Consider the following 59,808-nt stretch of genomic DNA (forward strand, 5'->3'; position numbering starts at 1 on the left):
CAAGGAGAAATCTGGTGGCAACAGTTAGGCCAATTAATGAAGTTAAGGAGTCACCAAGTGGCCTGGGCCCCTTGTTCAACTCCTCGCTGGAGACCCAAAGCCTCATTCAGAAGTCCCATAGACTGTAGTCCAAAAACTCACTGGTGATACCGTGACTCAGGCTATGATTAGTTCTGAGAGCACGTAAAAATGTAAGGGTCAATAAGATTATGAAAACTAGAATGCTGAATCAGATTTTGATTAGCTTATTGCTGCTCTTAGGAGGAAACCAGTGTTTTCACCATTAAGTATGATGTTTGCTAGATTTTCATAAATGCTCTTAATCAGATTGAGAAGATTTCCATGTATTGCTAGTTTGCTGAGTGCTTTTTGTTATAAAGGAGTGTCAGATTTTTTTTTTTAAGATTTTATTTATTTATTTACAGATTGAGAGAAACCATAAGCAGGCAGAGGGAGAGGGAGAAGTAGGCTTACCACCAAGCAGGGAGCTGGATGACTTGAGACTCAGTCCCAGGACCCTGGGATTGTGACCTGAGCCAAAGGCAGAGGCTTTTGACCACCCAGTTGCCCGGGATGTCAGATTTTAATAAATGCTATTTTTTCCATCTGTTGAGGTAGACATGGGTTTTTCTTTTTTATTAATATGGTGTATTACATTAATTGATTTTGAGGGGATGTTAAACCAACTTTACATTCCTGGAATAAATTCTACTTAGTCATGTGTATATTTCTTTTCATATGTTGCTGGATGTAATTTGCTATATTTTGTTGAAGATTTATTCCTTTTTTTTTTAAGATTTTATTTACTCATGAGACACACACAGAGAGAAGCAGAGACACAGGCAGAGGGAGAAGCAGGCTCCTCACGGAGAGCCTGATGCAGGACTCAGTCCCCAGACCCCGGGATCACACCCTGAGCTGAAGGCAGATGCTCAACTGCAGAGCCACCCAGGCGTTCTTTGTTGAGGATTTCTGTGTCTATGGTCAGATATTGGCTTTTCCATACTTGTGATCTTTGTCTGGTTTTCGTGTCTGATTAATGCTAACCTCATAGAATGAGTTGGGCAATGTTCCTTCCTCTTCTTTATGGAAGTGTTTGTAAATAATCATTATTAATTCTTCTTTAAATATTTGGTAGAATTTACCAGTGAAACCATTTGGTTCTAGGTTTTTGGGGGGAGAAGGGGAGGGTAGCTTTTGATTACTGATTGATTCAATCTTTTAAATTTTACAGATATATTCATATTGCCTATTTCTCCTTGAATCAGCTTTAGTGCTTCATCTTTCTATGAATTTGTCTATTTTATCTAAGTGATCTAATTTCTTTGCATATAATTGTTCATAGTACTCTTTTATAAGTCTCTTTATTTCTGTATGGTCAGTCATAACGTCCTCTTTTATTACTGATTCTTTCTTTTTCTTTCCTTCCCTTTTCTTTCTTTCTTTTTTCTTTTTCTTTTCTTTTCTTTTCTTTCTTTTTTCTTTTCTTTTTTTTGTGTGTGTGAGTCTAGGTGAAGATTTGTTAGTTTTGTTGCTCTTTCAAAGGACTGAATTTGATTTAGTTAATTTCAGGTATTGCTTGTATATTATCTTTATTTCCTCTCTAATCTTTACTTTTTCCTTCTTTCTGCTTACTTGAGGTGTAGTTTCTTCTATTTATTTCTTTGACATAAGGTGGAAGTTTAGGTAATTGTTTTGAGACGCTTCTTTTTTTTAATGTATACATAACAATTATAAATTTCCTTCTCACAACAGCTTTAATAACATCCCATAAATTTTGACATGTTGTGTTTTCATTTTCATTAATCTCAAAGTATTTTCTATTTCCTTTTGGTATCTTCTTTGATCCCGATTATATAGAAGTGCATTGTTTAATTTCTGCACATTTGTGAGTTTCTAAAATTTCTTTCAATTATTGATAAATTTCTAATTCAGCGCCACTTTCTAATTCATATTTTGTATTATTCTATCTTTTTAAATTTATAGAGGTCTGTGGCCTAGCAGTGGTTTATCCTGAAGAATGTTCCATATGCATTTGAGAAGAATGTATATTCTTGGATGAAGTGTTCTGTAAATGTCTGTAAGTTTATTCTGTTGGTTCATAGCATTGTTCAAGTCTTCTCTTTTGTTATTGTTGATCTTCTGCATAGTTGTCTTATCCATTATTGAAAGTGATATACTGAAGTCTCCAACCATCATTATTGTACTGTCTATTTCTCTATTTCTGTCAGTTTTGTTGTCATGTATTTGGTACTTGTTATTAGGTGTATATATGTTTATAATTGTTTTATTTTTCTGATGGATTAGCCCTTTTATCATTATAGAATATCCCTGTTATCTCTACACATATTTTTTAAAAAGTCTCCTTGGTCCACTCCAGCTTTCTTACAGTTGCTGTTTGCCTGGTATATATATCTCATCCTTTTAATTTTAATCTATTTTTAATTAAATCTCAAGTGTGTCTGCTATAGATAGCATAGTTGGATCTTGTCTTGTACGGTTTTCAGTCTAACAATCTGTACTTTGATTGACTTGTTTAATCCATCTACATTTAATGTGAATACTGATACAGTTGGATTTATGAAGCCGTTTTCTTTGTTTCTCATGTACTGTCCTTCCTCTTTTACTGACTCCTTTTCATTAAGTGGGTGTTTTTTGTTTTTTTTTAAGATTTTTTATTTACTTATACACAGAGAGAGGGAGAGAGAAGCAGAGACACAGGCAGAGAGAGAAGCAGGCTCCATGCAGGGAGCCCGACATGGGACTCCATCCCGGGACTCCAGGATCATGCCCTGGACCGAAGGCAGCACTACACCACTGAGGCACCCAGGGATCCCCAAATGGGTGTTTTCTACTCTAATTTTTAAGTTATTAAATGATTTTTCACTATGTTTCTGAGTTATTTTCTAAGTAGTTTTTTTGTTTTGTTTTGTTTTGTTTTAATTCATGAGAGACACAGAGAGAGAGACAGAGACACAGGCAGAGGGAGAAGCAGGCTCCATGCAGGGAGCCCGACATGGGACCCCATCCCGCATCTCCAGGATCACACCCTGGGCTGAAGGCGGCGCTAAGCGCTGAGCCACCTGGGCTGCCCTCTAAGTAGTTCTTTTGTCATTTTTCTGCAGGGCATTTGTAATTTTAAATTTTTTTCCTTTTATCATATATAATATATATTTATATTATGTATCTATATAAATTTTTTATTGTGGTGCTATTCTCTGTGTCTCATGACTTTAATACTGAATTTTTGTTAACTTTTTACTATGTATTCTTTCTACTGATTCTCATAGCTTTTTTTTCCCATTTGTACTTATTCATCTCTTGCTATAAGTTGCTCTTTTTTCTTATGAAATTATTTGTGTACATTCTTTAACACCTAGGTGAAATAGATTTCTCTAGAGATTTTTGTTTCTTTCTTCCAATTTTTGGGTCATCAAAAATCCAGGCCCACTATAAAATGAAATCATGGCTTGAGGTTATTTTGGGCCAAATGGTGAAGCAAATTTAGACTACAAATCACAGAAGGGTTATCTCATGATTGTAAATTCCCCCAAAGAGTTGTTTGCTCCTTTTACTGCTATCCCAAATGCAAATTTCCTTAGAAAACTCTTGTATTAGAGGATAGAGCAGATTTTGTTTTGTTTCACCCTTACTCTGGGGATGAATCTTGCTTTCTCAGATTTTCAGGGAGAAGATATCTCATATGCTTCCCACATGAGGCTCTAGTCATCATTTCCTGTCTCTTACAACTCATGAGCCTGAGAAAACGAAAGCTAAGATTTTTACAGATTTGGCAAATGTCCTAAGGATAAAACCAAATTATCTCTCTTGATTATTGTCCACATTTATATTTTTGGACTAAATGATTATTCTCTTGATTGTTGTACTATACTTTTAGATTTTTTTTTAATATCTTATCAATTGTTTTTAGTGGAAGAGGCAACTTAAAAATCTGGTCTACTATGTTACTGAACATGGAATCCCATTAACTATTTTTTCCACTCCTGCTCTTTGGCACCAGGACAGGTCCTGGAATAGAAGTCCACCTAAATTGGTGTTACTTTGTATCTTCTGTAAGCCAGTGCTGGTTTGTCAACTATTTGTTTTCAAGATATAGACAGGAATTGAAACTGAGTGTAAATGACTAAACCTCTACCTTATCTTGTCCCAGACTAGTAATTAGTCTAGTAACTAGTAACTAGTAAAAAAAGTAACTAGTAAAAAAAGATGAGAATTTTTATTATGTCAGTGGATCTTCATGGACCAGAGATTGAGTAGTACAGTCTCTAAATTAGGACGGTTTTTTAGACTTTGGCTGGGCCACATAAAAACTCATGAATGTTATGGATACTCTCCCCAGAAATATGTGCACATAAACAGAAATATAAAAGTTAATGTAAAATATCAGTGTATAGATAGATCCTCTGAAATCTTATAGATCTTGTTTTTTTTTTTTTTTTAATCCTAGGAACAAACAATGGCAAGGAGATGCTGAATAATCATTTCATCGTTCAACTTATTTGCCACTCCACTTATTTTTGAGTATAAACGTGAGTAGACAAAAGGGGGACCCCATAATAGACTATCAAAGGAATAAGTTGAAAGATGTCATTTATTAGTTACTCATTCATCCAACCAAACCCAAGTGTCTACAATGTACCAGATCAAGTTCAAGATCTCAGATCATTGCTCCAAAAATTAAAATTTACCATTCTTTTTTTTTTTTTTTTCTATCCTTTGCTCCAAGCTCCACCTGTACAATGTTCCCACATTAGAATTTCACACTTACAGAGTCTTGGTAGGAGGCAGACCCCATTCCCCTCTGTAAGAGAAGAAAACTCACTTTGCCAAACATTCCTGCAATCTGACAGAGCATGAGGTTCCAGCACTCAGGTGACCACATGCCAGCCTCTAACTCAGGACGTGGTGACTGGCTGGGACAGTGCAGAATGCATTTGGCACAGATGGTATGAATTGCAAAGTGTCATTCAGTTGCCAGGAGCAGCAGAGACAGCAATCTGCACCCCAAGATCCAGTGTCCTGCGTCACTGGAGTGAGTGTTGTGGACAATGGCATTTGTGCTCAGCTGCTCAGCAGCAGGGGCAGTGGTTTCTATGTGGGACCACACAGGGTGGGATTTTGGATTCTGTTCCTGGTTGTGTGGCTGCAAGTCTCTTCTATAGTGTTCCCTGAAATAAAACAAGGCATGTGTATGTATGTATACATGTAATAAATATAAATAAATATCTCTGTATCTATCTACCTATGTGTTTCAATTGGAACAATTTGGAATTGATTGTTCACACCAAGAAGTGAAAAGAAATTCATGTACGAGAATAGTCTCAGCCAGGATTCAGAGATTTTTTTTTTCAGCTTTATTGAGATATAGTTGACATATAACATTGTACAAGTTTAAGATGTACAACCTATTGATTTGATACTTATATATTGCAAAATGATTACCAATCCAGTGTTAGCTCACACCTGCAAGTTACGTAATTACCATTTCTTTTTTTGTGGCGAGTACATTTAAGATCCACTCTCTTAGCAACTCAGATTTTAAGTTGAGCTGATAATTACTTCCTAAATCTTCTACCTGGCTCTCCTACACAATAGAGAAAACGTGCATGTCCCGTAGCATATGTCTTGACTTTTCCTTCCCAGGAAGAAAAAAAAAAAAAAAAATTTAAATGTGGACTTAAGTCCCTTCCCCACCCTGAGGGTTCTCTGATCACTGACTTTAATGGTTCCTGATCTGGTTGAGTGCCAAAATTGCTTGTGGCTTTTTGTTGTTGTTGTTGTTTTTTAAGATTTTGTTTATTTATTTGAGAGAGCGAGAGAGCACAAGCAGGGGGAGCGGCAGAGAGTGAGGGAGAAGCAGGCTCCCTACTGAGCAGGGAGCTCAGGGCAGGGCTTGATCCCAGGCCCCCCAGATCAAGACCTGAGCTGAAGGCGGGTGGTTAACCTGCTGAGCCACCCAGGGGCCTCATGCTTGTGAGTTCATTACAAAATACTCAGGTCTCTTCCCAAATCTGCTGTCTTAGAACGTTGGGAACAGAGCTCAGGGATCACTTACTCATCAAGCCCTCCGTGTGAGGGGGATCCCTGGTGGCGCAGCGGTTTCGCGCCTGCCTTCAGCCCAGGGCGCGATCCTGGGGTCCCGGGATCGAGTCCCGCGTCGGGCTCCCTGCATGGAGCCTGCTTCTCCCTCCTCCTGTGTCTCTGCCTCTCTCTCTCTCTCTCTCTCTATCATAAATAAATAAAAATAAATCTTAAAAAAAAAAAAAAGCCCTCCGTGTGAGGCTGATGCACAGCCCCGTGGCACCTGGTCTCCGTTCTTCCTCCTAAATGTGTGATCCGAAGACCAGCAGCAGCAGCACGAAGCTCCTGATAAGCCGGCAGCGGATGGGAACAGACAATTCGCAGAGCGCAAGGCCCTGCGGCCGTCGGGCATGGGGCGGGCGCCCGGGCCCTCCAGCTACGCCACCTTCGCACCGAAGACGGGCGGGAGCCAGAGGCGGAGGACGCCGAAGGGGCGGAGCTCGGGGGAGCCTGGGCCCCGCCCCGGTCACGTGCCGCCGGCCGCCGCGGGGTGGGGGCGGGTCGGGGGCGGGTCGGGGGCGGTGCGCGCCCCCCCGCCGCGCGGACCCAGGGTCTGGGGGCGCCGACACCCGCGCCGCCTCTGCCGTGGCCCGCGGGGAACATGAGCGGCCGCGCCCGCGCCAGGGCGAGAGGCAGGGCCCCGGGCCCCGGCGCCACGGAGGTGGGGCGCCCCTCGGCCGCGCCCTCGGTGTGTAGGACTCACGTCTCCGTCTGCCCCCGCCGTCCTCGCCGGTCCTCCCGCTCCACTCCGGGGCTCTCCCCGTGGGGGCTTCTCCGAGCGCGGGGAGGCGGGGGCGTCGCTCCGGCCCGGGGCAGGTCTCCTGCTCAGGACCCCTGTACCTTCAGTGGGACCGTCGCAGGGCACGTGGCTTAATGCGGTTTGTCGCACTGATTTATACAGGAAATAAGTAATCTCACACGCAGGTGGTTTCGATTCCCCTGCTATTTCTTTTGCCTTTTTTTTTTTTAAAGATTTTATTTATTTATTCATGAGAGACACAGAGAGAGAGAGAGGCCGAGACGCAGGCCGAGGGAGCCCGGCGTGGACTCGTGGACTCGGTCCGAGATCCCGGATCACACCCGAGCAGAAGGCGGACGCCGCTGAGCCGCCCCGGCGCTCCCCGCCGCTGTTTCTGGACCCACCACCGTGGGCAGGGCCCCTGGCTAGACTTAGGCAACTAGATTAAACTGGCTGGCCAATCTGCAGCGTTTGAGCGATGCTACTCCTACCTATCAGCGTTTGGAGCTTAGACCAAAAGTGCTCAAGTGAAGAGGCTGTTGTCATTGTGCCTTTAATTTCATGCCATGGTTTTCTCTTGACTTCATGCATTTTTTAGCAGGCCAATATAAACTACTTCCTGAACAAGAGCTAGATACTGTGAAAACAAAATATTAATGGTTCATTTGGCCTATTTTGTGAACTAATTTTTGGACTCATTTATTCAGGAGAGTTATTACCTGAGCTGGTGACCCAGGTCCTCTGCGCTCAATGCATTTTCTTGCTACAGATGTGTTCACACTGGAGGCCCCCGTCTGGAGGCGGTGGGAGTATGAAGTCTGTGTTCATGTGTACGGCTACTGCCTTCCTCTGAGCTCTCTGGATGTGAGACTCACAGCTCTACCTCTTTACGCCTCCAGGTGTAATAACTGTATCTGGTTCATGGTCAGCATTAAAGTTTGAGAAGGGGGAAAAACTATAGCAGGTCCATATCCTTTTTTTCTAGAATGGGCAATCTCTTCTCATCATCTCTTAAAGCATTTTGTCTGTTAACATTGTTAGCTCATGGTAATCTGATGACTTAGGACATGACACAGTTTTTATTTTGTATTATCCTTTTGGGTTATGATTTAACATCTTAAATCTGACCAAGGTGTTTTTCTCCCCCTTTTAGCCTACATCTGTTGATACTGGTGACAAGGAAGCATCCTCTTCCAGTGGCTTCGTGGGAACAAGCAGGGTTTCCCAGCAACGTAAGTGCAAGTCGGTCTGCTCCATTCACTTCTGTCCTATCTGAACGGTGCAGGAGTGACTGCTAAGCTTCACAGCAGCTGCTTTATAGCAACAGAGTCACTTCTAGAGCATCCCATATACCTTTTCTCAGAGGATCACCTGTGTTTGTTGTTTCTTTGGGATTCCCAAACACAGTCTGCCACTGAATTTCCTGCTACTGCCTGGCAGTTGGGCTACAGGCAATAGGATTACAGTCTTCTGATTTTTTCTGTTCACTGAATAATTTTGAAAAATATTAAAAAATTCTTTATGACATAGGAGTGTCAATGCCACTGCCCTGCAGGGATGGTAGGAACCTGGTACACACCAGCTCCCACTGCTCTCTTCTTTTTCCCCACCCATGGCAGACATCACCTTCTGGTGGTAGCTCTTTTCACTGCAAGTCCACATTTGGACTCAGGATATTTATCAACATGCTACTGCAAGTAGCTGCTATCATGGTGTGGGTTGGCATGCCCCGTACCCTAGTTTGCTAGGCTGCCATGACAAAGTATCATAGACTAGGTGGCGTAAACAATAGAAATGTGGTGTTTCATGAAGCCTCCTGAAGGCTGGAGGTCCAAGATCAAGGTGTCAAGAGTTGGTTTCTTCTGAGGCCTCTCTCCATGGCTTGTAGATCACTGCCTTCTTTCCGTGTCTTCCCATGGTCTTCCCTCCGTACTTGTGACGTCATCTCTTCTTATAAGGACACAGTCATATTGGATTAGGGGCTCATGCAAATGACATCATTTTAGCTTAGTTACCTTATTAAAGATCTCATCTCCAAGTAGTTATATTCTGAGATATCAGGGGTTAGATCTTCAATGTAGAGTTTACCCCATAACCACTGCTGAAACCTGTTAGGCATCTCCCTTGCGCTATGATGTTAAATGATTGATTGCTAATAAACATATAACCTCTAAGCACTTAGGTTCTCCCAGACTCTCTGGATCATCACTTTCTCCACCATCAACTGCTTGGCTCTTATTCTCCACTGGGGTTCTTTTAGCTCTACTCAAGTACCCTCTGTGATCTGAGCTCACAGGAGTATATGTGGTCCTTCAGAAGACCTGTTCTTAGGGGCCATGCATCAGGTCCAGCACTACTGCTACCATTCAAATCCTGTTCCAGCTTCTCTTAGGACTTTTTTTCTACGTCTGCTGCACATTCTTATAACTAGTAATGGTTGGGGATTGATTTTTTTTTTAATTATAGTAAAATATACATAATGTAAAATTTACCATCTTAACCATTTTCAATTGTACACTCTACTGGCATTAAGGACATTCACATTGTTGTTCAACCATCACTACCATCATGTCTAGGACTTTTTTTGTCTTACAAAACTGAAACCCTATACTCACTAGACAGTAACTCCCCATTTCCTCTTCCCTCTAACCCTTGGCAGTTACCATCTTTTTTAAACATTTTTTTTTCTTTTTTAAAGATTTTATTTGAGAGAGAGCCAGTGAGAGAGAGAGAGAGAGAGCATGCACGCACACAAGCAGGGGGAAAGGGCAGAAGGAGAGGAAGAAGCAGATTCCCTGCTGATCGGGGAGCCCAACCTGGGGCCTGACACAGGGCTCTATCCCAGGACCAAGAGATCATGACCTGAGTTAAAAGCAGACCCTTAGCCAACTGAGCCACCCAGGCACCCCTCGGAACTACCATCTTATGGAAGATTGATTTTTTAGAAACTACCTAACATCTTTTGAAACCAAGAGCAGTGAATGATATGGATAATCTAGTAAGAATAATTTTTAAACATTTAAAAAATTAAATGTGATTTTCCTGGAAGACTCAGACTCCACATAAAGGGTATGAGCAGCAGTTTTGAACAAGTGATGGTGTCATTTGAGGGAATTGCAGTGGTTGTTTCAAAAGACAGAGGTCAAGTCAGAGTCCTAGAGATTGGTCATACGATTACTCGTAATAATATTACTACTACACTTGCTTCGCAGTAATATTCTTTACTTTTATTTATTTATTTTCACATTATCTTCGAAGTGCCAAAGTTGTATCCAGAAATCCAACATCTCTATGCTTGTTTAAGCAGAAAATGTTCATTTGGAAATATATTTTAATTTCATATTTGCCAGAACCTAACAATAAATAACATGCCCCAAGGTGAAATGCTATCTTTCATTGTCAAAGAAATGATCTAGTAAAAAACTGATAGCAGTGTTTTGGGTGTTTTTCTTCTTTTTTTTTTTTTAATTTTTATTTATGATAGTCACAGAGAGAAAGAGAGGCAGAGACACAGGCAGAGGGAGAAGCAGGCTCCATGCACCAGGAGCCCAATGTGGGACTCGATCCAGGGTCTCCAGGATCACACCCTGGGCCAAAGGCAGGCACTAAACCGCTGCAGCACCCAGGGATCCCTGTTTTTCTTCTTATGATTGAGAGAGGTAAGAGGTTCAGCCCCAATCTGTGAAGAAGTTGATGTGGACAGTCTTAGTTTGTGAGTCTTTAGGGTGTTATGCCAGAGCTGATAGAGGGAGAACTACCCTCCATAAATGAGTGTGGAGTGGGGCTTTTTCTCCTTAGCCAAGAGGAGAATCAGACTAGACCTAAATAGTATGAGGTTTAATTAACTCATGGTTTGTTATTTCTAACAAAACATACGGTGCTTCCTTTACAATTTTCAGTTGTTAGGCTGAAGACTTCTGTATAGTCACGATTGTTTTCAGCATTGGGGGCCAGTTTTAATTAAACCCACAAAAATCTGAGCTTTGGGAGCACCTGGGTGGCTTAGTGGTTGAGCATCTGCCTCCAGCTCAGGTCGTGATCCTGGGGTCCCGGGATGGAGTCCCACCCACATCAGGCTCTCTGCAGGGAGAGCTTCCCACTCTGTCTATGTTTCTGCCTCTCTGTGTGTTTCTCATGGATAAATAATAAATCTTTTTTTTTTTTAAATCTGAGCCTTGGTTTTAGATGCAGTTTTGATATAGTAGTTGTAAACAGTATCACTAGAATGAAATATGAGATATTATGGGATTCTCTTCGTATTTTAGGTGAAGATGGTATATCTTCTGGTGATGCTGGATGTACTTTCATTGAAAGAGGTGGGAAAATCAGACGAGACGTCATGGATCTGGGTATCTGTACCAGAGAGAAATTGGCCCATGTGAGAGATTGCAAAAGAGGTACCTCATTTTCATATTACTTACTTTTTTAGTGTTGACAAATCGTGCTTAAGGAATTCTAATTTCTAGATCTAAAATAAACAAGTTTATTTATTGACTTAAAAGATATTTATTGAGCATCTGTTATGTTCAGGGCACTATCTAGACACCAGTTGTTTTAGCCTTAACTCTCTCTTTTATTAGTAGAAATAATATTTCCCCCAGACATTTCACTTGTTGAAAAGATTTTCTCCTTATCCTTGGGGGTAGGGGTTAAAAGAGATGCTCTGTCTCTTTTCTAACACTTTTCCTATATGGGAAATAATAATGTCTCTGGACTTAAGCTATAAAAAGGAAGATGTAATCTGTTTTTGGAATTTTTAACATGGTTTCCCGAGTCACCCCTGAAATTGCACCCAGAATTACGGGCATATGCATTTTCATTAGATTCTTGAAAGGCTTTGTGACACCCTCCCAAAAGTCAAGAAAGACTCCCTGATGCAGATCAGTTTTCTTCAAACTTTTTACAACACTGCAAAACAAACAAAAACCAAACCAAACAAACAAACAAAAAAACCCAGATGCGTTGTTATCTACCATACACGCATTAACAAAAAATTGAAATAAAGTTTCATGGAACAGTGCTTGCCCTTACTATGTGCCAGGCTCTCTGGTCCATTCTGTTTCATTCTAGTCATTTCATAAAACATGATGGGTCGTCTCATATATTTTCATATCTTCCGCACTAATAGGTCATGATTACAGTTTACAAACACTGGTGTAGATGATTTCCAAGGGTCTTGCCAGCTCTGACATTCTAGGTTGACTCCTCTTTATCCATGAATATGAGCAGCTGAAATGTGTTGCCATTTCCCAGTATACAGGAGAACAAAAGAAAGCTTTCCTTGAATTAAAATAGCACAGGAATTCCTTAGTCCTAACAGATGTCTACCACACGTAGGAGCAGAGGAAGTACTGACACATACGATGCTCTTTTTCTTTTGACCACCTTGGAGGATCATGTTTCCACTTCCTCCATGAAAGGAAGCAAAATAGTGCCCATTTAATAGAATTCCTTTTTATAAGACAAACACTGGATGATTCCCTACAAGAGGAAGTCAGAAGTAGCTCCTTTGTGCTCTCCTAGATTCTGTCCTGGAGGGAGCTTATGCCATCTTGAGGACTGAATAACTATATTAAGGCCATCTCTGAATTTGTCTGACTTTGAAGAGGTGAATAAAAAATTCTGTAGAGGATGGAGTTTCTGGAAGCATACAGGGCCTCCCTATTATCTGTAGAACACAGAAGCCCAGAGACTTTGTGTTTTCATACATGAAAGGCATATAATTTCTTTCTCTCTCCCTGTTCTCCTGTCAATCTCTGAGGGCTTTCCTTGTTCCCTGATTGAACTTTTCAGAATTTTCAGATGTATGGTTAACTTTAGATTATTTGGATTTCCAAGGGGCTGGGGGCTGGTGCTCATAGTAAGAACTGGACAGGGTTTTTGTAATCTAAGAGCAGCATAATTTCAGAGCAGCATGTGAAAATATTAATTGAGCCGATTTTTTTTAAATTTTAAGATTTTATTTATTTATTTGAGAGAGAATGAGCAAGCACAGGAGCAGGGGCAGAGTGAGAGGGAGAAGCAGGCTCCCCACTGAGCAGGCAGCCTGAAGCATGACTCAATCCCAGGATTCTGGGATCATGACTTGAGCTGAAGGTAGGTGCTTAACCAACTGAGCCACCCCGGTGCCACTCAGAACTGAAAGGCAGGCTCTGGAAAGAGTCCTATGGTAGTTGAATTCTGATGCTTCTCTTCTCCGAAGGACAAGAATGTCAGTGTCTTCTCTTATGTTCTTTTTATTATTATTATTATTATTATTATTATTATTCAGGAGAGACACAGGGACATAGGCAGAGGGAGAAGCAGGCTCCTCTCAGGGAGCCCAATGCAGGACTCCATCCCAGGACCCCAGTATCCCGCCCTGTGCTGAAGGCAGACGCTCAACCTCTGAGCTGCCCAGGCATCCCTTCTCTTATGTTCTTATGAGGCCTGCTTGACACATGATCCCTTTTTAATTCCTAAATGTATGTTTGTAGGACTCCATAAGGTTATCAGGCTATAGGTTATTAGAGCTTGTTTTGTGTCACTAAACAAGACTCCTTGCTTTACAGCAACAACTATGCATAGGCAAATAAAAATTTTAAATGATATGGTTAATATTAAAATGGGGTGATTTTATTTTGGTTAAAAAGTGTTTTTTTATTTGTCTTCTTCAGGTTCCAGTGGAGTGCCTGTGAAACTGGTCACAAATCTGTTTAGTTTAGATTTGCCCCAGAACTGGCAGCTATACCAATATCATGTGGCATATGTACCAGAATTAGAATCTAGAAGGCTAAGAATTGCTTTGCTGTATAGTCATGCAGAGTTTTCCAACAAAGCAAAAGCATTTGATGGCACCATCCTTTTTCTCTCACAAAAACTGGAAGACAAGGTACAGTATGGCTAATTTTTATACCTGCACACACATGCATATGCTTATACTCATCCATGTATATTTAAGAGGTTAGGTGATTGTCATAACAATTGGAATGAGTGTCTCACTCATGCCTGTACTCTTTCCTGTTCCCATGCCTGAGAGCAAAAAGACTTCCTAATTAAGACTTCATTAGTAATTGATTTCTTAATTAAAAAGCTGATGATGTGACATTTTAAAAATAAGAACTGTAATACAAACACTGCTTTTTTTTCAACTACTACTTTTTTTTAGGCAAAGTGTCCTTGAATTAGACATCTTTTTTAAACTTTTCTGAAAATAGGCAAGACTTTAAGAAGCACCATTTAGCCTAAGGCTTCAGAGCTTTAAATTTGCTCTACATTTTTTTTTTTTTTACTCCTGCACAGTAGCACCTGTCTGTCCAAATAACTTTATATCAATCTCTGATTCAAAACCTGTCACTTTAAAAAAAAACAAAACAAAACCTGTCACTTCTTTCATCATATTAAATACGAATTATTAATATCAATTTTAAGGATATTTTTTAATGGCATGATCATTGAATATGGCAGTGGCATGATTCATCTTCTTTTTATCCATGTTTTTGTATCTTCAACATTTTCAGTCCTAAAATAAAGATACTGTTATTGATGTTTTTATCATATGCTTTGTTCTAAGGCAGTATTAAAATTCCTACAGGGAAAAAAGAACCAGTTTCTTTATAAAAAATTAAAATAGAACGTTGAATTAAAACTTCATGCTTCTATCCCCAAGAAAGCTTAATCCTTTAGTTCAACATTTTGGACAGGGTGATACCAAGGCATAAATTTAAATTTCAAACTCCATATAAATCTCTGTGAATTTCCTCAAGAAATGAATTTCTGAGCACTCTTGGGACCTTTATCTTTTTATGAGAGCCTGAGATTTATCGGAGCTGCTTGAGTGATTAGTTTCTCTGGATATGGAATTTAAAAATTATACCATAGACTTAAATTTAGGGGCTTTGAAAATCTGGATCTGTAAATTTAGAATTTTAATTAATTCATCATGATTCCTTATTGATCCTTCAGTAGTGTCCTATGACCAAACATCGATAACATGCTAATATCGTGCCTCTCACACTTAAATGATACATTTCAGATGTATTGCTATCGTTAAAGGTCATCTTGTTTTTGTAGACAAATTTGCAGTAACAGTAAATTAAATATGTTAATATTATATACCCCCTTTGAGTGGTCCAGCTTACTTCAATTGTACCTAACCAAAATGGAGAAATTTTACTCTACAGATGTTCAGAATAAGTTAATATTACTTGTTTCTCATTCAAAATGAGCATGTAGTATGCACCTTAGAGATGTAATCTAATGAAGAGGCAGGTGAGTAAAGAGATTGTAAACACCTAGTGAGACAAATCAGTCCTGTTGACTTTATTTCCCAGGTGATACTAGGTTTTGACAAAAGAATATTGTCCTTATACTTCGTTGACATATGGCCTAGTGACAGTGAAATAGGAATAGTATAAAGAAATAGTGTCCTATCAAACGTGTTACTATGCTCATCTTTTTATTCTGGTCTTAATATTGACTCAGGCTTAATTCTGCATTCCCATCCATCCTCTACACACTTTGTAGGATACTTATTTTTGTTGAGAAAGCCTCTCCACTAATGCATTCATTGCACTCCTGCATAGTGCAGTTCACCCTGTCTGTGTATCTATGGCCACAACCTGCTCTCACTGGTCACATCTAGTTGCCACTCTTACACATTCATTCTGCACTTGTAAAGAGCCTAGTCTGTGACTGCCAGGGTGCTACCATCATAGAGGTAATAAGGACAGATAAAACAAGGTTCCTGGCAAAACATTTCAACGTTAGTACCAAAGTTATTTACAACTAAATATGGTGCAAGTTTCTTTATAAATAAATACAGTACAAGATTACATTTCTTGAGTAATCTGCCAGGCTCTTTGCGTGTATCTCACTTAATCCTCTCATCACCTCTGGAGACTTAGATGTCCACGGTCTTCATACAGAGTTTGATGAAAGGAAAGATCTTGCCTGGCAGGATACTTCAGTGTGAGCAATACTGGTCCTGTGGGTAGGGTTTGGGTCAATGAGGGGATGTTGGGGGTAAAGGAGATTCCTAGATGGGAGGATGGGAAGAAGCAAAGGCACAGTGATAGAAGGCGAAGGGCATATTTTAGAAACTTCTGATTATTCATATTTAGCCAGGAAAGAATGGAACTTGTGTCTCCAAAGGTAGGAAGAATCTTAAATGTCCTGCCAAGGAATAGGGACTGTCTTCCACAGGCCAGTGAAGCCTCGAGAGAGTGTTTCCATGAGAGTTGTGTTAGATTACAGTTACTCTGATCACATCCTGTTGAATGGTTGACAGGAGACAGTGAGAAGATTAATAAAGCGCCACTGGAATCATCTGGGCAGGATGTCAAAAGGGCTTGGACCAAGGAACAAAGTGCTATTTATTTAACCTTCCTGGGTGCATGTGCTATGGATAAGGATAAGATCAGTGAATTACCCCATTTAATCTTCACAACACTGCGACTGATCTGAGACTTGCTCCCATTTTAGAGGTGGGGAAAGTTCTTAAGGATTTGAAGTGGCTTGCTCTGTATCACATAAGCTGCAAGAGGCAGAGCGCCAGGATTTGTCCAATTCTCAGTCATATCCTCGTAGGCTCTGTAGTAAATAACTGGAACAGCTGAAATAGATTAAAGGTATTGATGGCGTAGGAGTGCTAAGACTTGCCGACCAAATGATTAGCTGACGGACTGAGAAATTAAAGTGCCCTCTGATGCTAGCAGCCAAGGCCAGGAGGTGTGTATGGGGGGGGATGGGCAACAGACACAAGAACCCAAGAGGAGTTGGCCCTTTGGTGAGGGAGGTGCAGGGAGGTGACTTGGCTTAGATGGCTCTTAGGAATGCAGTTCCTGGATGGCATTCTGAGGGGGGATCACCTGCTGCCACCTTCATGCCAACCCTTCAGCCCAATGTCCTTTGTTGTCTTAAGCCTTTGTCCTGAATACCTACAATAGTGTAAAAGCATCTCACCTCTTTTGCCTGCTAGACTTCTCCTGGGTGTTGATGAGCTTTTCCTACAGCTATCCAACTCTCCTATCTCACAATTTGAATAAGAAGTCACCTTGGTGAAATATTTCATCCCCTGTGGAAGGACCTGTTTCTTTTTCCATGCAATGAGCCATTCCTGCCCTACATTTTTAGTTCAACCTGAAAGTGACTAAAATTACACTTTACAGAAAGGAGGAATAAAATACATAAATAGTTACTAACGAACTGACCTCTTCTGATTCTTTACCATTTTGAAAAATTCTTGGTCATTGATTTTTTATTGTCTGATTGGATCACTCTTTTATCCCAAAAGCCTGTACCAAGTCCTATCTGGTCTAAGAAGCTTCAAATTTTGTTGGGCAGCTGGCATAGAAACCTATTCATGCATTCATTCTCTTGTTAGAACATTGTTCCAGGTTATAAGAAACATACGAATTTCTCTAGACCTTTCAAAAATTGATAAAAGCAGATTCCCTGTTTTAATGTCTACTGATTTCTCCCCACTTTCACCATGTTTACTTCCCCTCTCGCAAGTCTCCTTATCTTTCCTTCTTCCTTCTTCTCTCCTTTTCTGGTTTTACTTTAATTAAAAAAAATTTTTTTAAAGATTTTATTTATTCATGAGAGACAGAAAGAGAGAGGCAGAGACACAGGCAGAGAGAGAAGCAGCCTCCATGCAGGGAGCCTGATGTGGGACTCGATCCCGAGACTCCAGGATCATGCCCCGGGCCGAAGGCAGGCGCTAAACCACTGAGCCACCCAGGGTCCCCTCCTTTTCTGTTTTTTAAAAGATTTATCTATTTATTTGAGAGAAAGCAAGCCTGCCCTGCCTGTGAGTGGGGGAGGGGCAGAAGAAGAGGGAGAGAATCCTCAAGCAGCACCCCGCTGGGCACGGAGTCTGACCCAGGGCCCCATCCCAGGACCCTGGGATCTTGAACTGAGTTGAAATTGAAGAGTCAGATGCTTAACCAACAGAGCTAAACATCCTCTGCTTTTCTGTTGTTTTTTTTTTTTTTTTTAATTTTTATTTATGATAGTCACAACAGAGAGAGAGAGAGAGGCAGGGACACAGGCAGAGGGAGAAGCAGGCTCCATGCACCGGGAGCCCGACGTGGGATTCGATCCCGGGTCTCCAGGATCGCACCCTGGGCCAAAGGCAGGCGCCAAACCGCTGCGCCACCCAGGGATCCCCCTGCTTTTCTGTTTTATGAATAAACTTTTGAGAGGCTGTCCTCCAGAATCCATGAACCCAGGATGAGCTGGACAGTTCATTAATAGGCTTCTGGGTGTCTATGAACCCCCTGAAAATGGGCACGTCATTGTGGTATGTATGTATGTGAAGTTTTCTTGGGACAATGCCTATAACTTTGATCCGACTCTCAAAGCAATTTGTGACCTGTCCCCCGCACCTCAGCTAAAAAGGTCAAGAAACCCTTTCTTTTTGGATCAAGTCTCTGTACTCCAAGTCTGATTTTGATGTTCTGTTACAAAGTCAGAGAAGAGAGAGAGATGTTGCTTTTCTTGGATTAGCAAGACAGGAAAACCCTCTGAGTGTCGTGTGATTAGATCAGTACATACTAACACCTGCAGTTTTGTTTGGTGAATGCATATTAAATTGTGATGGCTGTATCATATCTAATTCTTCACATTTGAGGATAATCTAGAGTGCACATTAAGTACATCTCCTTCCAGGTCACAGAATTGTCAAGTGAAACTTCAAAAGGTGAGACTGTAAAGATGACCATCACTCTGATAATGGAGCTGCCAGCAAGTTCCCCCATATGCATCCAGGTCCTCAATATCATCTTCAAAAAGTGAGGTGCCTTCCCTGTTGTGTTAATTGGGGCAAGTGATGCCTTTCAGTACAAGGCCTGGGTATGACCACTGTCAACCATCCTGTGGGCCACGTGCCAGCTTTCACGTGGTTGTGCGGTGATGCAGTCCCACAGAGCCTCTCACTGGCTCCCGACTCATCATCCAGTGCTCTTTGGGTTGGGACAAAGAACTCAAGATTTGTAATGTCTCAGCAATAGCAAGAGTTGGGGGACGGGGGTTGGAGTTAGGTGAGGGGCCGGGTCTGTCTTTTCCTGCTCTTCTTTTTCTGTACCCTCTCCCACCATTCCACCCAGACTGAAAAATCAGGTATGTCCGGGTTAGTAAGCCGAAAGATTTGTTATTCTCCTGGCATCATCAGCTGTTCTCTGCTCTGGCCCCACTCTCCGTACCCCACCGCATGAACCCCTGGGTAGTAAGTAAGTAACTTCTGGTAAAAACCAGAAGTAAAGTTCTGGTTTTTACCAGAACCCCTGGTAAAAGTGGTGATCACACTTTTCAGAATCCTTCAGACTAACGTGGGGATCATTTGCCTCGGTGTCAGCTCAGGGGCTGTTGGGTAGAACTCCATAAAATACAGATTTCCTAGCTTCTCCGTGGACCTAGTAAAGAGAATTGAAGAGTGGTGCTTGTAATTCACATTTTTTAGCTCTCTTCCCAGGTGACAGGTGGGAATACAAAGGCTTGTAAACCTGTATTTTCCACACCACTGATGTGGACCAGCAAGATGATATGTTCAAAAACCTTTGACACCAACCCTTTGCTGATTAACAGCCTCTGGACAGGAGGAGGACAGAGGAGGTTGGGTTTGCTGGGTAGGGCATATACAAGGAATCTCCTCTCCCCCACAGATAAGTTCTTTAATTCCAGTCAGATGTCTTGCTAAGTAGCTTGAGATCATGTATTCGACATGATCAGATATGGAGGCTCAGTGACATTTGGTAGCCAAAATCATGCAGTTGTAACCTGTATTTCTTGACTTACAACACTTCCCCCATGCAATGGGCAGACTCAGAGCAGTGATGTGTGCAGTTCCAGAGGTGACCAGGGTTAGTTGCTGAAGAGGCAGCCAGGCTACGTGGGGAGCTTGAGTAGCCTCATTAGAAACAGCCTCCCCATGTCAATCTACAACTCCCCATATAGTTTTACGTATTTTTGTAATATGTTCAACATGGGTAAAAATTTAGAATTATACTGTTATTAACTGATGTTGATCAAAGATTTAAAAATATATTTATTTGTAGGATCTTTAAAAAGTTGGCCATGTACCAAATTGGACGGAACTTCTATAAGCCTTCTGAGCCCGTGGAAATTCCCCAGCACAAGTAGGTTTCTTTATATTTTCTGTTACCCTGAAATTATTATAATGTGAAGAACATAATTTATGATGCAATATTATACCCTTATGCCTCCTACGAGAGACTATGTTATGAAAAGTAATGGATTTTTTAAATTTTCAAGTTTTTTATAGAATGGTGAATGTCAGTGTGAAGCTAGCAGCCTGTTTTCTTATATTAGTGCTAGATCATTATCATAAATCCTAGAAGGAATTCTGAAACTGAGTTTTCTGTGTATGACGAGTAACAATGGAAGAATAAGCGGCATTATGTTATACCACAGAGTTGAAACTCTGTTTTCCTGCTGACAGGGAGTTAGCACAGCCATGATATTGGGTAAGTAAGGGCCAAACAAGTCAGCTAAACTAAACTGGGAAGAATTTCTACTCTAAACTGGGAAGTAGATGCTTCAGGAAAAGTGATCAGTGGTGTCAAAATGGGTTGTTTGTTCTCCATAATGCATGGTCAAGCCAAAGACAGAGAGGCAATTGGCACTCCAAAGACAGATATGTAAACAAAGGAAGGAGTGCATAAAAAGTAGAAAATCAGGGGGCAGGCTGTTTAGCCTCCTGCCAGGTAGGGGGGAAATGATGGGGTTTCCATATGTTAAGTCATTGGGTCACAGTGGTGCATATAAAGCATCCATCCATCCTTGTCACTAACCTCCTGACCTGGATGAGAAGTTCTTACAGGTCCAATGTTGTGCTGAGCTGGTTGACACCAGTGTGTATGCTCACCCTAAAGGCTAGCTTAGCATCACCGTGAATGAAGTCCACAAAATAAACTGAAATAATAAAAAGAAAAATTTGCCCTTTCTTTCATGTCCTCTCCATAAGTTTTTCTTATTCAAGACTTTAGTCCATGGTATTCCTAAATGTGGAAAGGGACTGTAGCCTCTGCTACAGTTTCCCTTGTGTGTTTGCACACAATATCATTTAGATTATGTCTTACTCTCAGGAAGTCTATACACTGTCTGAACCATCGAGTGTGTGCTTTTCTGAACCTGGAGGTTTTCATGCTGGGATAGATCACTCTATAAACCTGTCAATCCTACAGCTGTGACTCTCAACCAAGGGCAGTTTTGCCCTCCTCCAGGGCATGTGGCTTTTGGTTATCTCAGCTTGGAGACTGCTACTGGCATCTAGCAGGTAGAAGCCAGGAGTGTTGCCAAGCATCCTACCAGGCACAGGATAGCCCCTAACAAAAAATGATCTGGTCCAGAATGTCCGTAGTGCCAAGGTGGAGAAATGCTGCTCTGTGGGAATATATTTATCATAAATATATGTTTAAAGACACTCCAGCTAGAAATAAGTAATGTTTTAATCAGCAACTGGAAGAAATCAGAGTAAAGAAAAATTGTTTCATAAAATCTAGAAAATTGGAATGTAGAATCAGCACTTAACAATGATTATTATTTTATGATATGACATTCAAAATATTTACTATTAAATATTTATTTATTTTAGGTTGTCCCTTTGGCCTGGTTTTGCTATTTCTGTGTCACAGTTTGAAAGCAGGCTCCAGTTTACTGCTGATGTGAGTTATAAAGTACTCCGGAATGAGACGGTTCTAGAATTCATGACTGGTATCTGCCAGCAAACTGGCATGTCCTGCTTTGCCCAGATGTGTGAAAAACAGCTGCTTGGGCTTATTGTCCTTACAAGGTAAAGGCCTGCATTTAAAATACTTTTCCCAGGGACTCCTGAGTGGTTCAGCAGTTGAGCGTCTGCCTTTGGCTCAGGGTGTGATCACGGGTTCAGGATCGAGTCCCACATCAGGCAAGGAGCCTGCTCTCCCCCTGCCTATGTCTCTGCCTCTCTCTCCGTGTCTCTCATGAATGAATAAATAAAATCTTTAAAAAAAAAACAAAAACTTTTCCCTAGGGAATGAATTCTTCATGCTCTCTGGGACCAAGAATAGCATCAGAGTGTTGTCCTGAGCATGGTTCAGATCAGTTTACTCACCTGTTTAGTTTAGACCTGGCCCTTCTCAATTGACTGGGGTTCAGGCTTCCTAGAGAGGCATTGCGGAGGCAGGGGGGTGCGGAGAGGGGGTGCAGGAAGGGGGGAATACCCTCCACCATCTGACATGGTCCTGCATTATCTCTTGCTGCCCTACCCCCCATGCCCAATAGTCAGCTTCAGTGTTTCTGCCTGGATTTTCCACTTCAAATTTTGACTTTTCAATTTCTACTTCCATGAAGTCCAGCTCAAATCTTACTGCTTTTCTGAAGCCTTCACCTGTCCACTCAGTCAGAATTAACTCAGTTACCTCCCCTGTGCTGTTCCGGTAGCACATTGCTCATAGCCGCCTCTTTATAGACATTTTATTTCATTTTTTTACATCACAGGAGAGAATATTAGGTCCATGGCTCCTCTTATCTGTAAGAATATGAGGTCTTTAAGACTGAGACCTTCCAGTCCCTGGGTTTATCTAGGTACAATTTGCCTTCATTGCACATTGAACTGAATTAAACACAGATTACGTTACTTCCTGAGTACCAAAAAGCTCACCAGGTACTGCTGCTAGTCCACAGACAGTTCCTTGAGGGGACATGCTAGCCTTCTGCTATTCTGTTTTGAAATTTCCACTTAAAGTTGTTTCTCTGGGTTATACAGCAAGGAGGTGGGACTTGCAAATTCCGTACTACCCGAGATGAGAAGGTCACCCTCTGATCCTCCTGTCCTGATTGTCTTGAATTAGCTTATCGCGTTCTTCCAGAGTAACCTTGCAAAGCACCATGAGCCCAGGAGCAATATGACAAGGAGGTTTCTGTCCTGAGGCTGGGACTGCAAGGGAGGATATTGCAGGTCACACAGTGCTCAGGGGAAACAGAGCTTAGAATGATTTTACCCAGCCTACTTTGCTGTTTCACTAAGGGCCAGCCCAAGATGGATGGGAGATTATGTGGGGTACTCAGATTGCATGGCTGATCAGCCTTCTTTGGATGCTTGCTTACTTTTTTTTTTTTTTTAAAGATTTGTTTGAGAGAGAAAGTGAGAGAGCTGGGGAGGAGCAGAGGCACATGGAGAGAGAGAATCTCCAAGCCGACTTGACTCCCCAGTGAGTGCAGAGCCTGGGGTGGGGCTCTATCCCAGGCCCCTGAGATCATGACCTGAGCGATATCAGAGTTGGACATTTAACTGACTGAACCACACAGGCGCCCCTTCTTTGGGGTGCTTTTTATCAGAAAAACTATCTGGGAGCTCAAAAACTCTGAATGACACCAGAAGCTCATGGGAAAGTTTTGAGCAGTGCTTCAGGCTTTAAACATGTAAGAATAATTTACCTGAAGTTAGAGTGTCCCTCAGTGAGAAAAGATTATGGTCTAATGACTTTCTCACTGGTTTTGTTGGAATATGGAGGTTTTCCTGTGTACTGAATGTTCTTCTCAGATGAAAGCTGGTCATTTAAAAAAAAAAAAAGACTACTCTTGTATCACTGTTGTCATTGCTGAAATTCTAGAGTCTAATACTTTGAATTATAACTATAGTGAAATAGCCACTTTGTCTTGTATGATTTGGAAGAAGAGTTTAAAGATCCCTTGCATTTCCCAGATACAATAATAAAACCTATCGTATCGATGACATTGACTGGTCGGTGAAGCCCACGCACACCTTTCAGAAGCAGGATGGTACTGAGATCACCTACGTGGATTACTATAAACAGGTTGGACTTTTTTCCTTTACTCTCATCTCCCTACCTCTTAGCTTAGAGAGGTCTCTCTGTTCCTTTCCAAATCTAACGAGTCCCCCAAGTTGTCAGGCGGAGTCTGTTTCTGACATAATTCTTGGACTTGTCCCTTCTCCTCCCACCTTCCTGGGCTTGGTTCAGACCCTCATCCTGTCTCCTGTGGTCCTTCCTGTCGTCTGAGGCATTTCCCTTCCAAGCATGCTCGATATCGTCACTTCCCTGCTTAAAGTATTTCAGGGACGCTTTCTTTTTTTTTTTTTTTTTTTTTTTATTGGTGTTCAATTTACTAACATACAGAATAACACCCAGTGCCCGTCACCCATTCACTCCCACCCCCCGCCCTCCTCCCCTTCTACCACCCCTAGTTCGTTTCCCAGAGTTAGCAGTCTTTACGTTCTGTCTCCCTTTCTGATATTTCCCACACATTTCTTCTCCCTTCCCTTATTTTCCCTTTCACTATTATTTATATTCCCCAAATGAATGAGAACATATAATGTTTGTCCTTCTCCGACTGACTTACTTCACTCAGCATAATACCCTCCAGTTCCATCCACGTTGAAGCAAATGGTGGGTATTTGTCATTTCTAATAGCTGAGTAATATTCCATTGTATACATAAACCACATCTTCTTGATCCATTCATCTTTCGTTGGACACCGAGGCTCCTTCCACAGTTTGGCTATCGTGGCCATTGCTGCTAGAAACATCGGGGTGCAGGTGTCCTGGCGTTTCATTGCATTTGTATCTTTGGGGTAAATCCCCAACAGTGCAATTGCTGGGTCGTAGGGCAGGTATATTTTTAACTGTTTGAGGAACCTCCACACAGTTTTCCAGAGTGGCTGCACCAGTTCACATTCCCACCAACAGTGTAAGAGGGTTCCCTTTTCTCCGCATCCTCTCCAACATTTGTTGTTTCCTGCCTTGTTAATTTTCCCCATTCTCACTGGTGTGAGGTGGTATCTCATTGTAGTTTTGATTTGTATTTCCCTGATGGCAAGTGATGCAGAACATTTTCTCATATGCATGTTGGCCATGTCTATGTCTTCCTCTGTGAGATTTCTGTTCATGTCTTTTGCCCATTTCATGATTGGATTGTTTGTTTCTTTGGTGTTGAGTTTAATAAGTTCTTTATAGATCTTGGAAACTAGCCCTTTATCTGATATGTCATTTGCAAATATCTTCTCCCATTCTGTAGGTTGTCTTTGAGTTTTGTTGACTGTATCCTTTGCTGTGCAAAAGCTTCTTATCTTGATGAAGTCCCAATAGTTCATTTTTGCTTTTGTTTCTTTTGCCTTTGTGGATGTATCTTGCAAGAAGTTACTATGGCCGAGTTCAAAAAGGGTGTTGCCTGTGTTCTTCTCTAGGATTTTGATGGAATCTTGTCTCACATTTAGATCTTTCATCCATTTTGAGTTTATCTTTGTGTATGGTGAAAGAGAGTGGTCTAGTTTCATTCTTCTGCATGTGGATGTCCAATTTTCCCAGCACCATTTATTGAAGAGACTGTCTTTCTTCCAATGGATAGTCTTTCCTCCTTTATCGAATATTAGTTGCCCATAAAGTTCAGGGTCCACTTCTGGATTCTCTATTCTGTTCCACTGATCTATGTGTCTGTTTTTGTGCCAGTACCACACTGTCTTGATGACCACAGCTTTGTAGTACAACCTGAAATCTGGCATTGTGATGCCCCGCTTTCGAAGCCAAATCTGAGCTCCCTGAGCTCTTGGGCAGAGCCCTTTTATGATCTGGCCACTCCCTCCCTCTTGAGCCTCCTCTCTCACCACTTTGGTTTTCTTTGTCTGCTCTGCTGTGCTCTCTGTTTGTGGTTCCTTCAGTGAGTTACTCCCCTGTGTGTTTTCCTGCGTGCTACTGCCTCTTCCTAGAAATCCCATCATAGCCAGCCCATCACAGACCACCCTTAAATCCTCAGCTTAGCTGTCAACTCTTAGGGGCACCCCTTGGCTTTCTCCCCAGGGGCCCCTTCCTGCATTCAGCACCATCACATCCTGGACAGAATGTGAATGGTCTGATCTCCCTGCAGGACCTGGAGCTCTTCATCTCTGGATACCCAGGGCTAGCGCAGCACCCTGCACGCAGCAGGTACTTAGACACTTGCTGATGGAATCTCCTGCTGCCTCCAGGAGCTGGGTTCATTCACCATTATCACCATTAGCTCTGCCTCCACCTTCCTTCCAGAGACTCCTTCTCTTTGATGTACAATCATATTTCAGTCCCCCAAATCTCACAGATGTTTTCAAAACCAAAAACAAACACATAGCAAAAACTCTTCCTTTCTACCCCTTCAAGAAAAGCTTTTTTTTTTTTTTCTTTTTCCTCCTTAGCTGATTTCTCTGGAGGCTTATCTTCATTGGCTCCAAGCACCTCTTCTTCCTCCCTAGTCTGGCACCTGGTCTCCTACTATGGAAATAGCTCTCTAACGGTCAAATTCAGGGGCACCTGGGTAGCTCAGTGGTTGAGCATCTGCCTTTGGCTCAGGGCATGATCCTGGGGTCCTGGGATCCAGTCCCATATCGCGCTCCCTGCAGGGAGCCTGCTTCTCCGTCTGCCTGTGTCTCTGCCTTTCTCTGTGTGTCTCTCATGAATAAATAAATAAAATATATATATTTTTAAAAATAGAGGTCCAATTCAGCTACCATCCTTATCCTGACAGGCTTTTGGTGGCACTGGACACGAGGGATCACTGCCCACCTGGCTGGAGTGGCTCTCCTCCTAGACTCCGCGGTGGAAGGGGGGCACATCCCCGGGGGCCCTCTGCCAGGTTTTGTCATTGGTCTCAGCCTACCTAGATGTTTCCCCCTTCTTTTCCCCGCAGATGTTAAATGCATTTCACCATGATTCCCCTGGCTAGGATCTTATCTTCTTACCTCGAGACCTTGCAAATGGAATTTTTTGGCCTTGCCTTCATTCCTGAGTTACATACTCATCTGTTTTCAGACCACATTTGCATAAATGACCAGCAGGCATCTCAGATTAACATCCTTCCTAGTGAATTCATTGTCTTTCCCACTCCCCTTTCTCCTTGGGAATTTAGCCCCTTGCTTCCGTCCTCTTCTTTACCCTCACCTGCTCATTCAATTGTGGCCAACAGGAGTCCTGCCTCCTTTATCCTAGGCCTCTCCCTGGAACCCAGCCCTATTACAGCTGCATTAATGCAGGGCACTTCACGGATTCCCGTCTGGGGGATTTTGGTTACCTCATTATGGTGTCCTTGCCTCAGCTGTCTTCAGTATGACCTGTCATCCTCACTGCCACCAGCGAGATCTTCCTGAAATGCTGCCCAGAAAGATGGTTAAGGGCATTAGCTATGGAATATGGTAGTCCTGGCACTGGTTGTGTGACCTTGAATTGTAGCAAGTCACTACACTTGGAGTGTCCTGTGTAGAGGGGAGTCGCTGATCTGCCATTCCGGTGCGGCGCAAGCATTGGATGATGTAACCATGCCCACAGAGCTTAGCCCGGTACCTGCACATGCGAGCACTGGATAAATAGATGGTGGAGACCCTGCCCTTCTTTCCCCACCTCCTCTTCCTCATCTCTAGCATCACACACTCTGACCCCATCTCATCTTTTAGCCTCATCTGTCACCACCTTGCTGCCAGGTGGCCCATGCTACTGTCACCCCATCCACTCACTGTCGCCAAACGTTTCTCAGCCCTTGTTCACGTTTGCTAGACATCTGCACAAATCCACACTGCATCTTTTCCCTTCACCACCAGCTACATCCCCAGCTCCAAAGTCAAATGTCACCTTACTTGTGAAATCCTCTCTGACCTTGCTTCATGTCACATGCACAGAAGAGCTGGCTGTTCTATTCGCTGAGTTCCTGTTCTACACATCACATATTGCTTCTAGAATGTCTTCCTTGTAGAATAAGGATGGTATTTGATTAACCCGTGATGAATAGTGCCCACCAAGGCATCTTATGCACAATGTGCTCCATACATGTTTGTTTATTAAACACCAAGTTTGTTGAATATTTGGATTTCTTTCCTGCGTGAGTAAATGTGTTCTTTGAACAGAGGTATTTTTATGACCTGTGACATTCTAAAAGGGGAATCGTGGTAAAATCCCATTCACTTTCTTTGTAATGAATTGAGGTTCACTGCATATTTATTGTCATTAGGGAGAAAAAGAAATTGTGCCAATTCTAGAATGGCTTCCTCTCTGTCCCAGGGAAGGAATGTGAAATTTCTATGTTGTTCACTCTCACAGTGAACATCTTGATATTGACCTTTATATGTCCCTATTTCTTAAATTTCATTTATTTATTCATGAGAGACACAGAGAGAGGCAGAGACACACAGGCAGAGGGAGAAGCAGGCTTCCTGCAGAGAGCCTGATGTGGGACTTGATCCCAGGATCCCAGGATCACGCCCAGAGCCAAAGGTGGATGTTCAACCACTGAGCCATCCAGGTGTCCCTGTATGTCCCTATTTTATCTTATGAAAAACATTTTCAAATACTAAGAAAATTAGCACAAGGGAGAGAGTAAAGTTTGCCTTATGACACAGCTTAGGGGGCAGAATTCTTGGCCATGTCCCAGGTAAATACAATTCCCTCTTCCTGGAATGTGCCCCAGCTTTGCTACCTGGGACTCTTTATACTCCTGTATTTTCTTCAAGGTTGCTGTCTTGGACTCTGCCTCCTTCATGAAGCCTTCCCTGATTTACCAGCCATAAATTGTTTCACTGCCACCACCATACCACCCCCCCTCCTCCCTCTCGTCCATACAGTACTAAATGGTGTAACAAGCAGAGGTTCCCAAGTCTCAAAGGATAAATCCTGGCTGTGCTGATCTTCATTTATGGGACCTTGGGAAAGTCGTTTAGTTCCTCGTGGGTTTCCTCATCTGTGGAGGGGATGATGATAGTATCTGTCCCATAGGTTTGTTGTCAAGATTAAATGAGGAAAAATACCAGTGCTTAGCATATCATTATTGGTGCTTCTTATCTACTTTGCTTTGTAGTAGTGTAGTTACACGTAAGGTAGGGACAGTGCCTTCCATCTTTGCATCCACTGCAGTTTTGGAAACATAACAAGCACGAATTGCTGTACTAAATTAATTGTGTACTGAATTAATGAATCATATATAAAAACTCTCCATCTATGAAGGCTTCCCCAACCTGGAGTATTAGTTGCAACCAGCACTTCAAATTGCAATTTCCTGAGTTGTTTTTTTATTTTAATGACTTGAAGTCCTTATTGAATAGAGAAACTCTCGCTTCTCACTTCCTTAATTATAATTATTGATGTCAGCATCACACAGTGCTCAGACATTTTGTAAATTTTAATTCCAGTTGTTCTGCCATTAGCATTGAGTAAATTATACTGGAAATGAGTGTTAATTGGAACCTTTGCTGTTGGAAAGTAAATGGACTTTTGGCAAGGTGAGAATGTTGAAATTCAAGTTTAGGAAGGGGACAAGGGGTGGGATAGGAATGAATAGATGTGGAGGACAAGATGCCTTGCTAGTGGTTTATGTCCAATACCTCTGAGCGACTGTTCACCTCATTTCACTTTTCCCCAGTGTCAGAGTCCAATTAAGTAGAAGAGTCAAGGATCGGATTTACATTTGTCAGATTTCAAAGCTGCTTCCCTATAACATCATGCTATCCTGGAAATTAGGGACGGTCATGGTTTTTTGGGAAATCTGGAGTTGACTCGGTATAACTCTTGCATAGATATTTTCAGAATGGGTATAGATGCTCAGAGCCATCAGTTAGTTATACATGGAACAGTTGGCCTTTGGTCATCAGTAGTGGCACGAATAGCTGGCACGAAGTCAGTTCCAGTGGGGCCATTGCACTGTGTACAAAGCCAGCTGGAGGCTATTTGGACTCTGGATAAAGCAAGGAAATAATATTTTTTTTCCCTTTTTAAACAGTGTTACATTGTAAAGGCTAATAATGAAAATCAGTAATTAAAAACTGACCATGAGAAATGAAAGATGAGCCCGGGAAGGAAGTGGAAATGAGTGGGTAACCATAGGGATTGGTAGGGATTTTTGTTCTTTATTAGGAAGAATTGTTTTTCTATTCATTTTGGGACTAGCTTGTGGCCTATAAACAAGGATGCTCATTTTACAGTGTTTCCATATTAACTTTTCCCTCATTAATCTTGCATTCTCTAGCAATATGATATTACTTTATCTGACCTAAACCAGCCAGTGCTTGTTAGTCTGCTGAAGAGTAAGAGAAATGACAATACTGAGGCTCGGATGGCCCACCTGATACCCGAGCTCTGCTTTATAACAGGTAATGTTTATGCTTTCTACTCCGTCAGACCCCAGGCTCCTGCAGTGGGCAGAACCTGCAGCTCACCGAGTGCCAGAGCATTCATTTAACCCATGGAGGGTGCGCCCGTTAAGTGATGTGTTGACAGAGAAAGTGGGAGGATAGAATGCCCTTTGGGAATTGCTTGGCGTAGTAAGAGTTACGTGTTTTCTTTATCTCATGTATCCCATTGTTACTTCGACATAAAATAGGCCCCTAGATATTTGCCTAAAGCCAAGCTTCTTTTTTATGTGCACAATTCACTTTTTTATTTATGTATTTCAAACCACTAAATTGAAGTAATGATTGACATGTCAAAAGCTGTACATATTTAAGGGCACCTGGTGGCTCACTTGGTTAGGGATCCAACTCTTGGTATCGGGTCAGGTCAAGATCTCAGAGTTGTGAGTTGGAGCCCCGTGTTGGGCTCCATGCTGAGTGTGGAGCCTACTTAGTAAAAAAAAAAAAAAAAAAAAAATTAATAATCTAATAAAATCTGTACATATTTAATGAATACAACTGGATGAGTTTGAGGTATTAAGTGTATATTTTGAAAACTATCATCACCATCAAGGTCTTAGACCTATCCTTCACTTCCCAAAATTTCTTACTTCCCCAATTATTACTACTATTATTTTGCATGCACTATTTTATTTAACTTCTATGTAATCTTTGAAAGTCCCTATGATTTAGGTATAATTATTATTCTCTCCATTTTATAGTTGAGGGAACCGAAGTTAGTAGGTTGCTGTAAGTCCTATGCCTTTTAATAGACAGAATCTAGGATTTTTAAAAAGATTTTATTTATTCATTTGAAAGAGTGAGTGAGAGAGAGAGCAATGAAATGGGGAGGGGCAAAAGGAGAGGGAGAAGCAGACTCCCTGTGGAGCAGGGAGCCTGATGTGGGGCTGGATCCTGGAACTCCAGAATCTTGACCTGAGCTGAAGGGCAGAGGCTTGCCTGACTGAGCCACCCAAGTATCCCAGAGTTTAGGATTTAAATTTTTACTTGTCCAAAATCAGATCTTAATTTCTTTTTTATAGTACCTCTCATCCCAGTATAAGAGAGGGGATTCTAGGGAGTCAGTTAAGCTTGGAACCAGAAACCTTACCAGTGGTATTATCTAACTAGAGAGTGAGCTAACAGGGGATAGCCAAAGAACCAGTTTGAGTTACTTTATTAGGGAAAGACTCTGGAGGTGCTAGTAATTTAATAAGAGATAAGTTCTCAAAGTTAAGCTTTTCTAATCCAGGAATAGCTTATAAATGGTAACACCATGTGTACTGTTACCTCAGGCCTTTGCATTAGCTATTCCCTGTGTGTCAATATTACTTTTTAAGATTTATTTATCGTTTTAATTCCAGTATAATTAACATACAATGTTATATTAGTTTCAGGTGCACAATGTAATGATTCCACAATTCTGTACATTACTCAGTGCTCAGCAAGATTAGTGTACTCTTAATCCCCTTCACCTATTTCACCCATTCCTCCACCTACCTCCCCTCTTGCAACCACCAGTTTGCTCTTTATATTTTGGAGTCTATCCTTTGTTAGTTTCTTTTTTTCTTTCTTCATTTTTTTTTTTGTTTCTTAAATTCTACATATGAGTGAAATCATATGGTATTTGTTTTTCTCAGTCTGACTTAATTCACTTGACATTACATTGTCTAGATCCATCCATGTTGTTATAGGTGGAAATATTTCATTCTTTTTATGGCTGAATAATATTCCATTGTGTATATATATGCATGCATGTACATACATATACACATACCATATCCTCTTTATCCTTTCATTTATTAATGGACACTGAGTTGCTTCCATATGTTGGCTGTTGTAAAGAATGCTTCAGTAAACAAAAGGTGCATGTATATTTTTGAACTAGTGTTTTCATTTTCTTTGGGTAAATACCTAGTACTGAATTTACTGGATCATATAAAACCAAGCTTTTCCCCAGCATTTTTGAACTTCCTAGTATAGGAATCAATGTGACTTTGATTTTCTTCAGATACATTGTATAGTGACAAAATGACCTTTGTTTTCTTTTTTATGTGAGTTCTATAAGGTAATTCTCACTACAAAGTAGATTCTGAGTAACTGTCTCCAGCACTTTTTTTCATATTCATTTGATTAATAGAGTGGGACTAAACAAGGAAGACTTTCTACCTTTTACATTTTGTTGTCAGTTACAATGTGTATATATTTATTTCACAATTAGAAAAGTCAATAAGATATAATTCTTGAAGGGAGGGATGCTCATTCTTAATGATCTTCTGATAATCTAGATCTGCGCAATCCCATATGGTAGCCACTGGCCATATGCATTTATTGAACCCTCAAAATGTGGCTAGCACAACTGAGGGACCAGCTGGAGACCAGCTGTGAGTGTAAAATACAGACTGGATTTCTAAGACTTAGTATGAAAAAACAACAAAAATAACTCATTGATTTTTTTATATTGATTGCATGCTAAAATGTTAACATTTTGGACATATTGAATTAAGTAGTACATATTATTCAAGTAACTTCATGTGTTTTGGCTTTTTAAAATATATGTATTTATTTTAGAGAGAGAGAACATGAGAAGGGGGAGGGAGAGGGAGAGGCAAAAGGAGAGGGAGAGAATCTCAGGCATACTCTGAAGGGAGCCTGATGTGGGGCTCAATCTCACGACCCTGAGATCATGACCTGAGTCACAATCAAAAGTTGGATGCAGGATCCCTGGGTGGTGCAGCGGTTTAGCGCCTGCCTTTGGCCCAGAGCGCGATCCTGGAGACCCAGGATTGAATCCCACGTCGGGCTCCCGGTACATGGGGCCTGCTTCTCCCTCTGCCTATGTCTCTGCCTCTCTCTCTCTCTGTGTGTGTGACTATCATAAATAAATAAAAACTTAAAAAAAAAAAGTTGGATGCTTAACTGACAGAGTCACCCAGGCGCCACTCTTTTTGGCTTTTTAAAATGTGGTTGCTAGAAAATTTAGAATGACATGAGTGGCTTACATTTTTGGGCCAGGGTGCTGTCCATAGGCTAGATCTGGGTCAATTTAAGTGAAAAGCTTAAATTCTGCCTAAGCTGGGCTGGTTTACATTGCATGCTGTTCGTTTTTTCCCTTTGTTTTCATTTACATTAATAGGGCTGACCCGCCAGGCAACCACTGATTTCCAGCTGATGAAGGTCGTGGCTGAAAAAACTCGTCTCAGCCCTTTGGGAAGGCAGCAGTGCCTGGCCAGGCTTGCTGATGACATTCAGAGGTACTGGGTTGCTCTGCTGGGACCAGAGTGTATCCTGCCTAAGGCCTAATTGATGGAGTTGGATGGTCTACAAAATGTTTTATTCCTTGATGGATTATCTCTCTCCTGTTGACTTAGAGCAAAGTGCTTTTGAGTTGTGTTGTCCAGAGCCATAGGTTCATCCCCATTGCCTCAGGACTACAGACTGGGGGAAGGTGGTTAGAGTCCACACTGGCAGAAGTACCACCCAGCTTCAACTAGATGACTATCCTATCATCTGTTTAATAAATACATGGAGGTTTTGGATAAAAATTTGAATGAAGGAAAAGGTTGTAATTAAAAAAAAAAAAAAACAGCACCATACTAGGCCCCCAATATTCAGGGTTGAGGACATTCAGATCTTAATATAGTGGTCACAGCACACTGATCATTAGAAAAATTCTCCTGTGTTGTCTTTATTTTATTTTATTTTTTTAAGATTTTATTTATTTATTCATGATAGACACACAGAGAGGCAGAGATACAGGCAGAGGGAGAAGCAGGCTCCCTGTGGGAGCCCAATGCAGGACTCAGGCCAGGACCCTGGGATCCTACCCTGAGCTAAAGGCAGAGGCTCAACCACTGAGCCACCCAGGTGCTCTGCTGTGTAGTTTTAAACTTAAGAATACCTTTGAGCCCTTTGGTTTAGCCCATCTACCCTCATACTACATTCTTGTCCTCATTCTGACAGGTTGCTGTCACCTGAGAGGCCAATATTAAACTGCTCCCAGCTTTCCCTTCTGACCTACTAATACTTCACTGTGCAGTTCTCATGTAACCATAGGGCACTTGAAATTGGCTAGTACCACATCTTGAAATGATCACATTTTGAATTTATTGGGTTCAACCATGACACATATTTAAAAAATAATTTTACTGGACATTTTTTAGTTTTTTAGGGCAGGCATTAGAAAATTTAAAATTGCATATGTGGGTTGCTTTATATTTCTGCTGGATAACAGTGTAGAATGGTCTTTTTTTCTTGAAAGATAAAAAATTTGGAGGATGAACTGGAAATTTTGTAAACAGAAATGTGTGTATGTACACTCAGTAAATATTTGTTTAATGCATGAATGAATCATTATTGAATGGTATATATTGTCTCAGATGTTTTCAAATGCATATAGTCATATTCTTTTTAGGAAAATGGCATAATACTGTCCATCATGTTTTGTAAGTTGCTTTTTCTTGAACTTTTCCATATGGTAAATGTGCATCTCTGTTATCCTTGAGGTCTTATAGTTTTCTATGTTATGGCTACACTTTATATCATTTTTCCTGGACATCCCCCAGACTTACACCTACTTGAGACATTTCCTGGTTCTCTCCCCTTATTCCAGGCTGTGGATTACTCTTCCTGAAATCACTCCTTGCCACCTTTCAGGAATCCCATTTATTTCAACCCAGTTTCTTGACCGGTGATCACTTCACCCATTTCCTCTTGGGCAGATAGTATCTGAAGCAAAATAATTAATTCAAAGTATTAGTGTGACCAGTCCAGACTTAGCATTAATAGGTGGAAATAATGAGCTGTTGCAGAAATTCCATGTGAAGAGATTTGAGCTCCCCTAAAAAGAGAGGGGAGGCTTTAGTAGGTAAAGCATGAGTCTCATCAGTCTTTTTAGTGAGTGCCGGCTTCCATGATGGAGGCCAGGAGGCAAAATCTGTATGGTTGCTCTCCTGAAGGAATTTATAGCTTAACAAAAATGAAAATATATCATAATCTAATGAGATTATACTCAACTATGATTAAGGTTTACTATGTTATAAACTCAAAGGGCTATACAAATATAAAGCAGTTATTTTTTTTTAAAGATTTTATTTATTTATTAATGAGAGACAGAGAGAGAGAGAGAGAGAGGCAGAGACACAGGCAGAGGGAGGAGCAGGCTCTATGGAGGGAGCCTGACATGGGGCTCGATCCCAGGTCTCCAGGATCACGCCCTGGGCTGAAGGCGGCGCTAAACCACTGAGCCACCCGGGCTGCCCTAAAGCAGTTATTATTGCTCATACTAACATTCTCATGATCTTTCTGGTGCCCTGTCTATCCTACCAACCTTCTGAAGCCTAAGTCAGTATGTTCCCTTCCTTTGTCATCTTTCATCCACTCCTAAGCCAACTAATTCAGATATTCCCAGAAGACCTCTCCACAGACAGAAACTCCATAATATCTCTTTATTGACAAGTTTATTTTCAGGAAAAATGTCTCACATTTATTGAGCATTTAGAATTGCCAGGCTCTGTGGTAGCAGTTTGCATGTGTTGTCAGCTTAATCCTTAGGTCAATCCTCTGAAGTAAGTAGGCTTATTATCCCTATATTTTGCCAATAAGGACACCATAGCTTTAAAAGATTTGAGTCTTAAGGTCACATATTATGAAATGTCAAGACTAGGAGTTAAACCTTGGTCTGGCTTACAGGCCCTTTTTGCTAACCAGTGTGTCACACTGGAAACCTCCTTCATGACTGACAATCCCAAATGGGTTCAGTTGTCCCATCATTCTTTTGAGCAAGAGAAAAAAATGGTGAGTAGAAACAGAAGTCAGGAACTAAAAAAAAAATAGTCTCCGAATAATTTAGTAAGTTATAATTCTATCTCTAATGATTAAAATTCTTTAGAAAATAAGCACTTTAATGATTTAAAACTCAACTCTATCAACAGAAACAAGTATGCTCGTTTTGAGCTGGAGACCTGGGGGCTGCATTTTGGATGCCAGATGTCTCTGACTGGGCGGGTTTTGCCTTCAGAAAAAATATTAATGCAAGACCATGTAGTAAGTGCTGTGATTCTATTTTCATTTAAAAGTATTTGCTTGAGTGTGTGTAAGTTTGATCATATGCATGAGTGACTAGTGGGCTTGTAATATTCATTTGGTTTCTCCATGGCCATGGCCATGTCCATGTCCTCCCCTTGTCCTAAAACCTTGAGGTCCCTTCTGTTTTCCTTCTCAATCTGAGTGTATTTGCAAAGGCTTAGCAGTACCCATTGGACATGATTTAGGTCAGTGTGGTGTGGTTTCTCATTTAAAGATGCATTAGAAAAATTGTATTTCAAGCTATGACAATTTTTTTTTCAAGATTTTATTTATTTATGAGAGACACACACGGGGCGGGGGGGGCGGGTGGTGGTCAGAGACACAGGCAGAGGGAGAAGCAGGCTCCATGCAGGGAGCCTGATGTGGGACTCAATCCCAGGACTCCAGGCTCAGGCCCTGGGCTGAAGGCAGATGCTAAACCACTGAGCCACCCAGGCTGCCCTTAAGCTATGACAATTAAAACATGCTCACATATTATTAGGTGTTGTAGTACTCTTGTGTCACAAAAAAAAGAAAAAAAAAGAAGAAGAAAGAAAGAAAAGAAAAAGAAAGAAAGAAAGAAAGAAAGAAAGAAAGAAAGAAAGAAAGAAAGAAAAGGAAGGAAGGAAGGAAGGAAGGAAGGAAGGAAGGAAGGAAGGAAACTTGTAGCAACTGAGAAAATGTTTTAACTGGTTAGGGTTAAGTCCAATAGACTAGGTTTCCTGATAGGAGGGTTCTTTCCTCCCAAATTCCCCCTAAAGTAAAATGCTGCTTGGTTGGCATCAAACATGAATGTGTGCAGAGCCCATCCCCAGCTATAGCATTTAGGGAGAGAGAGCCAGCCTGAAGAGACACATCTCTTTCAGGCTTCAGTTGAAGCCATTTTGTATTTTATACAAAAATGGTGCATTATCTTTCTACTTTCCCCTTTGTTTTGCCCATTTTTTAAAAAAGAGTTTATTTATTCATGAGGAGAGGCAGAGACACAGGCAGAAGGAGAAGCAGGATCCTTGCAGGGATCCTGATGCAGGACTTGATCCCAGGACCCTGGGATCATGACCTGAGCCAAAGGCAGATGTTCAACCACTGAGCCAACCAGGTATCCCTGTTTTGCTGATTTTAAAAGCCAATTATGTATCATTTCATTTTTAAAGGCCCTCTTCTCACCTTTACCTGGTCTAATTAGCTGACATGTGTAACAAATGTAACTGAGCAACGAAAGTTTCGTGTTGGTGGCATGGGAATTTTTCATCATTTCTTTTGTATATTCTATCCAAGTTGCCAAAAACCTCATTGGAGAAGCTGAGGAAAAACTACTTTGAAAAACAAAACAGAAACAAAGTTTGTAAAGTACCAAAAAACAAGCCTCCTTTTAATAAAGATTTTGGTCAGGAGTCAATAAAGAGAAGCTCAGTTTCAGTTCTACATATGAAGCGGGGTATAAATATTTAATATAATTTGTCTCATCATCTCTGTAAGCAAAATCCTATTTCTCAGAGCTTCTTTGGTGTATCTTTGAGCATGGAAACAGTTCTTAGGAGAAGGAGCACTAAAATGGGAGAACTCGCACCCTGGCGGTGGTCGTGGCCGGCAAGAGCTGTCTCGAGATGTTTGCTTTTCTGAAATTGGATTCTAGGAACTGAGTAGATTAAAGGGTCTCAGGCCTCAGAGTGCCTTGAACAGTTGTCCTGGGGCTCCCACCAGCCCGTAGCAAGTAGGAGTGTCGGTGAGAATGAATGAGAATGAACCGTGACTCCAGAGAGAATCATCAAAGGAGGGCTGACCCTTCCTTCTTTACATTTGCCTCCTGGACCTGAGTCCCTGCCTGGCCACCTAGTGAGAGTGCCTGTGGTTGGATTTCAGAGTGCTTGGTGGAAAGTACCCTGATGGCAACCCCAGGAGGATCAATCTAAATCTATCACTGGGCACCAACTGGCTACATAATCTCTCTCAGCCATAGCTTTGGAGTCTATAAAACTACCGGATTATAATACTTCTTACATTCATGTGCTGATGAGTGAATGGGAACATGTTAACATGTAGATTCTGAGTCAGTAGGTCTGGAATGGGGCCCAGGACTCTGCATTTCTAACAAGCTCTCAGGAGATAGCCATGCTGAGTAGCAAGGGATTCCGTTACACTGTGATCCTTTTAGATTCTAACAGGGGCCCTTCCTGGCTCACTAAACCAAAGACATTTCCATTCAATTCTGGTCCGTGGATAAAAGCAGAAGGGTACTAACCCATCTAAAGTCTCCCCTCTTCGGTGCAGGGAACTGAGTTTTCCTGGTCACCCTGGTGGGGGCAGGGGAGACCATCCAAGAATGAGAAAGGAGCTTGTGCCCTGGCCCCATCTTTGCTCCCAGACATAGCTACCCCTAGCAGAATGTATGTTCATAACTGCCCTGTAGCGTTGGTTAGTGTAGTTTGATGAGCTAGATTATCAACAGTCAGCACTTTCTCTTTGAGGTAGCTTTATGCCTAAAGAGACTGAATTAGGCCACTTGCCTGAGACATTCTTATTAAAGGTCATCGATCTTAGAGCTGGAAGGGAACCTAGAGGTCTTTGAATCGGACATCTTTCTTTGCACACTGTGGAGGCCCACGAGGTAGAGACCTGCCCAACCACCTGCAGCCAGGGAGTGGCCGACCTGTGGTCATGCTCAGATCCAGGAAGCCCATGGATTCTGTCCAAACGTGCAGTGCTTGGATCAGTGTTTTAAGTCTGTGAATAGCCAACTGTACTTTGTAGTTCTCTTAACGACAAATGTGCACCATCTTCATGCTATCTTTATTTAACTGCTCTCTGAATAAATGTCTTCAACCCTTTCACAATCATTGTTTTTCGCAGTGTCAACCTGTGTCTGCTGCTGAGTGGTCCAAGGACATGCGGAATTGCAAGATTTTAAGTGCACGGCCTTTGAATAAGTGGTTGATTATATGTAGCAACAGAGATAAAAATGTGGCTGAGGACTTTTTGCACTGCCTGAGAAGAGCTGGAAGTTCCATGGGATTTAATGTGGACTACCCCAAAAAGTGAGAATACACAGGAAATCATCCCAACTATTTTCATATATTAATTTGGTTTAGTTAGAAGATCAGAAATGGTGGTTCATGTAGCTACAAAAGCTTTATCTCAGTAAACTTTCCTAATATAAAGTACAAAGAGAATAGTTATAAGTAGATAGATTTTGCAGTGACTAAATTTTTATACAGTTAAAATATATTTTATGTTGATCTTTGTTTTTTTTTTTTTTTTTTTTTTTTTTTTTTTATGTTGATCTTTGTAAAACTGTTTTCACAGTTCTTTTGGCAATAGTCTCATTAGCCTAATCTCTTCAGTACTAGTTGGGGCATAAATCCTGAATGAATCCATTCATTAGCTTTTTCCCCTTACTTCTTTCATATCAATTATTTATAAAACTTAACAGCAAACAGGATATTGAAAAATATAAAAGTTGCATTTCCTAACTTACTTGATACATTTTATGCTTTAAAATTTAACATAAAAATAGACTGAAATAAGCTTTTCTGATTCTCTTACTGTAGTATAAGACTATTTAGATAGTTTTCTGATAAAAGCAAGGGCATTTAGTCTTTGAACATTTATTGAGTGTCTACTGTATACTAGAGACTATGCCATTTGCTGGGGATGAGAAAGAGAAATAAATCTCTGTCAGTTTAGAACACAATCACTCAAAGTTGGATATTGTTTGCTTTAGAATAGCAATAAGTTTGGTCATGCTTCAACTTATTGAGCTTGATATGCTTAATAAGGAGGAATGCATACTTCTTTTGGTTGCTGTTATAGTGGAGGGGCAAATGTCCTAATTGGCAAGGGGGGACGTTATTCTTTAAATATGTGGTTACTAATTAATTACATCAGCAGTGCAAGCATTGTTGAAAACCACAGATCCCCCCTAAAGTCTCATTTTACACTGTAGTTTAGAATGCTCCTCTTATCACATCTGTTAACAAATTGCCTGGTTTCGGTTTCACCTGCTCTAATTTCTCTTAACCCAGCAGCTAAAAAAAGCAGGAAAAGATTAATGGAAGAACCTAGAGTCACAGACCCTGGGACAACAGCACAGGCTCTTTCTTACATGAATTCCATGAATGAACCCTATGCTATGTTCTATTCTTAGCCTGTTTTATTTAAAAGCCCATATTTTATTCCATCTTTTTTCTTTCCCATGAAGTATCCATTTACCAGTTTTATTTATTTATTTCAGAGAGAAGAGTGAGAGAGCTGGGTGGGGGCGGGCAGAGGGAGAAAGAGAATTTTTTATAAAGATTTTATTTATTTGAGAGAGTGAGTGAGTGAACAAGAGAGAGAAAACACGAGCTGAGGGAGGGGCACAGAGGCAGAGGGAGAAGCAGACCCCCCACTCAGCAGGGAGCCCAACATAGGGCTCGATTCTGGGACTCAGGATCATGACCAGAGCCGAAGGGAGATGCTTAACTGAGCCACACAGGTGCCACCAGAAAGAGGGAATGAGAGAATCTTTTTTTTTTTTTTTTTTTTTGGAATGAGAGAATCTTAAGCAGACTCCTTGCTCAGCACAGAGACCAATGAGGGGCTTGATCTCATCACCCTGAGATCATGACATGAGCCAAAATCAAGAGCCAGGTGTTTAACCGACTGAGCCACCCAGGTGCCCTTTCCCTCTTAGATTGATGTGCAAAGTTCCTCCCATCTGAAACATTTGCCTGATGAATTTGGAAAGAATGGACAGTAAGATGGCTGTTGAGTCAGCCTGCAAGGGGTTGAATTGCCAAAGTCAGAAACGTTTAGTTGTTTTAACAGAGCTGCAGGCCATTCCTGGAGCTTAGAATCAGTGAACAGGAAACAGTGGTCCTGCCACCTGCTGGGCCAGTTTGAAAAGGCCACTGGGCGTTAGGACCATCCAACCCTATAGACCTATCAGAAGCTGATTCTACATAAAGAAACTGTACCTATGAAGTCCTCTGTGGGAATTATTTCTATAGCATCTGGCCCCTAACATAATGTAATAAGCACAGTACTTGCTGACTGATACAGGCTAAATATCCCACACTCTAAACAAGCGGTCACTAAGGAAAAAAAATCTTTTAGTCTGAACCATTCAGATTAACTGAATAGCTTGGTCCCTTTAGTCTGATGATTTCTGAGACTTTGGAAGTTCTCATGGAGATTCAGTATTAGAGAAATCCTAATCCCAATTTAACTCGAACCAGTTTCAGACGCTTGGTATTGAGACTAGTGATTTTAAAAGCTCATTTGCAACTTCATTTTGAACAACAGAATTATTAATTGTAGGAATTATATATAATTGCAAAAATCACATTTTCCACCAAACTATTTTTAAGCTAATAAAAATGATAATTAAATGTTTTGGTGTTTCTTGTAGGGGAATTATAAAAATCTGTTTGTATGATTTCTAATTCTATGATGATGTGCTACTAAAAAGGGAATTATAGAATTATATATTCTCAAAACTAATCTTTTTATGTAGCATAAAAGTTCAAGAAAATCCAGCTGCATTCCTTAGCGCTCTACAGAAACATGTTGATCCTGATGTTCAGTTGGTAAGTATAGATCATTTTTTTTTGATGTATAATTTTTACTTTTTCTCTATGTCTCATAGTCTTCTTTCCCTGGAAGAAGGAAGTGAGCATATTGTCCCATGATATGTTTGCAAATTGCTCTGCATTTCCCCAAGAACCCAAGAAAGTATTAATCTTAGTATTTTAGTCAATATTTTGTTTCATTTTCATATTTATAATATTAATTTTTAAATACCTGTTTTTGCCCCTGTTGCATCCTCTTAGATGTCTACATATTTTTCACTTGCTGAGGGGTCATCTTTTATTCATGATTTAAGATACAGTGACTCCCACTGTATCCCATAAATACTGGGGCCCCCAGTGTTTCAGTGGATTCTTGGAGGGTTTGGGTTTTTCCATGTCACCTGTGGCTGCTTCCTCTGGATTCTCGTTCTCTTTCATGAATGCCATTCCCCTGCACTGCGTCAGCTCCACAGCTGCCTCATTACAAAGAATTGTGTGTGTGCACGAGTGTAGCTGACTTTGCAGAAGGTTTGGGGCCAAGGCATGATTACGGCACACCCCAACATTCTAGAGGAGTTAAAATCACCATCCTTGTTCTTAAGAATCTCTCAGCCATTCCTCCTTCTTGGAAATGCTTCCTCTTCTCCCAGACCCCAGCCTTTCACTGCACTGTAGTGTCTTACCTCCATAGCTCATGCATCTGGACTCCCAGCATTCTTCTCTGCATGTCCTGCAGAGCAGCTTAGCCATCTCTTTTAGTTGGACACAAAGAAAGGCCCATAAGGATGTTATACTAAACAAAAGGAACTTTAACCCTAAGAGCATTTTTTTTTCTTAAAAATAAACTTAACAGAAAGATCGTAAGAATCTTAACGATCTTACGATATATATCCTTCATCCAGATTCTCCAATTGTTGACATTTTATTATATTTGTTTTATTGTTTCTTTCCTTCCTATATCTGTCTATCTATCTATCTATCTATCTATCTATCTATCTATCTATCATCTTTTTTCTTGAGCCATTTGAGACTGGCTACAGAAATGCCCATTGCCCTTGAATACTTTAGTGCATAATCTCTACAGACAAGGTCACTCTCCTACAGAACCATAGGACAACCATCAAAATCCAGAAACAGTAAGACCAGCTAATCCACAGACTCCATTCACATTTCTCGATTTGTCCTCAAAATGTCCTCTCTAGTAAAAAGATCTAATGCATTGTAATTAGTTGTCCTGTCTCTTTAGACTCTCCTTCAATCTGGAACAGTTTTATAGTTTTTAATGACCTTCCAATTTTGAAGAGTATAGACCACTTATTGTATATAATGTCCCTCAATCTGGGTTTGTCTGATGTTTCCTTATAATTCAGTTCAGGTTATGCACTTTTGGCAGGAGTATCACAGTAATGATTCTGTGTTCTTAATGTGTCCTACCAGGAGGCACCCCATTAATTAATTAAGGTGGTATCTGCCAAGTTTCTCCGTTGTACATTTACTCTTCTCTTTGCAATTAATCAGATGTTTTTGTTTTTTGTAGGGAGATACTTGAGACTGTAAATATCCTGTTTCTCATCAAACTTTTACCTGCTAGTTTTAGGATCCATTGATAATTCTTACCTGAACCCATTATTGCTATGGTGATTGCCAAATGGTGGCTTCCTAGTTTCATACATTTAGTATGTAGCATTGTATTTCCTTCTACAATAAGTAGGTAGCATTATGTTATAAGTAAGACTTTTCTCTTCTCCCCATTTCTTTATTTATATCAGTATAGATTCATGGTTTTCTATTTTACCAGCTTCTAATCTATTTCTACTATTATTTATTTTGATGTCCAATTGTTCTTGATTTTGTTAATGGGAGACCCACCCATTCAGGTTGGCTTCTGTGTCTTTTTGACATGTCCCCATCTTTTCTGGGGACATTTCTTTACTGTCTGGGACAGTAAGGTATTCCAATTTAATCTTGAAGTTTTACTGCCCAGCTCTGGAATTAGATATTTCTCCAATGAACTGTGATCCTTTTGATAGAAAACAAAATCTGGGCAACTGAATGTGCTTACTTGTTTACTGCCCAGCTCTGGAATTAGATATTTCTCCAATGAACTGTGATCCTTTTGATAGAAAACAAAATCTGGGCAACTGAATGTGCTTACTTGTCACTGCTCCTAGGCTTTCTCAATGGGCAAAGCTAGGAATATGTGTAGCATATGTCTACATACGTACTCATATACAGTTGACCCTTGAACAGTATAGGGTTTAGTTAGGGGGTACAGGCCCTTGCACAGCCAAAAATCTCCATATGACTTTTGACTCCTACAAAATTTAATTTCTATAGCCAACTGTTGACTGGAAGCCTTATAACATAGTTGATTAACACATATTTTGTACTTTATATATGCCATATACTGTATTCTTACAATAAAGTAGGCTAGAGAAAAGAAAATGTTAAGAAAACCGTAAGGAAGAGGAGATACATTTACAGTACTGGACTATATTTATCCAAAAAATCTGCATATAAATAAACTTGCACAGTTTATTTATTTATTTTTAAAGATTTTATTTATTTATTCATGAGATACACAGAGAGAGGGAGAGAGAGGCAGAGACACAGGCAGAGGGAGAAGCAGGCTCCATGCAGGGAGCCTGACGTGGGACTCGATCCCGGGTCTCCAGGATCATGCCCTGGGCCAAAGGCAGGCACTAAACTGCTGAGCCACCCAGGGATCCCCATACTTGCACAGTTTAAACCTGTGTTGTTCAAGGGCCAACTGTTCGTACATATACACTTACATCCATGTTATTACCACGTGTGTCTATGTATTTGTTAAAATCGTGTTTGATGGGCGGCCCCGGTGGCTCAGTGGTTTAGCGCCACCTTCAGTCCGGGGCATGATCCTGGAGACTTGGGATCGAGACCCACGTCAGGCTCCCTGCATGGAGCCTGCTTCTCCCTCTGCCTGTATCTCTGCCTCTCTCTCTCTCTCTGTCTCTGTGTGTGTGTCTCTCATGAATAAAATAAAATCTTTAAAAAACAAAACAAAACAAAAACGTGTTGCAACTCCAGTTCCAATCCAACACCACAGGGAAGTGTTCCCGTATCCATATTAGTACATATTGTTCCCCCATCTCTACTGGGGGAAGCATGGCTCCTGTTATTCACATATCACTTACACCTCCATCCCCCTCACAGGCAACCAGTCTCACTTGTCTCCGACCTTCTTTTAACCCTAGTCCCCGTTGGACCACTGCCTTGTTCTGTCACCTGCCTTGCCTGGTCCATCATCAGGACCATCACCTGCCTTGCCTGGTCCTTCCATCCTAAATTCATTAGGATGGAAGGAAGGAATACTCCTAAGAGGATTTTGCAGACAAATATATTTCCCTATTTTATATGATTAAGGGTAAATGATTTTAGCCCTTGACATTATGGTATTTTGAACAAATCTATAGGTGAAAAATCACTTTGTTTTCTGCTAATTATGACCATGCCTATTTTTTCTATCATTTGGTGGTTTTGAAGGTAAGGAGTAAAAGATGGAGAAGAGATGCAGGTAGGTCAGGAGAGGCCTTTTGGAGAGAAACACCCAACAAGAAATAGGGACAAAGGAGCCCCTGGGTGGCTCAGTGGTTGAGCATTATTTGGCTCAGGGCGTGATTCCGTGGTGCTGGAATTGAGTCTGGCATTGGCCTCCCCACGGGGAGCCTGCTTCTCCCTCTGCCTATGTGGCTGCCTCTCTCTGTGTGTCTGTCATGGATAAATAAAGTCTTTAAAAAGGGAGAGAGAGAGAGAGAGAGAGAGATGAGAGAAAGGGAAAGCCAAGAGGGATGGGTAGCTTTGAGGTGGGACTGCAGAGTGGATGGCTGAAAAGAGGCATTTCAAATGGTATTGGCCAATGGTCAGTGGCTAAGGGCCATTTAAGACAAGTTTAGTCATGTTAATATTGCTTCTTCAGAAATTAAGGGCAAGAGATATTTGGAGAATCCACGTATTCATTTTTTTTTTTTTTTTGAGAGAGAGCACCCCCATGTGCAAAGGTGGTGGAGAGGGAGAGAGAATCTTAAGCAAACTCCATGCCCAGCACAGAGCCCAGCCCAGGGCTCCTTCTCACAACTGTGAGATTGTGACCTGAGCTGAAATCAAGAGTCAGATGCTTAACTGGCTGAGCCACCCGGGTTCCCCTCAGTTTTTGTAAAGCTACTTCTAAGCATAAGTAAATTGACTTTTTTCTTCCTTTTTTTTTTTTTTTTTTTGTCTTTTAGGTAATGTGTATCCTGCCTTCTAATCAGAAGAGCTACTATGATTCCATTAAAAAATATCTGAACTCCTTCTGCCCAGTGCCGAGCCAGTGTGCGCTTACACGGACTTTGAATAAACAGCAGATGATGATGAGCATCGCCACCAGGATTGCCATGCAAATGGCCTGTAAACTCGGAGGCGAACTGTGGGCTGTCGAGATCCCTGTGAGCATTCTGTTATGGTTTTCCTTTTAGGAATCAATCAATCTTTTTATTAATTGAAAAATGACATCAAAGTGGGTGATATTTTCAAATGACCTTGCAAGTATTTGTTTTGTTTGTTGGGTCTGTTGTTTCTCTGTCTGCTCTGGGTTCTGGCAGGACGCAGGACACCACGCAGAAGTTGAGGTGTGGCTCCTGTTCTCCGGGAGCTTCAGGCAAGCTGTTAACAGAACAAATCATGACAGAGAATCTAGGTTGGCACAGACTTGGAGGGACTTGATCTGGAGCCTCCCTGCCACTATAGGAAATCTGTGCTCCATGGTCTCTGCTTTATCAGCTTTCAGCAGCTGCTGGCTGGCTCTCAGAGGAGCTCTGCATCTTAGAGAGGGCCTCCCCAGAGCTCTAATCTTGAACTGTGGTGGGAACTGAGAAATCCTCTTCTCATTCCTCAACTATTGGCCACTGTGGAAGGGAGTGAGGGGATGGGAGGTGAGGGAATGTTGTCCATTCCCTTGCATTTCTGTAACCAGGAGTTTGTGGCAGGCCCCAGTTGCCTCCTTGGAGGGGCATAGATAGCGAACAATGAGGGTCCCTTAGACATCTGAAGAGTGAGGAGTGGACGTCTTCAGATCCCTCCAGCCCAAAGGCCCAGGATAAATGACTGACCACTTTCCCAGACCTCTTGAGCCACTGATGGCACCCACCTCCATAAAGGATGGTAGCTATTTTGCACTACCGTGAGTCTCTCTCTCTTTTTTAAAGATTTTATTTATTTATTCATGAGAGACACACAGCGAAAGGCAGAAACACAAGCAGAGGGAGAAGCAGGCTCTCTGCGGGGAACCTGATATGGGACTTGATCCCAGGACCCAGTGATCACGACCTGAGCCAAAGGCAGATACTCAACCACTGAGCCATCCAGGCGTCCCTCCATTGAGTCTCTTAAACAAAATATGTACCATATTCATCCCTCCATCTTTGAATCTCTTTGGTTTCTGTTTTAATAGTCTGCTTCATCTGGACCCTGGTCTCACTGGCATATAGCTTAACTTAAATAATAACTAGGAACAATTTTTTTTAAAAACTTCATATTAAATCATCGTTTGGGGAAAAGAGGCCCCATTCCATTAAATCATGAAAAATTTACTTTTACAGTTAAAGTCCCTGATGGTGGTCGGGATTGATGTCTGTAAAGATGACTTCAGCAAGGATATGGTGGTGGTTGGATTTGTGGCCAGTATTAACCCCAGAATCACCAGGTACTTTTACAGTTACCCCAACATCTCCTCTAATTATTGTTTGTGATTTAACCCTACAGCAGGAAACAGTTTGTATTCTTCACTTGTTTTAAAAATATGAACACTTTAGTCATAAATTATACTTGCAGATAAAAATGTGATTGATAATATTAAGATAATATGTAGCCTGGTGAAAAAAGTGTATTTATGCAGACTTTAGGACAAGCTATCACTCGTATATCTGTCAAATTTTCCCCAAACTACAGATGATGGAAATTCTTATGTATTTACTTTCTGTGCATCTGCACTGTTTTGGGTCTTGTACCAGGAACTTTACATACATCACGTCAAGCAGCTGAGCTTGGAATCAGATTGCTTGGATTTGTATCCTATTCTGCCACTTGCTTATTCTGTGTCTGACATCTGGCTATTTAAGTTTGCTGTGCCTCACTTGTAGTCACCTGTAAAATGGGGATGACAATGATGCCTATTTCATAGGGCATGTTTGGAAATTACATAAGATAAAGTGCTTAAAACACAGCCTCCCATAGTAATTGCTCAGTACATGCTTGTTGTTATTGACACTTGTAGACGGTTGATGTAGTTGTTCATGCAGCTGTTGAAAACAAGCAGTTTTAGGAATAACTAAACATTAAATACTGACTCCTAGCACTTATTAAATTATGGTTCTTAGACTCGTTTGTCTATTTGCAACTAAGTAATGTGTTTGAGGCTGTAGGAACTCTTTGTGATGTATTTCATTCCTGGATGTAAGCTGTTTGATTCACTCCATTAAATTTGTGGTCAGGTATACATTCAGGATGGTGAGAAACAGGGAAAGTAGCTTCATCCATGTTGTGCGAGATCCCATTAAATGTGTCACTCCGTTAATCAGGCAGATAAAGGACTTCCAGTTTGTTCACCACACTCCTAATTGTGTCATTACTGGCATATATAATAATGAATGTTGGTGTGTACTGACCATTAAGTTATGACTTTCACTCTCCAAGTGCTCTTACTGGATTAATGACTTCAGCAAGAGAACTTCTGAAATTTAAATAAGTTAATCATGTTCACATCTCAAGTCCAAAAGGCTCATCGATAGGAGTCGAAGTTTATGCTTGAGAAATTTTTGAATGTTTTGAAAAATAGATCTGCTAAGCTAATAAATTCCTTTATAATAACATAGTGGCTTCTATTTATTATTGCATATTTTGTGCCAAGTACAGTGCTAATAAGTACTTTACACATTTTATCTAATTTAATTTTTACAACCTTATGAGGTAGTAACTACTTTACCACCTTGCATATTTCCTTGGTACAGACGAGGAAACCGACGTATAGGTTCACATAGCAAAGTCACATGGCTGGTGAGTATATCAGCCAGGATTTGAACCCAACTATGTCTGATGTAGTGGTAGGCTTTAGTTTCTCTTACCAATAAATTGCTTTTGGGGAGGGGAGGCTTTTAATATAATTGTGCTCATATAGCATATACAAAATCATGAGCATTAAGTTTTACTCATAATGTCTATTTCATTTTATTTTGATTGAGGTATAATGACATACAACCTTATATCGGTTTCATTGTTCAACATAATGATTCAGTATTTGTACATATTGCAAAATGATCACCACAGTAAGCCTAGTTGATATCATCACGTACAAAGTTATAAAATCCATTTTTCTTGTGATGAGGACTTTCAAGATCTACTCTGTTAGCACCTTTCAAATATACAATACAACATTATTAACTATACTCACCATGGTATTCATTACATCCCCAGGACTTATTTATTTTGTATCAGGAAGTTTTTTTTCTTTTATCTCCTTCACCCTGCACCCCATTCCCACCCCCTGCCTCTGGTGACCACAGGTCTGCTCTCTGTTTCTATGAGATTTTTTTTCTTGATTTCACATTTAAGTGAGATCATACAATACTTGTTTTTCTGACTTATTTCGCTTGGCATAATGTCCTCAATGTCCATTCATGTCGTCACAAATGGCAAAATTTTATTCTTTTGTATGGTTAAATAGTATTCCAGATGTGTGTGCACACACTCGCCAGTGCTTATCACAGCATCTTTATCTATTCTCCCATCGATGGTTGTTTTCTGTTTCTTCATTTAATCCTAATGCATGTTTATAGTAGACATTGTGAGTTTGAACTTTAATTTTGTTTTTTTTCTCACTTTAGGTGGTTTTCTCGCTGTATTCTTCAGAGAACCACGACTGACGTTGCAGACTGCTTAAAAGTTTTCATGACTGGTACTAAAAGTGTAGCAGTGGGGCGAGGGGATGGGCTCCAAGCACTGTTCTTTCAGTGCATGTGCCTATAGTAGACAAGGTGGTGGAAGCAGACTCCCTAAATCTGCTTGAGTCAACTGTCACCTGGTTGGAGGTTCCCAACACTGTGCCCTGACCCATGCTCATAGATGCTGTAGAATTTACATTTGTCATCTCTGTGTGATAAACAGATAGTCAAGAGGAGGAGGCTTTGTAGCTTTTGATGACTCTGGCAAGCAGTGCAAAGGCCAAAGGAATCTACCCTAGAGAAACAAAGATTGTGACAGAGTGGGGTGAGGTCTAGAATAAGAAGGAGGCCTTTGGGGAGGGGAGAGGAATGCTGGCAGGTGAAGTGTGGCATAGCGGGAGGAGATGGAGAAGGAGGTAGAGGAGGAAGGGTGCCTTCTTCATAGTGGGTTGCAGTGGCAACAGTGTCTGGGGCTCCCATCTCCTCCCCAGCCCTGGTCAGGATCTGGCCTTGCCACTCCCTAGCAGTGTGGTTTATACAATTCACTTCTTTTTCTGATCCAAATTTTCCCATCTATAAACTTTGAGGAGGAGGATAAATATTATTTCCTTTAAAAAGTGAATTTGGTGATATGTGTTGATTATGCCCTTATGTATATGATCATCCTTCTATTAAACTAAAATGAATTTCCTGGACAATAAACTCTCCTAAAAATTGCCCAATATGTACCTGAAAATAATTATTATTATATATATAACTTTGCCCTCACTTCAAAGCTGGGTCCTTATTTTAAGTAGTTATGAAAAGTTTCTGTTGAGTAGGAGTTACTATCTGGTCTCTGCTCTTAAGGCAATTTCTAGTTGTAGTGGGTGGACATGTTTTCAAAGTTCATATTGTCAGTGCAACTTAGAATCTAATTGGGTGAGTCCATGGTAAGAGATGCTTTCAGAACAGCAGCCACGTCCTTTCCTTAAGTTTTCATATTTATGCTCATTAGAGAAGAAAATGACATGAAATTATCCAGTCTTTATCTATTGATAGCATTTAAAGGCTTGAAAAAACTAAATTAGTATTAATTTGGCTTGGGGACTTTGTATTTCTATCGCATGACTTAATTTATTGCTTAAATATTAAAGTTTTACTAAAAAATATATGCTAAGTTTAAGAATATGTTATGCCATAGAAACCACTATGATTCCTCAAATAGCAGAGATGTGGAATGTTCCCTGAAGTTTTTTTTTTTTTTTTAAGATTTTATTTATTTATTCATGAGAGGCACAGAGAGAGAGAGAGGCAGAGACACAGGCAGAGGGAGAAGCAGGCTCCATGCAGGGAGCCCGACGTGGGACTCGATCCCAGGACTCTAGGATCACGCCCTGGGCTGAAGGCAGGCACTGAACCACTAAGCCACCCAGGGATCCCCAAAGTTTTCTATTTTTATATTATTGCAGTTATAACTCCAATTAGAAATTACCCTCTTTTGCAGTGATCTGTAAAAAATTGATTTAAAACATTGAACACTAATGGGGATAGCATTGGAGAAGTCATTCTTTTCTTACCAACAATAAATTCTGCAGGAGCACTCAACAAATGGTACAAGCACAACCATGGTTTGCCAGCACGGATAGTTGTGTACCGGGATGGGGTAGGGGACGGTCAGCTAAAAACACTGATTGAATATGAAGTTCCACAGCTGCTGAGCAGTGTGACAGAAGCAAGTTCAAATATCAGGTACTAAATTAGTGTTCTTCCCCCACACTTGCAATTATAGCACATTGATTATAATTATTAAAATTAATACATGCCAGCATCTTTTTTTTTGTCATGCAGTTAAGTTGGGCTCTGTGTCTGCATCATGTGAGTGCAGCCAGATGGATAGACTGCCCCTAGATGGGAGGGTAGGGGCGGGGCGAGCTAGGGGAGGGCACCTGGAGGAGGGCAGGTGTCCTCCAGAGCAGCTGGCTCAGAGAGGAGATTCAGCCGGAAGCCTGCAGGGCTGCTGGCGGGTGAAGATGCTTCATACATATTAATATGCCCTGGGTCTAAATAAACTGTGGTTTCAAATTCAAGACCCAAATCACCCCCCAGGGATAAGGCCAAGGTCAGAGGGAGGTGCTGAAAGGAGTGGGGAGCAGGGCCGGCTGTGCTGCAGATGGAAGTCAGACCACCCTAAACACCTTGCTCCATTGCCACGCTTCTAGATTCAGTGGTGTAGTACATGTTCTCCAGTGAGTATGTCATGTGGCAGGTCTGAGAAATATATGAGAACTGACAGAGGAAGTGGATAATCTCAAATTGGCTTCTTAAAATATTCAGAGAGCGTCTCACTCCAAGCAGAGCACCTCATTCGTCTGTGGGGTGACACCACCATCACCACCAGCAACCAAAGTCACAGCCATGAGCCACAGAAGAGCTGAATTCTGACCTCCCCAGGGACTGGCAGTGAGGAGGGAGCCCATAATGGCTTGGGGGCAGCATAGCCTGCAGCTGCATCCAGACCCTCTTGGCCAAATGCTCTCCCTCCTTGCTGACCTCCAGTAACTGTCTGTTCAGAATCACAAGTATGCGATTTTGGGCTAGCAGGAGCACGTTTAGCAGCTGACGGTGCTAAAGACATCTCTTGCAGTACATCAACTTTTAAAAGTTTCAGTATTGAAAACAAGAATACATTTTTTAAAATAAAACGTTCAAAGTGAAATTCCACCGTAATCTTTGCATCCCAGAGGTTCCTTTGGGAATGATGGCCAGTGTTTGGATTTGGCCTTGGCTTTAGCAAATCCTGACCTTAATCCATAGTCATTCAATATTTGGCTCAAGTGTACATTTGTCCACCCATCCATCCTCCTGGGTGTGTGTCTTGCAGGATTCAGAAGTGATGATTTGAGGAGTAAGAGGGACTGGTGGGTCTCTGCTATTCAGAAATTGAGAAGAAGGGTGAAATGAAATGGGACTATTGCTAACAAAAAGAGGAAAGCTTGTCTCCGTGGAAAATGTTCCTTTAGCGGTGCTCATTGAAGCTCACTGCCCTCCTAACTGTTCCCTCCTGTCCCCTTCATATGATACAAATCAGCCTAGTGACTGGGCATACTGCACTTTTGTGACACGTGAGGACAGTCTCTAGTTTTGAAAACTGTATCTCAGAGGGGAGTTGAGGTTGGAGGTAATTTTGACTTTCTTCATTTTTGCAGTGTTTGTTTAATGAATGGATTTGTTTACCTAGAAATTACCAAAAAAAAAAAAAAAAAAAAGATGAGTAGAAAGCTGCAAGCTTGGTTTTGTTTTTCTGCATCTTATTTTTTGCCTTTCTGGTTTCAAGCCCCAAACTGTCCGTGATTGTGGTCCGGAAGAAGTGCACGCCACGATTCTTCACAGAAACCGACCGATCCGTGCAGAACCCGCCCCTGGGCACCGTGGTGGACTCAGAAGCAACTCGTCCTGAGTGGCAAGTGCTGTTCCAAAGCCAGTTTCTATCGAAACGGTTGCTCTGTGATCTTCAAGTTAGGGCTCATTCCGTTCGCCTTCTTGCCCACACTCATTCTGCTTTTCTGCTCAGGTACGACTTCTACTTGATCAGTCGGGCTGCCTGCCGGGGAACCGTCAGTCCCACCCACTATAATGTCATCTACGATGACAATGGCTTGAAGCCCGATCACATGCAGAGACTTACGTTCAAACTGTGCCATCTGTACTACAACTGGCCGGTGAGTGACCACCCGGGGACTGCCACTCCATTCACTTTTGTATCCCTACACCCAGCATGATGCCTGACTTCACAAAGGAGGAATGAATGAATGCCATAGCAACCAAGTAGCAATGACTCTTAACATTATGATTATTATTACTAATTTATAACAATATTTATAGTGTCTAGAGGACTTTATTCTGTGCATTATCTTATGCAAATCAGGGTATTGTTATTTCCAAGTTACAGTTGAGGAGGTTGCCGCCAACTCAGACACTGTGTCTGGTAGGGATGTAACCAGACATGTCTGTCCTGTGTTCCTGTGCACAAAGCCAAGGGCTGCTCTCAAGGTCCAAGGCCAAGGTTTGCCCTGAGCCCCTTGGAGCCCCGAGTCACAGGAAATTTAGATCAAGGCTAAGTGTGAGGGCTCCCAACTCCACAAAGCCAGAGGGCCCTCCACCCTGGCTTGCTCCATGAGTCTGTGCTCCCCATAAGTGCTGTTGCCCTTTGTTGTGTGAGTTTAGTTATTGTTTACTCACAAATGCATTCTACAGTGTATGGAATTAGCAGAGGATAAAGGAACATAAAATGCTTTGAAGAACAAGTTAACCTTTTTTTTTTTTAAAGATTTTGTTTATTTAATCATGCATGACACAGAGAGAGAGAGAAGCAGAGATATAGGCAGAAGGAGAAGCAGGCTCCCTGGAGGGAGCCTGATGTGGGAACTCAGTCCCAGGACCCCAGCATCACACCCTGAGCCTAAGGCACATGCTAAACCACTGAGCCACACAAGTGTCCCACAAGTTGATCTCTTAACTGCTATCAATATTTTTTCTCCGCAGGGCCTAATCAGTATCCCAGCCCCCTGCCAGTATGCGCACAAGCTGACCTTTCTGGTGGCCCAGAGCATTCACAAAGAACCAAGTTTGGAATTATCCAACTCTCTCTTCTACCTGTGATGGTGTGAACCATGGGCATCCCTAGATGAGCAGTCTGAGGAGTAGCTGGTATATTTTGTCCAAACCTGCCAGAGGTGTGCAAGTCTGTAATTGGGGAAAGGAGATGGAGCTTAGTTTTAACTTTTGGAAAAACACCCAGCACAATTTCATCTGAAATGGTTCAAAAGAAATGTATATTGTTATATTTTAAAGAGTTCTATGCTGGGAGTAAATTCTCATGCTGTTAAATGGAATTAAAAGGTACCATCATCTGTAAGTAATTCCACAAAGCTAAATATCCTCTAAGAAAGTAAGTGTCTGCATGATGTTTTTGATGTAGGGAAATAGGGTCTCATTCCCACCCAAAATTTTGCAGAGTTTTGTTAAATAATGTCATAGAAAGTTTTGTAGAGTGGTTTAAATAGTTATTAGAAAATAAAGAAAATTCAGAGCATCGCATATTGCATTTAGCGTTATTTGAATTTCGGTCGAAGTTACATGCAAACCTCCTGCTTGGTTTTTAGTAAAGACTTCCCTGCTGCCCACACCACCACCACTCTGAGTGATATTTCTAAGTCAGAACATACCACTTGCTCTCTTGTTGGTACTTTATTTCACTTCAAAGCAAGTGCTCTCATTAATGACCTTGCTTCCCACTGCACTGAGAAAAGAGATTTCACAAGAAGAGAGCAAGAGCGTGCACAGGCCCCTGCCCCTCTCCCCACCCGGGGACCGGGTCTGTGCTCCTTCGGGTACAAAGTCCCATTCCCACTGACCCAGGAAGGGGGCTGCTCTGTGCATTCTCTCCTCTCCCTCTGGCTGCATACCTTCTTCCCTCACACCGGCTCATTCCCAGCATCGTGACACATAGCCTGTTAGTTCTCCCATCTTAAAAACAGAACTACTTCCTCCTGCAGTGACCACCCCATTTCTTTGCTCCTCTTTATAGAAAAACTCAGAAAACTAGTTTATGCCTGATTTATCAAATTCCTTACTCCAATCAGAATTTCGCCACCAGCCACTATATCAAAATTGCTTTTGTTGAGGTCACCAATGACCTCTGCTTTGCTAAACTGGATTGTGGGTTCTTGGGCCTTGCCTTCCTGATGGATCCTAGCATTTGACCCAGTTGGCCATTTCCTCCATCCGAGACACTAGAGTGGCCTCTAGGATAAACACTGTCTCTTCAACTGTATCAGTCCCTCATTCCCTGTCTCCTTTGCTGGCTTCCTCTCCTCTTCTCGTCCTTTTCATGTAAGAATGCCCCTAGGAATAAGAACAGGATTCTGTGTAAAAAATACTTTGAAGGGGAAGGATCATCTGGAAGGCCACATGAAGGGGGGCGCAGGGAGCCACAGGTGCTCTCTGGAGGTGTGAGGTCCCATAAGGTAGCCCTGAGAACACTGTTTCTTTGCAAGTTTTTCCCAGGCCTGATAAAAAGACATCTAACGGTTCAGTTTCAGGAATAATGATAATAACCATTTGTGGGGTTCAGGGTTGGAGGTTAGGACAGTGTGGGCACGGAGCCGAGCACTTTACGTAGACTCTTAATCTCCGCAACAATTGTATCAGGTGCCATCATGACCATTTTACAGGCGATAAAACTGAGGATTCAAGATGCCATGTGGCTCACCAAAGTTTTTCATAAGGTCAATAAATTGTAGAGCTAGAATTTGTCCTCAGGTGTGTTTGACTCCAAAATCTGCGAGATGAACTATAAGACACTGCCTCAATTTCATGTACTGTAAGATTTTCAAAATTTCTCCCTGAGTTCTTAGGTGAGGAAGTGTCTCATATGACTTAAGGTTGGCATTATACCAAGGCGTTCCAGTCCAGAGTGGTTATGTGCTTGATGTTGTTTTCTCCCTTCCAAGTGCGATAATGCTGTAGAGTGCCACCAACCTAGCCGCTGCCTTGTATAAATCAACATGCAGCACTTGGATTAGCAATATAGAGGCCTGCGGAGCTGCTTACTCTTACCTATGACGTACTGCCCAACACCGTGGCCCCTTACCACTTTAGCCCACCAGGGGGCACACAAGAATTGTCATATGGGCAGAGCCTGTTCCCTGCCCCCCCCCTCCCCCCACACACACACCCTTGCCCAACGGTGCAAGAGATCCTGGAGGGATAGTCAAGTAATCTCCCAGAGGACAATGTGGGATTAGGAAAATCTTCATTTGTGCTCTGGTTCCAACACTTTTAGCTGTGGAATGTGATAATCTCCCCTCTCTGAAACTCAGTTACCCAATAGGTACTAAGATAAGGGGTTGGTATAGGTCAGTGGTGCTCAACCTTGGAAACAATAGAACTTTCCACATTTATTTATTTATTTTTTAGGTTCGAGAGTGCTTTAATGGGGAGCGCTTCCGGGCAAGGTTCCATGACTCAAGAGAGGTGGCCCGAGTCAGGGAAGTTGCCGAACTTTCCACATTTAAAAGCTTTTTTAAAAAAAATACAAATGTCTAGATCCACCTCCAGAAATAATGATTTAATCAGTCTGACATGAAGCCGGGTCATCTATTTTCAATTCCTGCTGGTGATTCTGCTGGTTAGCCAGGGTTGAAGACTCCTGGTCTGGAGCAGTACTGGGTTGGAATCCCAGAACCACCACTTACTAGCTGTATGATCCTGGTCAAGTTACTTAACCTCTCTGGGCCTCAGTGTATCTACTTGTAAAGACATCTAACAATGTCCACACTGCAGGGTTTTTATAAGGATTATAAATACCAAATCTAAAGTATCTGGCTTCAATAAAGAACAGCTTTATTATTATACCTCATGAGAGGAAAAGAATCCTAGAAATGCCATTTCTAATTCGACTGTTGAATATCTACCCAGGGAAAATGAAAACAGTAATGCAAACTATTGCACTGCTATGTTTATTATAGTATTATTTACAATAGCCATGGAAACAGCGTAAGTGTCCATGAGTAGATGAATGGATAAGGAAAATGTGGTATATATACACAATGGAATATCACACAGCTATAAAAAAGGATGAGATCGCGCCATTTGAGACAACGTGGGTGGAGCTAGAGGGTATTATGCTAAGTGAAATAAGTCAGGCTGAGAAAGACAAATACCATATGATTCCACATACAAATGGAATTTTAAAAAAGGAATTAATGAAAAAAGACAATCAGAACTATAAATTCAGAGAATAAAAAGATGGGGAGGAGGGGGTGTGGGCACAATGGGTGAAGGGGAGAGGAAGATACAGTCCTCCAGTAATGGAAAGAGCAAAAGGAAGGCAGTCAGTGACACCGTGATAGTGATATGACAGGACAGACATGGTAATTACACTTTCGGTAAACATAGCATAATGGATAAACTTGTCAAATTGCTATGTTGGACACCTGGAAATGACATAACGTTGTATGTCAACTATACTGAAAAAAAAGTAAGAATTTAGTCGACAAATACTAAGGGGCACATATAATGTGCTAGTAACTGCTAGGTTCTGAATTCATCTACAATCTTGTTTAAGGAAAAGCCTAATATTTTTTCTAGATATAAGCAAGTCTACCACTTGCTGTTGTATGGAGAAAGTTCTTTGGTTTTGTTTTTATTTTGGAGGTGAGGAGACTTTTGAAGAGAGTATACTTTAAATACATTTACAAGGCACCCATTTACAAGGCAACCACTCAGATGTTCCTAGGCTAGCTGACAGGATCCACCACAATTTTCATGTGTGTTTTTTTAAATTAAAGATTTTCTTTATTTATTCATGAGAGACACACAGAGAGAGGCAGAGACATAGACAGAGGGAGAAGAAGGCTCCCCGTGGGGAGACTGATGGGAGACCTCGATCCTAGGACCCTGGGACCATGCCTCAAGCCAAAAGCAGCCGTTCAAACACTGAGCCATCCAGACGTCCCCACAATTTTCATGTTGAGGCATGATCTCCTGGGCTGCTCCTAGCTGCTGACTCGACTCAACAGAGGTTCTAGATTTGGACCACTTCGGCCCAGCATAAAAATCCACTATTGGGCAGTCTCCACTAGAGTATTCCTCTTAGACCAAACCAGGGCTTTCTGAGAACCACCCCATAGTTTGAGGCTTTTCCATCCTTTTAAATATTGGACTTTGAGTTAGCAATTTTCCATATTGGACTTTGAGTTAGCAATTTTCCACATTGGACTTTGAGTTGGCAATTTTCCATGGGACAACTTAGTCTTAAACCTTTGTAACACACTTAAAGGTCCCAGACATGAAATGTCAAGTGCTCTTGAGAACTGTTGTCAAATGTTTGAGTTTTGTTGCTCAGATTAACCTATACTCTTCACTTTCAATTTGATCCAGTGTCCACTGGCCAGGAATAATTTAACAGCGCCTCCTAGAAAGATGAGGTAAGGACTTACTTCAAACGGCAAGAGACCAAGCACAATTGAAGAACTTATAGCTGGGTCAAGTTCCTTCCACTTTATTGAAAAAGTTTTCTTAATCTTTGATTTGAAAATCAGAAAAATAGTAGATGTACATTTTGGAATATTTGGAAGGTACAAAAAAGTATAATGAAGTGGAAAAACAACCACATTAGTGCAACTACTACCCCCAGAAGTATATATCGTCAACACTGATACGTACTTTTTATTTAGCACCTTAACTATATTCATAGTTTTCTATGCTTCATTTTTCACATAAGATATGGCATGAGTATTTCCATATTTTATTAAAATATTTTCATAGCACGAGTCTTTTTTTAAAATTTTAATTCCAGTATAGTTAACGTACAGTGTTATATTAATTTCAGGTGTACAATATAGTGATGCAACAGTTATATGCATTACTCAGTGCTCATCATAAGAAGTGCACTCTTAATCCCCTTCTCCTGTTTCACCCATCCCCCCGCCCATCTCTCCCCTGGAAACCATCTGTTGTCTATAATCAAGAGTCCACTTCTTGGTTTGACTTTTCCACCCTTTGTTTGCTGTTTTATTTCTTAAATTTCACATATGAGTGAAATCATGTGGTATTTGTCTTTTCCTACCTGACTTATTTTGCTTAGCATTATACTCTCTAGATCCATCCATGTCGCTGCAAGTGGCAAGATTTCATTCATTCTTTTTATGGCTGAGTAATATTCTGTTGTATAGATATACCACATCTTCTTTATTCATTCATCTACTGATGGACACTTGGGTTGCTTCCACAGGTTGGCTATCTTCATGCTGCAGTGAACATAGGAATGCATATATCATTTTGAATTAGTGTTTTCATATTCTTTGGGTAAATACCCAGTAGTGCAATTACTGGACCATAGGCTAGTTCTATTTTTAATTTTTTGAGGAACTTCCATATTGCCTTCCCCAGTGGCTGCACCGGTTTGCATTCCTACCAACAATGTACAAGGGTTCCTTTTTCTCCACATCCTTGCCAGTTCTTGTTGTTTCTTAAGTTTTTGATTTTAGCCATTCTGACAGATGTGAGGTAATATCTCATGTGGTTTTGATTTTCAAAACTTAGCGATGTTAAGCATCTTTTCATGTGTCTGTTGGCCATCTGGATGTCTTCTTTGCAGAAATGTCTGGCTGTGTCTTTTGCCCAAATTTTAATTGGATTATTTGTTTTTTGGAGGTTGAGTTCTTTATATATTTTGGATACAAACCCTTTATTGAATATATCATTTGCAAATATCTTCTCCTATTCTGTAGATTGTCTT

The 59,808-nt window shown here is 41.3% G+C and overlaps 1 protein-coding gene across 2 annotated transcripts; it reads left to right on the forward strand.

Moving 5' to 3' along the window:
* The first annotated feature begins 868 nt into the window (after positions 1 to 868).
* PIWIL4 (piwi like RNA-mediated gene silencing 4) lies at positions 869 to 54,602 on the forward strand. Of its 2 annotated transcripts, XM_077867476.1 has the most exons (22): positions 869 to 983; positions 1,987 to 2,080; positions 4,469 to 4,550; positions 7,995 to 8,073; positions 11,107 to 11,238; positions 13,498 to 13,712; positions 18,494 to 18,615; positions 19,879 to 19,959; positions 21,438 to 21,635; positions 23,529 to 23,640; positions 29,815 to 29,938; positions 33,093 to 33,210; positions 35,890 to 36,001; positions 38,873 to 39,057; positions 41,517 to 41,589; positions 45,834 to 46,034; positions 47,187 to 47,290; positions 49,467 to 49,537; positions 51,101 to 51,254; positions 52,840 to 52,965; positions 53,077 to 53,224; positions 54,048 to 54,602. In XM_077867476.1, exons 5-22 carry the CDS (start codon positions 11,181 to 11,183, stop codon positions 54,162 to 54,164), a joined length of 2,319 nt encoding a protein of 772 aa, XP_077723602.1. In that variant the 5' UTR covers positions 869 to 983; positions 1,987 to 2,080; positions 4,469 to 4,550; positions 7,995 to 8,073; positions 11,107 to 11,180; the 3' UTR covers positions 54,165 to 54,602. The 2 variants fall into 2 exon arrangements, with proteins under 2 accessions (XP_077723602.1, XP_077723601.1); XM_077867475.1 differs by lacking the exons at positions 869 to 983; positions 1,987 to 2,080; positions 4,469 to 4,550 and adding an exon at positions 6,650 to 6,790.
* Positions 54,603 to 59,808: the final 5,206 nt, after the last annotated feature.

Source organism: Canis aureus, chromosome 23, assembly GCF_053574225.1.
Source record: "Canis aureus isolate CA01 chromosome 23, VMU_Caureus_v.1.0, whole genome shotgun sequence".
In the NCBI taxonomy this organism is placed as follows: domain Eukaryota; kingdom Metazoa; phylum Chordata; class Mammalia; order Carnivora; family Canidae; genus Canis; species Canis aureus.

What these genes read in the sequence shown, in the direction of transcription:
- PIWIL4 (XM_077867475.1), top strand. Translation starts at nt 6,704, where the DNA reads ATGAGCGGCCGCGCCCGCGCCAGGGCGAGAGGCAGGGCCCCGGGCCCC. An exon ending in ATTAACCCCAGAATCACCAG is followed by an intron (nt 47,291 to 49,466) that starts GTACTTTTACAG and finishes TTCTCACTTTAG; the next exon opens with GTGGTTTTCTCGCTGTATTC. An exon ending in GAAGCAAGTTCAAATATCAG is followed by an intron (nt 51,255 to 52,839) that starts GTACTAAATTAG and finishes TCTGGTTTCAAG; the next exon opens with CCCCAAACTGTCCGTGATTG.